General features: G+C 35.6%; 5 protein-coding genes, 1 long non-coding RNA gene and 1 pseudogene across 8 annotated transcripts in view; 2 read left to right on the forward strand and 5 right to left on the reverse strand.

Moving 5' to 3' along the window:
* Window positions 1-1,284: 1,284 nt before the first annotated feature.
* LOC112716097 (pentatricopeptide repeat-containing protein At1g56690, mitochondrial-like) lies at window positions 1,285-1,761 on the reverse strand. Its single transcript, XM_072204262.1, has one exon. It carries the CDS (start codon window positions 1,759-1,761, stop codon window positions 1,285-1,287), a length of 477 nt encoding a protein of 158 aa, XP_072060363.1.
* Window positions 1,762-31,768: 30,007 nt separating this feature from the next.
* On the forward strand, window positions 31,769-35,267 carry LOC140175880 (uncharacterized). Of its 2 annotated transcripts, none has more exons than XR_011866817.1 (2): window positions 31,769-33,334; window positions 33,847-35,267. It is a non-coding gene; the product is annotated as an uncharacterized lncRNA (long non-coding RNA). The 2 variants fall into 2 exon arrangements; XR_011866816.1 differs by having other exon boundaries at window positions 31,769-33,319.
* On the reverse strand, window positions 33,920-35,161 carry LOC112717802 (uncharacterized). The gene is made up of 2 exons (XM_029289728.2): window positions 34,677-35,161; window positions 33,920-34,056 (listed from the first exon to the last, which is right to left on the reverse strand). The coding sequence occupies exons 1-2, from the start codon at window positions 35,159-35,161 to the stop codon at window positions 34,008-34,010; spliced, it is 534 nt and encodes a 177-aa protein (XP_029145561.1). The 3' UTR covers window positions 33,920-34,007.
* A 5,076-nt stretch (window positions 35,268-40,343) lies between the features above and the next one.
* On the reverse strand, window positions 40,344-44,595 carry LOC112716098 (probable acetyltransferase TAP2). The gene is made up of 8 exons (XM_025767946.2): window positions 44,373-44,595; window positions 44,172-44,257; window positions 43,979-44,039; window positions 42,611-42,794; window positions 42,150-42,249; window positions 41,917-42,017; window positions 41,443-41,536; window positions 40,344-40,739 (listed from the first exon to the last, which is right to left on the reverse strand). The coding sequence occupies exons 1-8, from the start codon at window positions 44,405-44,407 to the stop codon at window positions 40,660-40,662; spliced, it is 741 nt and encodes a 246-aa protein (XP_025623731.1). The 5' UTR covers window positions 44,408-44,595; the 3' UTR covers window positions 40,344-40,659.
* A 487-nt stretch (window positions 44,596-45,082) lies between these two features.
* Window positions 45,083-46,042, reverse strand: LOC114924549 (uncharacterized). The gene has a single exon (XM_029289412.1). It carries the CDS (start codon window positions 46,040-46,042, stop codon window positions 45,083-45,085), a length of 960 nt encoding a protein of 319 aa, XP_029145245.1.
* Window positions 46,043-63,221: 17,179 nt separating this feature from the next.
* On the forward strand, window positions 63,222-65,787 carry LOC112716099 (BTB/POZ domain-containing protein At3g08570-like; annotated as a pseudogene).
* Window positions 65,788-66,521: 734 nt separating this feature from the next.
* The window catches only part of LOC112716100 (4-hydroxybenzoate polyprenyltransferase, mitochondrial), a 6,700-nt gene continuing 1,132 nt past the window's right edge, over window positions 66,522-72,089 (reverse strand). The window contains exons 2-10 of one of the 2 annotated variants that reach the window (XM_025767947.3): window positions 71,348-72,013; window positions 70,411-70,546; window positions 69,766-69,887; window positions 69,574-69,643; window positions 69,321-69,470; window positions 68,960-69,095; window positions 68,745-68,841; window positions 67,260-67,331; window positions 66,522-66,763 (exon numbers count right to left, since the gene is read on the reverse strand). In XM_025767947.3, the coding sequence (XP_025623732.1) occupies window positions 67,262-67,331; window positions 68,745-68,841; window positions 68,960-69,095; window positions 69,321-69,470; window positions 69,574-69,643; window positions 69,766-69,887; window positions 70,411-70,546; window positions 71,348-71,781 (1,215 nt within the window). In that variant the 5' untranslated portion in view covers window positions 71,782-72,013 and the 3' untranslated portion in view covers window positions 66,522-66,763; window positions 67,260-67,261. Of the gene's footprint in view, window positions 66,764-67,078; window positions 67,332-68,744; window positions 68,842-68,959; window positions 69,096-69,320; window positions 69,471-69,573; window positions 69,644-69,765; window positions 69,888-70,410; window positions 70,547-71,347; window positions 72,014-72,089 lie in introns of those variants that run through there. The other variant, XM_029289730.2, reaches the window with a different exon arrangement.

A 72,089-nucleotide genomic window follows, 5' to 3' on the forward strand; every position in this document is an offset into this window, starting at 1 on the left:
AAAATGATATGCAATTTGCCATAGTTGCCATCTAGCTAGGCGACGCACACGCGTGGATCACGTGTATGTGTGACCGTGCGAAAGTTCAGCGACGCGTACGCGCGGGCGACGCGTACGCGTGACATAGCCATGTGCTGGACGTATCAGAAATCACTGGGGATGATTTCTGAGCTGTTTTTGGCTCAGTTTCAAACCCAAAAACACATATTAGAGGCTGTAGAGTGGGGGAATCAAATATTAACTTCTCATTCACATAATTTTAAGTTTTAGATGTAGTTTTCTAGAGAGAGATGCTCTCCCGTCTCTCTAGGTTTTAGGTTTTTAGGTTTATTTCTTCTCAATTTTAGAATTCTACCTTGCTTCAATTTAGGTTTCTTCTACTTTAATTGTTCTGGTACTTTGGTTTATTTATTTCTCTTGTTGAGTTGTTTGTTTCCCCAATTTGGTTTATGAACTCCATGTTAGATTCAATTTCTTTTTAATGCAAGTTGAGGTATTTCATATTTATTGCTTCTTTCTTCAATTTATTGTTATTATTCCCTCTTGCAATTGTTGGTTTTAGATTTTATATTCTCTTATTGCTTTTTTATGCTTTTATTTTGTGCCCACCAAGTGTTTGATAAAATGCTTGGGAGGATTTTAAATTAAACTTTTATGTTCTTAACTTGGATTGATTATTTAGAGACTCTTGAGTTATCAAAAGTCTTTTGTTGATTGGTAATTGAGACTTGCTAGTTGGCTTAGGCTTCACTAAATCTAGTCTTTGATTAGGACTTGTGGACCTAAATTGATTTTGATCACTTGACTTACCTTCATTGTTAGAGGTTAACTAAGTGAAAGCAAAAGGCAATTACCATCACAATTGATAATGATAATTAGGATAAGACTTCTAATTTTCTTTCCTTGCTAAGTGCTTACTTAATTATTAGTTTATTCTTCTTGCAATTTATATTTCCTTGTTCCTTATTTCAAAAACCCAAAAAGATACTTTTTCCATAATCAATAGTAAGTACACTTCCCTGCAATTCCTTGAGAGACGACTCGGGGTTTAATATTTCGGTTAATTTTACTGGGTTTGCTTAATTGACAAACAAATTAAATTTGATTGAGGTTTAATTGTCGGTTTAGAACTATACTTGCAACGTGATTATTTTTGTAAAAAATCTTTACCGACGATTTTACCACTGTCACATCTAAAGCTTCCTCTGCCAAATCACGCTGGGAATAACCTGTAATCATAGAATTCCACATAACTACATCTTTCAAAGGAAATCTGTCAAAAATCTATTTTCCTTTCACAAGATCACCACACTTAACATACATTGGGATCAACACTGAGGCAACATACAAATCTTGATCAAACTTGGATCTCATCAACTGGGCATGAACCTGTCTCCCATGAACAAGACTTGCTAGGCTGGTACACACAGAAAGAACACTGATTAATAAGGGAAAATTCAATGCGACACCTTCTTTCTGCATCCTAGCAAACAAATCTAATGCTTCTAACTCATACACTTTCCTTTCATAAACCTTTATCATAGCACTCCAAGTCCCCTCATCCCTCTCCTTCATTTGCTCAAACACACATCTTGCCTTATCCAGATCCCTATCAAGTCCAAATCCCAAGATCATCTCATTACATGTAATAGCAGGCTTCCCTGGCATTGCGTTGAAAATATCAAAAGCCTCCCTCATCCTCCCACTCCTAGTATACCCCATAAGCATTGCCGTCCATGACACCTCTTTCTTCTCGGGCATCACTGATGCGTGAGCATCTTTCCTATCTTTTCCTAGTGAATTTGTATCTAAATTGTTGACTTTAATAAAGAATTAATTATCTTTTAGCCAATATGGATGCTACTTTGAGACTTGTGCAATTTTGTTTATTTTAGGTAACATTCGGCTGGATTTGATGGAGTTTCTGCAGCACAAGAATCAAGGGAGATGGCAGCGAAGAGTGATGCGTGTGCGTGACTGATGCATACGCATGATTTGAAGATTTGCACAGCGATACGTGCGCATGACCGACGCGTCCGCGTGACTTGCGAAAAAGACCATCGACACGTACGCGTGACATGCGCCACGTGTAGAAAACACAGAAAAACACTGGGGGCGATTTCTGGGCTGTTTTGACTCAGTTTTCAGCCCAGAAAACACAGATTATAAGCTGTAGAATGGACAAAACATGTGGTCCCCACCCATCAACTGAAGACCTGCTGATTATTCTGATTTAAATTCAAATCTTATTTTTAGGAAAGGATATTATTTTTAATTTTAGATAATTAGATTTTAAAATAATGATGATTATTTATAAAAAGGGATTCCATTAGTTAACTTGAGGAGACCATCAAATTAGAACTTAGCACATTTTACCTGAATCCTTATTTTCTCTCTGAATCATGAGCAACTAAACCTCCACTGTTAAGGTTAGGAGCTCTGTCTATTTGTATGGATTGATTTTATTGCTTTTTCTATTTTAATTCATGTATGGATTTATAATTTAAGAATTGTTTTCGCTCTTCATCTTATGAATTTGGGTGGAACGGAAGTATGACCCTCTTTCTATTTGAGTTATTGTATAACTTGGGAAAGCTCTTTACTTGAACAACAGCTTGAAAATAATTTCTCCTAAATTTTAATTATTTAGATTTAACAGGATACGTGACATATAATCCTCTTATTTTTGGGTAATTAGTATTTTTGTGGCATATAAACTGAAATTTGAACTTCACCCTCTAATTGAAATTAATTGACCAAGGCATTGGCAGTCGATGAATTTTAGAGGAGGCTAGAAGGGTCTAAGGAATTAGGGTCTAGTCACATATAGTTTGCCATAAATTAAATCCTTCATGATTAAAATAGTTAGTAAGAAAAGTTATTCTGGAAAAATAGATAACTCCGAAGCCTTAACTGTTTCTCCAATATTTTATTTTCAACTTATTTACTTGCGTTCCTGCCTTATGATATTTTTAAATTAAACCTTTTGAATATCTCAAAACCCTTTTCTGCTTGCCTAACTAAGTAAATCATTTAACCATTGTTGCTTGATCCGTCAATCCTCGTGGGATCGACCCTCACTCACCTAAGGTATTACTTGGTACGACTCGGTGCACTTGCCCGTTAGTCTGTGGTTGTAAAATCACCGCACCAAACTTTTGGCGTCGTGCCGGGAATTGATAGTGATTAACAACTAGTAGTTGTTTGATTGCTTAGATTAGGCGTTTTATTTTTAATTTTATTAAAATCCATTTTTTTTATATTTTCAAAAAATAAATAAATAAATAAATATTTTTATCTCTTTACACAGGTTACCTCACTGGGAATTCTCTACACTCTGACGTAGAGATTTTCATCTTTTCTTATTTTCTGTTTGTTTATGCGCAGGAACAGAGATAAAGAACATCTCTTAGACTTTGATCCTAAACCTGAAAGGACTTTCAGGCGACGTTTACAACAGGCAAGACTCTACAAGGCTGTGGAATCCGCTATGGATCCTAATGATGCTGATAATGCAAATGTGGCTAATCCGAATGGAAATGAGAAACAAAGGAGAGTGCTTGGCTCTTACTCTGCTCCTACTGTAGATCTTTATGGAAAAAGCATCGTGGTGCCTCCTATAGCTGCGAACAACTTTGAGTTGAAGCCTCAACTGGTCACCCTGGTGCAACAAAACTGCCAGTATCATGGTCTTCCCAACGAAGACCCAAATCAATTTATCTATAGTTTTCTGCAGATTTGTGATACTGTGAAGACAAATGGAGTGAACCCAGAGGTGTACAAACTCATGCTCTTCCCATTTGCTCTGAGGAATAGAGCAATGCTATGGCTAGATTCCCAACCCAAGGAGAGTTTGGATACTTGGAACAAGGTTGTTACTGAGTTCCTTACTAAAATTTTCCCACCAAAGAAGCTGACTAAGCTTAGGGTGGAAGTTCAGACCTTCAGGCAGAAGGATGGTGAAACTCTTTATGAAGCTTGGGAGAGATACAAGCTACTGACTAGGCAATGTCCTCCGGACATGTTCTCAAAATGGACTCAATTAGATATCTTTTATAAAGGCTTGGGTGAAATGTCCAAGATGTGCTTAGACAATTCTGCAGGAGGTTCATTGCACAAGAAGAAGACACCGGAGGAGACTATTTATCTTATTGGATTGGTTGCTAGCAACCAATATTTATACTCATCTAACAGGAATCATGTGAACTCTGAGGCTCCTCAGAAGAAGGGTGTCATGGAAGTAGAAGCTCTTAATGCTCTTCTTGCTCAGAACAAGATTATGTCTCAGCAAATAAGTCTACTTACCCAACACATGGGTGGCTTGCAAGTCTCAGCTATCAACATCCAAAATCCACCTCAAGAGGTCTCCTATACATGGCAGGAAATTTAGTGCAAAATGATAACTATGATTATGCTCAATCCTCTTCTGAACAGGTCAATTACATGGGGAGCAGTTCTAGAAATCCCAATAATGACCCATATTCTCATACATACAATCAAGGATGGAGAAATCACCCAAAATTTGGGTGGAGAGACCAATCTCAGAGACCTCAGGATTTTAACAATAATTCTCAGGGCGGCTTCCAACAGAACAATTACAATAACTGCCAATTTCAGTCTCAGCAGCAACAACAACCTCAGCAGGCTAACTCTAAATCCAAGGAAGATTCTAATTGGGAGATGATAAAGAGTTTTATGTAGGAAACCAGAGCCTCCATTAGAAACTTGAAAGTGCAAATGGGCCAGCTAAGCAAGTAAATACCTGAGAGGTCTGCAAGTACATTTCCAGGTGATACAGTGGTGAACCCAAGAGAAGACTGCAAGGTTATTCAATTGAGAAGTGGTAAGACAGCTGGCTCTGAAACAAGGGCCAATGAAGAACTAGTTGAAAAGAAAGCTCCAGAGGAGAAAAAGAAAGAAGTGGAGCACGCCCCTCCAAAGCGTTCAGACAACCCGTTCCCTGACTCTCTGGACAGGTATCCTACATTGCTAAAGGCTCTTGAATACAAGCCAAAAATGTCATATCCTCAGAGACTTCAGAAGGCTTCCAAAGAAAAGCAGTTCTCTAAATTTTTAGATGTCTTCAAGAAGCTACAGATCAACATTCCATTTGCAGAGGCTCTTGAGCAAATGCCTCTCTATGCTAAATTTATGAAAGAACTGTTGACCCACAAGAGAAATTGGAAGGAACAAGAAACAATGGTGTTAACCAAGGAATGCAGTGCTATTATTCAACACAACATTCCTGAGAAGATGCCAGATCCAGGGAGCTTTATAATTCCTTGCACCATTGGGGATGTCACCATTCAGAGAGCTTTATGTGACCTTGGAGCTAGCATCAATCTCATGCCACTTTCAGTGATGAAAAAGCTTCAAATTGAGGAGGTAAAATCTACTCGTAGCTCTCTTCAACTTGCTGATCTTTCTATTAAATTACCTGTGGGTGTTGTTGAAGATTTACTTGTTAAAGTAGGACCATTCATCTTTCTTGTTAATTTTGTTATATTAGACATGGAAGAGGAGGTAAAATCCTCTATTATATTTGGTAGACCCTTTTTAGCTACAGGTAGAGCTCTGATTGATGTACAAAACGGTGAATTGACCTTGAGGGTCAATATAGAATAGGTGGTCCTTTATGTTTTTGAAGCTCTCAAGTACCCTAATGATTCTAAAGGGTGTATGAAAATAGATGTTATTGAACCACTTGTTCAAGAGGTACTGAAAGCTGAGGTGCTTGATGACATTCTGGATCCTACCTCTGAGTATGAATTAGTTGAAGTTGATGATTCACCACCCCAGAAGGCTATGGTTCACACACCTAAAGCAGAAGAGGAAGCCCCCAAGTTTGAGCTCAAACCTTTACCTCAATCTCTGAAATATGTATTCTTGGGTGAAAATGATTCCTATCCAGTGATTATTAGCTCTTCTTTGAAGAGGAAGAGGCGCTTGTTTCAGTGCTCAGGAGCCATAAAACAGCTCTTGGGTGGACCATTAGTGACTTGAAGGGGATTAGTCCAACCAAGTGTATGCACAAGATCCTCCTTGAAGATGATGCTAAACCAGTTGTGCAATCACAAAGGAGACTCAATCCAACCATGAAAGAGGTGGTCCAAAAAGAGGTAATGAAATTATGGGAAACATGTATTATTTACCCTATTTATGACAGTCCTTGGGTAAGTCCTGTGCAGGTAGTTCCCAAGAAAGGAGGGATGACAGTGATCAAGAATGAAAAGAATGAGCTTATTCATACAAAGACAATCATAGGATGGAGAATGTGCATAGACTACAGAAGGCTCAACATTGCCACAAGGAAGGATCATTTCCCCTGCCTTTCATTGATCAAATGCTTGAGAGGTTAGCTGGTCATGCTTTTTATTGTTTTCTAGATGGATATTCTGGATATAATCAAATTGCAGTGGACCCTCAAGATCAAGAGAAGACAGCATTCACATGCCCCTTTGGAGTATTTGCCTACAGAAGAATACCTTTTGGACTTTGTAATGCTCCAGCAACTTTTTAGAGGTGTATGCTTTCAATTTTTTTATATGGTTGAAAAGTTTATTAAGGTATTTATGGATGACTTTTCTATTTTTGGTAATTCTTTTGAATCCTGCCTTAAGCATTTATCTCTTGTCTTGAAACGATGTCAAGAATCAAACCTTGTTTTAAATTGGGAAAAATGTCATTTTATGGTTACAGAAGGTATTGTTCTTGGACACCAGATTTCAAGTAAGGGAATTGAGGTTGATAGAGCAAAGGTGGAGGTAATTGAAAAATTACCACCACCAACTAATGTTAAGGCAGTCAGGAGTTTCTTGGGTCATGCAGGATTTTATAGAAGATTTATAAAGAAATTTTCAAAAATTGCTAAACCTCTAAGCAACCTGCTGGTTGTTGATGTTCCTTTTGTCTTTGATTCTGATTGTCTGCATGCTTTTGAAACTCTGAAAGCAAACCTTACCTCTGCTCCCATTATAGCTCCCCCTGACTGGGATTTACCATTTGAATTGATGTGTGACGCCAGTGATTTTGCTATAGGAGCTGTTTTAGGATAGAGGCATGGTAAGCTTGTACATATCATTTACTATGCCAGTCGTGTGTTAAATGATGCACAAAAGAATTACACAACTACAGAAAAAGAATTATTAGCTGTTGTGTATGCTGTTGATAAGTTTAGGTCCTATTTACTTGGTTCTAAGGTTATTATTTATACTGATCATGCTGCTTTGAAGTACCTTCTAACCAAACAGGATTCTAAACCAAGATTAATCAGATGGGTGTTGCTCCTTCAGGAGTTTGATATTGAGATAAAAGACAGAAAAGGGTCAGAAAATCAAGTAGCTGACCACCTCTCCATAATTGAGCCTGAAGCAGGAGTACAACCACCCACAACTGTGACTGAGACATTTTCAGACAGTTGTTTCTCATTTAGCAGGCTCCATGGTTTGCAGACATTGCAAATTATAAAAGCCATGAATTTCATTCCAAAGGAGTACAGCAGGCAACAAGTAAAGAAGCTATTGACGGATGCAAAGTACTACATTTGAGAGGAACCATATCTTTTTAAGAGGTGTTCAAATGGTATCATCCGGAGATGTGTCCCAGATGAAGAAACACAGTAGATTCTCTGGCACTGTCATGGTTCAGATTATGGAGGCCACTTTGGTGGTGAAAGGACAGCTACAAAGGTCCTTTAGAGCGGATTCTACTAGCCGACTTTTTTCAGAGACGCAAGAGCATTTGTGAAGCACTATGACAGATGTGAAAAAGCCACAAATCTCCCTGCCAACCATGAAATGCCACAGTAGGGGATTCTTGAGGTTGAGTTGTTTGATGTGTGGGGTATTGATTTCAGGGACCCTTCCCACCCTCACATTCAAACAACTATATTCTAGTGGCGGTGGATTATGTGTTCAAGTGGGTAGAAGCTGTGGCTCTACCCACCAATGATGTTAATGTGGTAATGAGCTTTCTTTAGAGATATATCTTTAGTCGGTTTGGTGTCCCAAGGACACTCATTAGTGATGGTGGAAGCCACTTCTGTAACAGACAGCTGGACTCTCTTCTGCAGAGATATGGAGTCCGTCATAAAGTGGCAACTCCCTATCACCCTCAGACAAGTGGACAGGATGAAGTTTCTAATAGGGAACTTAAGAGGATTTTAGAGAAGACCATCAGTGTTTCAAGAAAGGACTGGTCTAGGAAGCTTGATGATGCTCTCTAGACATACAGGACAGCGTACAAGACTCCCATCGGCATGTCCCCTTATCAGTTGGTCTATGGCAAAGCCTGTCACCTGCCAGTTGAGCTGGAGCACAAAGCTTACTGGGCAATCAGGTATCTGAATCTTGATTCAGAAGCTGCAGGAATTAAGCGAATGCTTTAGTTGAATGAGCTTGATGAATTCAGATATTCAGCCTATGAGAATGCAAAACTCTATAAGGAGAGAACCAAGCTACTGCATGACAAAAAGATTGCCATCAGAGTCTTTGAGCCAGGACAAAGAGTGCTTCTATATAATTCAAGGCTCAAATTCTTTCCCGAGAAGCTGAAATCTCGGTGGTAAGGATCGTTTGTGGTTACCAGAGCTTTACCATATGGTCATGTGGAAATACAGGAAGAGAATTCTGACAGGAAATTTACAGTGAATGGCCAGAGGTTGAAGCACTATCTTGGAGGCGAGATTGATCGCCAGAGGTCCACTCATCTACTGAACTAGCAGAACTGACCGTCAAGCTAGTGACGTTAAAGAAGCGCTTGTCGGGAGGCAACCTGATAATTTCGTATCCTTAGTTATTTTTTCTTCGTAGTAGTAGTTTTCTTACTTATTTGATTTTTATTGAGTTCTTACTAATTTTTTGATCATGCAGCTAATTTATAATAGGAGCCAAAAAAAAGAGCACACGACGCGTAAGCGTCGCTTACGCGTACGCGTCAAATGGGTGTGCATGAAAAATAAAAATGAACAGAGTGTCGCGCGGGAGTGGCGCAGGAATGATGCCTTTCGCACAAACAAGCCCACGCGTATGCATACGCCATGCGTGCGTGATAGGCAAAATTGTGATTCACATTCTTCACAACTTCGCACAACTAACCAGCAAGTACACTGGGTCGTCCAAGTAATAAACCTTACGTGAGTAAGGGTCGATCCCACGGAGATTGTTGGTATGAAGCAAGCTATGGTCATCTTGTAAATCTCAGTTAGGCTGATTCAAATGATTATAATGGTTTTCGAAAATAATAATAAATAAAGCATAAAATAAAGATAGAGATACTTATGTAAATCATTGGTGGGAATTTCAAATAAGTGTATGGAGATGCTTTGTCCCTGTTGAATCTCTGCTTTCCTACTGCCTTCCTTCAATCATTCATACTCCTTTCCATGGCAAGCTGTATGTAGGGCATCATCGTTGTCAATGGCTACATCCCATCCTCTCAGTGAAAATGGTCTAAATGCTCTGTCACAGCACGACTAATCATCTGTCGGTTCTCGATCATGTCAAAATAGAATCCATTGATTCTTTTGCGTCTGTCACCACGCCCAACAATCGTGAGTTTGAAGCTCATCACAGTCATTCAATCCTTGAATCCTACTCAGAATACCACAGACAAGGTTTAGACTTTCCGGATTCTCAAGAATGGCCGCCAATAATTCTAGCTTACTGCTTATACAACGAAGATTCTGATTAAGAAATCCAAGAGATATGTACTCGATCTAAAGTAGAACGGGAGTGGTTGTCAGGCACGCGTTCATAGGTGAGAATGATGATGAGTGTCACGGATAATCACATTCATCATGTTGAAATGCAGCGAATATCTTAGAATAAGAATAAGCATGAATTGAATAGAAGAATAATAGTAATTGCATTAATACTCGAGGTACAGCAGAGCTCCACACCTTAATCTATGGTGTGTAGAAACTCCACCGTTGAAAATACATAAGTGATGGTCCAGGCATGGCCGAATGGCCAGCCCCCAAAGTCTAAGAACTAAATGTCCAAAGGTAGATACCAAGATTAATTCCCAGATGAAAATACAATAGTAAAAAGTCCCATTTATACTAGACTAGCTACTAGCGTTTACAGAAATAAGTCTAAGTGCAGAAATCCACTTCCGGGGCCCACTTTGGTGTGTGCTTGGGCTGAGCTTGAGCTTTACACATGCAGAGGCTTCTCTTAGGGTTAACCACCAAGTTGTAACATCTGTTTGGCATTTAACTCTGGTTTATGACGTGTTTCTGGTGTTTTACTCCAAAATGGAGTATGGAATTGGCGTTGAATGCCAATTTGCATCATCTTAACTCGAATAAAGTGTAGACTATTATATATTGCTGGAAAGCCCTAGATGTTTACTTTCCAACGCAGTTGAGAGCGCGTCATTTGGAATTCTGTAGCTCCAGAAAATCCATTTCGAGTACAGGGAGGTCAGAATCCAACAGCATCAGCAGTCCTTTGTCAGCCTCCTATCAGACTTTTGCTCAGGTCCCTCAATTTCAGCCAAAAAATACCTGAAATCACAGAAAAATACAAAAACTCATAGTAAAGTCCAAAAATGTGGTTTTTACATAAAAACTAATGAAAATATCTCTAAAAGTAGCTAGATCCTACTAAAAACTACATAAAAACAATGCCAAAAAGCGTATAAATTATCCGCTCATCACAACACCAAACTTAAATTGTTGCTTGTCCCAAAGCAACTGAAAATCAAATAGGATAAAAAGAAGAGAATATACTATAAATTCCAAAATATCAATGAATATTAGTTCTAATTAGATGAGCAGGACTTGTAGCTTTTTGCTTCTGAACAGTTTTGGCATCTCACTTTATCCTTTGAAGTTTAGAATGATTGGCATCTCTAGGAATTTAGAGTTTAGATAGTGTTATTGATTCTCCTAGTTAAGTATGTTGATTCTTGATCACAGCTACTTTTATGAGTCTTGGTCGTGGCCCTAAGCACTTTATTTTCCAGTATTACCACCGGATACATAAATGCCACAGACACATGACTGGGTGAACCTTTTTAGATTGTGACTCAGCTTTGCTAAAGTCCCCAGTTAGAGGTATCCAGAGCTCTTAAGCACACTCTTTTTGCTTTGGATCATGACTTTAACCACTCAGTCTCAAGCTTTTCACTTGGACCTGCATGCCACAAGCACATGGTTAGGGACAGCTTGATTTAGCCGCTTAGGCCTGGATTTTATTTCCTTGGGCCCTCCTATCCATTGATGCTCAATGCTTTGGATCCTTTTTACCCTTGCCTTTTGGTTTTAAGGGCTATTGGTTTTTTCTTCTTGCTTTTTCTTTTTTTTCATATTTTTTTCACCACTTTTTTTTCGCAAGCTTTTGCTTTTTCACTGCTTTTTCTTGCTTCAAGAATCAATTTCATGATTTTTCAGATTATCAATAACATTTCTCTTTGTTCATCATTTTTTCAAGAGCCAATAATTTTAACATTCATAAACAACAAGATCAAAAATATGCACTGTTCAAGCATTCATTCAGAAAACAAAAAGTATTATCACCACATCAATATAATTAAACTAATTTCAAGGATAAATTCGAAATTGATGTACTTCTTGTTCTTTTGTATTAAAAATATTTTTTCATTTAAGAAAGGTAAATGATTCATAGAATTATTCATAGCCTTAAGACATAGTTACTAAACACTAATGATCATGTAATAAAGAATCAAAACATAAACAAATATGAAGCTTAAAACCGAAAAACAGAGAAATAGGAACAAGGAAGTTAAGGAATGAGTCCATCTTAGTGATGGTGGCGTCTTCTTCTTGAAGGACCAATGATGTCCTTGAGCTCCTCTATGTTTCTTCCTTGCCTTTGTTGCTCCTCCCTCATAACTCTTTGATCTTCTCTAATCTCATGGAGAATGATGGAGTGCTCTTGGTGCTCCACCCTTAGCTGGTCCATGTTATAACTCAAGTCTTCTAGAGAAGTATTGAGTTATTCCTGAAGAGAGGATTTTTGCGTGGTCTAGAATTCAGAATAAATTCCCGTTGCAAGTATAGCTTCTAAACCAACAAGAATCCTTTCTTATAAACATTTTGGTTGTCACAAGTAACAAACCCCTAAATAAATTGATAACTGAAGTATTTAAACCTCGGGTCATCTTCTCAAGGAATTGCAGGGAGGTATGTTCTTATTATTGGTTATGAGTTTGTAAATTGGGAGTTTTAAGAATGAGGGGCAATTATGATAAATGACGAGTAAAATAAATAAATGACTGTAAAATAAACTCTTGGCAAGGCATGAGAAATTAGAAGTCCTATCCCAGTTATCCTTATCAACTGTGATGAGAATTGAATTTTTCTCCCACTATGTTAACCTCTAACTATGAAGGTAAGTTAAGTGGATGAATTAATTCGAATCCTCAAATTCCAGTCTTTCCTTGGGAAAAGTTAGAATTATTGGATCTTAAATTAATCCTTGAAGAATTCCAATTTTTAGTCAACAATGAGTTTGACAACTCAAGAGTTACCAATTAATCAACCAAAGCCAAAAGGGAATAAAATCTACTTGAATGAAAATAATTTGGATAGAGCCCAAACATCAATAACATAAATTAGAGAAAATAATCATAAGTCTGAAATACCTCAAATTATATTAAATAGAAAGTCAGATTGAACATAAAAGTCCATAAGCCAAATTGGCAACATCAAATAATCAACTAAAGTAATAAATAAAAGTAGAAAATAAATTGAAGGAACATTGAACCTGATATGAAGATGAAATAATCCTGAAGTGAAAAGAAATCCTAATCCTAAAATAAATTCTAATCCTAAGAGAGAGGAGAGAACCTCTCTCACTAAAAACTACATCTAAAACCTAAAATTGTGAATTATGAAAGCATCATTATGAATGGATGCATTCCCCCACTTTATAGCCTCTAATCTGTGTTCTCTGGGCCAAAAACTGGGTTGAAATCTGGCCTAGAATCTCTGCCAGCGACTTTTGTAATACTGCAGATCGCACACGTCACGCGGACGCGTCATTTGGCGTTTTTCTTTTCCATGCGGGAGCGTTGTTCATGCCTCCGCGTCGCTTCTGCTTTTCCAATCCGCGCGTCCGCGTCACTCATGCGGCCGCGTCACTGCGAATTCCTTTCTTCCGCACGGTCGCTTCGCTGACGCGTACGCGTCACTTCTCGCTGGTCATCTCCTCAATTTCTTGTGTTCCTTCCATTTTTGCAAGCTTCCTTCCCAATCTCTCACTCATTAATGCCCTATAAAGCCTGAAACTCTTAACACACAGATTAAGGCATCGAATGGTAATAAGAGAGGATTAAGATTAGCTAAATTAAGACCAAAGAAGCATCTTTTCAATCATGTAATAATTTTAGGAAGGAAATATAAATGCATGCTAATTATCTGAATAAGTGGGTAAAGACCATGATAAAACCACATAATTAAACACATTGTAAACCATAAAAAAGTGGTTTATCAACCTCCCCACACTTAAACATTAGCATGTCCTCATGCTAAACTCAAGGAGACCAAATAAATGAGTAGGGAAAGGCAAGACTCATGCAATGCAACCTATGAATGTAAATGCAACTACATGCAAAATGTTTCTACCTACTTAGTTAAAAGTAAATAAGTTCTTCAAGACAAATATGAACTGGATTTCACTAATTCAAATCACAAAATACAATATGAATAACTTGCAAGAAAAAGATAGCTCATGAAAGCAGGGAACATAGAATTGAGTGCTGAACCCTTACTGGTAGTGTATATCACTCTAACTCTCAAGTGTCTAGGGTCAATTCTCTCAATTCTCTACTAATCTTGCTTTCTATAGCATGCTCTTCATCTAACAATCAACAAAAATTTAATGCACTAATACACAAATCAAGAGGTCTTTTAAGGGTTCTAATGGGGTTAGGGTCAAGGTAGGATTGTATTTGGCCAAGTGGACTAAAATCTAAATCCTTAATTAACATAAACTTTCCACCTAACTCAAGACAATTTATTTAATTAAACTACAAAATCTAACTTCCCATTAACTGTGTTTACTACATATTTATGCATTCCAAGTTTTGAGTACAGCTCATATGCATTGATTTTTCACTATTTATTTTGGGGCATTTTGTCCCCTTTTATTAATTGCTCTTTTCTTTTTCTTTTTCACTTTTTTTTCTTTTTATTTTTCTCAATGCATATGATTAAAGTATTGAATGCAATAACATGTGCTCAACCATTATTTTGCACATTTTCAGTAAAATATACAACACCCAATTATTCAAACCAAATATTTTCAAACCCAACTTCCCCACACTTAAATCATGAGCACTTTTACTAGTCTAAGCTAACCAAGGATTCAAATTAAGGACATTATTATTTTCCGCTTAGAGTTAGTAATGAGCTAGAGTAAAGAACAAATGGGTATATTAGGCTCAAATTGGTTTGCAAAGGATAATGAAAGGGTAAGGCCATATGGGTATGGAAGCTTAGTGAAACAAGGGCCTCAATCATATCAGTGCATGCATACATCAAACAATGGAAATATAGAATTAAGCAAGACAAAGATCACAATTTTAGAGAGAAAAACACACACCAAAAATAAAATATTGGTTGATAAAATGCAAACAATCAAATAGGCTCAAAATCTCACTAGTTTTGCGTGTTCGAGCTCTAAACCATGTTCCAAAATAAGATTTCTTCAAATAAGTTTTTCAAAAAATTTTATTCAAATTAGTGAAATACTATAAAAAAATTTTTGAAAAAGAAAATATTACTTCAACCAAGTAGTAACTAAATGCACAAAATCAAATAAATATGCAATCAAATATGCAAATGCAACAACTAACAAGAAAAAATAAACCATTGGTGTTGAGATAGAAGAGTAACTAACCGATGGAGATCAATATCGACCTCCCCACACTTAAAGATTGCACCATCCTCGAGCATGCTGAGATGTGCAGGTGGATGGGGGTTGTGGTTCCTCAGCTGGTGCTCTTTTTGTTCCTTTCCTTGCCGGTAGTTTGGGATTAGCTTTCTCTCTACCCTTCTTGGTGGCCATCCTGAAAAGGGAAAAAGAAAGTAACTTTGAAAGCTAAGGGTTAGAGCAAGGAAGAGAGCGGAAAAAGTTGTAATCAATGCACAATAAGGATGAATGACGTTACCACATGGTCATGACTACATGTGAAAAGTTCATCAATGGAAATATAGCAAGTGCATGTAATAACAATTAAATGCAAGATGTTTATTGGCATGCTGGCAAAGGCATGAGTAGCATAGATCAAGCATTCAATGTCCAAGTTGGATTACCAAGTCTTTCAAACTACAACATGTTTGTAATGACAATTATATATAATGAATATGATATGAAAAAGGGTTTCGTGAAAAGCAGGCATTCAGAGTAGTAGGATAAAAGATACTGAAAAAAAGTGCATAATGCTATACGGGTGTTTTCACAAACACTTAGCATGCATGGTAAATAATCTAATGAAAATAATAAATTGAACATGCAAGCAACCCTTTAAAAAATAAAAGATAATTGCCAAACAATTTTGCAACAATCCACAATGACCCAAATAAATTTCCAACACCAATGAAGATAATGCAATGAATGAGGGTATGCAAATAAATTGAATGAAATAGAATGGAAGTGAAGAGAGATGAGAAGTGAAATAGATGAAGAAGAAGAAAGTAAAAAGGAGGAAGAAAGAAGAAGAGATAGAAGAGATTAGGATTAGAGAGGAAAAAATAAGATAATTGGCGCTGATCTGGATAAGTTGTACGGCGCAGGTGACGCGGACGCGTGGTGCACGCGATCGCGTGGGGTGTGATGAATTCAAGTGACGCAGACGCGTGGGCCACGCGAACGCGTGACTCGAATTATGCTAGTGGCGCGAGAGTAGCTTTGCAACACGCACAACTCTCTGTTTAAATGCGTTGTTGCCAAAAATCGAGGGTGACGCGGTCGCGTGGTTGACTCGATCGCGTGGATGGTCTAAATTTGAAAACGGCGCGGACGCGTGGGGCACGGCTTGTGCTTCTAGCACGGCGCCAGCCCAGGTTCAGGGCGACTTTCGGCCATACACCCCTTTTTACGTCGATTTTGAGGGCACACATTCGCGTGGGTGACGCGGACGCGTGGGAGGCATTTTTCCCACATGACACAGACGCGTCAGCGACGCGGTCACATGGATCAATTTGTGCCAAAGGCACGCCTCCAACCACGCTCTCGCGTGAGTCTCTGTTCACTTTAATTTTCTTCCCAACGCACTAGTGACGCGGACGCGTCAGCGACGTTGCCGCGTCGCGTGCGTGCTTTTTTTTTAATAAGATGCAAATGCAGATGCAATGAATGTTATGCAAAATTCCAGGTTCAATCAAAACTCAAAAACAGACTAAAATTTAAACTAAAAAAGGAACGATCATACCATGGTAGGTTGTCTCCCACCTAGCACTTTTAGTTAAAGTCCTTAAGTTGGACATTCTGGTGAGCTCCTTGTTATGGTGGCTTGTGCTTGTACTGATCCAGGATTCTCCACCAGTGTTTAGAATTCCAGTAGCCTCCGGGATCCCAAAATAAGCGCAGAAAGCCTTCAAGTAAGTTAAAGCAAGTGACAAGGCCCCCAAGAGTATTGATTTCTAGATTGAATTCCGGGGTCCCAAACCTTGCTTTTGCACCCGTCTTCTTGTTGATCATTAGTGTTCCAACCGGGTGGCAGGCAATCTGAATTCTCACTAAAGCGGCCAAACAACTTCCTAGACCCATTCAGTTGAGCTTTACACCAACCTTTGCATTTAAATTTTGAGCACACAACCATGTTGAACCTTGCAGGATAAATCTTATCACTGACCATCTTCTTCTTACTCTTAATGCCACAGAGAGCTCTAAGTTGACCATCCGTCTCCAGTAGCCCATATTCAAGTGGAATTAGAAAGCTAAGGGATATGAATTTTACCCACTTGAATGTTGTGAAGGATGATGGCAACTTAGGGGGAGGTGTTTCTAATGAACGTGCAGGCTCCACTTCCTTGTGCTCTTCTTCGACATCTTCCACCTCTTTGCAATCTTCTTCAATATCAACCTCTTCCTCTTGGTGGATTTCTTCCGATTCAATTTCTTCTTCATTTTGCACCAAAGGCATGGGAGGTTGTGCTTCTTCTTCTTTAATCTCCATGTCAAGTCCAATGGGAAAGGATTCAAATGTAGATAAGAATTCATTAATAATTGAATCCATCTCTTGATCATCTCCTTCAAAGTCTTCAACTATGATATGCTTTGGAGGTTGTACATCCTCCTCAACATCAGCTTCAAACGTCTTTGAAGGATGCTCTATAACTTGACTTTCCCATGGAGGTTCAGCATTTCCTAAGTCTTCAACCACTGCCTTCTCTTCTTTTTCAATAATTCCGGCTTCCTCTACTTGTTCCAATATCAAATCGTGCTGCTCACTATCCACCGGAGTGCTCAATTTCTCCTTCCTGCTACGTTCTTCAGTAGATTTCCCACATGAAACCATGGGGGTTCTTTGAATGTCTGAACGTCGAAAAGGTAATTGATTTCTTGCTTGATCCAGGTATTTAAGTATGAAATCGTATTCATCCTCGATGATTTTCTTTTCAACTATTTCTTCACCTTCAAGCACAAAATCCTCCTTGTAGTCTTTTTTCACTAGTTTTTCAATCACGTTGTCAACTTCAAGGGTCTCTACTACCTTCACCTTTAGTGCCTCCTCTAGCTCCTTATGAAGTATGGATTTGCAAAGATGATCCTCTCTCTCTTGTTCCATGTCAATTGTATCAGAGGGATCATGTTGCTCTTGGATTGATGGATGTTGGTGCTCTTCCACGGATGGTGGTGATGGGATTGGTGGATCATTATGTGGTTGAGATGGAAGTGCATTGGAGCTTGAGGGTTGAATATTGGGTGTAGAGGGTTGGCCCAAGCGGGATATAAGTGCTTGAAGAGTAGAGGCGAGACTAGTGATAGAGGCAAGTTTGCTTTCCATGGAGGTTTGGGGTGGATAGGAGGGTTCATTTGTTGGACACGGAAGTGGTTCCTCTTGATAAAGATATAGAGATGGTGTATATTGAGGTGGTGGTTCTGGGTATGGTTCATATGGTGGTTGGTGTGGTGAATGAGAATTGGGGTCATATGGAGGTGAATGGTGGAAAGGGGTTTGTGAGTATGGTGGTTCAAAGTTATATTGTGAGGATGGTCTCTGAGCATACAGTGGGGCTTGTTGGTAGCTACTAGGCGGTCCACCATATCTATCAGCTTGGTATGCATTGTAGGATGGTCTTTGTCTGTTAATATCTTGGAAGGTGTTGTTGCCTAAAGGGTTGATCAGATCCTCTTGGCTCCGTCCATCTTTGATTGGTTTAACCTTGATGCATATTCCTGTTATAGCTTCCTCTTCCTGCAACATAGTTGTAACCAGACTCATAGCCAAAGGGATTAGAGTTCATAGTAGTAGGGGAAAATAAAAACAAAAATTAACAAAAAGAAGATATTTTGAAAAAGATAAGATAGGATTTTGAAAAAGATATGATTTTTTTTGAAAAATTATTTACAATAACCAATAACTTGCATACGTTTGCAATTCCCCGGCAACGGCGCCATTTTGAAAAACTGAAGATTGATGGTTTAGAAGTTATAGTAAACTCTCGTTGTAAGTATAGTTACTAAACCAAGCAATCAACCTTTCTTACAAACGTTTTGGTTGTCACAAGTAACAAACCCCTAAATAAATTGATAACCGAAGTATTTAAACCTCGGGTCGTCTTCTCAAGGAATTGCAGGGAGGTATGTTCTTATTATTGGTTATGAGTTTGTAAATTGGGGATTTTAAGAATGAGGGGCAATTATGATAAATGACGAGTAAAATAAATAAATGACTGTAAAATAAACTCTTGGCAACGTATGAGAAATTAGAAGTCCTATCCCAGTTATCCTTATCAATTGTGATGAGAATTGAATTTTTCTCCCACTATGTTAACCTCTAACTATGAAGGTAAGTTAAGTGGATGAATTAATTCAAATCCTCAAATTCCAGTCTTTCCTTGGGAAAAGTTAGAATTATTGGATCTCGAATTAATCCTTGAAGAATTCCAATTTTTAGTCAATAATGAGTTTGACAACTCAAGAGTTACCAATTAATCAACCAAAGCCAAAAGGGAATAAAATCTACTTGAATGAAAATAATTTGGATAGAGACCAAGCATCAATAACATAAATTAGAGAAAACAATCATAAGTCTGAAATACCTCAAATTATATTAAATAGAAAGTCAGATTGAACATAGAAATCCATAAGCCAAATTGGCAACATCAAATAATCAACTAAAGTAATAAATAAAAGTAGAAAATAAATTAAAGGAACATTGAACCTGATATGAAGATGAAATAATCCTGAAGTGAAAAGAAATCCTAATCCTAAAATAAATTCTAATCCTAATCCTAATCCTAAGAGAGAGGAGAGAACCTCTCTCACTAAAAACTACATCTAAAACCTAAAATTGTGAATTATGAAAGCATCATTATGAATGGATACATTCCCCCACTTTATAGACTCTAATCCGTGTTCTCTGGACCGAAAACTGGGTTAAAATCCGGCCCAGAATCTCTGCCAGCGACTTTTGTAATTCTGCAGATCGCGCACGTCACGCGGACGCGTCATTCACGCGGACGCGTCATTTGGCGTTTTTCTTTTCTATGCGGGCGCGTCGTTCATGCCTCCGTGTCGCTTCTGCTTTTCCAATCCGTGCGTCCACGTCACTCATGCAGCCGCGTCACTGCGAATTCCTTTCTTCCGCGCGGTCGCGTCGCTTACGCGTACGCGTCACTTCTCGCTGGTCATCTCCTCAATTTCTTGTGTTCCTTCCATTTTTGCAAGCTTCCTTCCCAATCTCTCACTCATTCATGCCCTATAAAGCCTGAAACACTTAACACATAGATCAAGGCATCGAATGGTAATAAGAGAGGATTAAGATTAGCTAAATTAAGACCAAAGAAGCATGTTTTCAATCATGTAATAATTTAGGAAGGAAATATAAATGCATGCTAATTATCTAAATAAGTGGGTAAAGACCATGATAAAACCACACAATTAAACACATTGTAAATCATAAAATTGTGGTTTATCAATTCCCAATAGTTGTTTGGAGAAAAATGCATCCCTTGAGGCATCTCAGGGATTTCTTGATGATGAGCTTCCTCATGCGTCTCTTGAGATCCATGAATATGCTCTCTTGTTTGCTCCATCCTCTTCTTAGTGATGAGCTTGTCCTCTTCAATGAGGATGTCTCCTTCTATGACAACTCCAGCCGAGTAGCATAGATGGCAAATGAGATGAGGAAAAGCTAGCATTGCCAAGGTAGATGGCTTTTCAGCTACTTTGTAGAATTCAAGAGAGATGACTTCATGAACTTCTACTTCCTCTCCAATCATGATGCTATGGATCATGATGGCCCGATCCACAGTAACTTCGGATCGGTTGCTAGTGGGGATGATGAAACGTTGGATGAGCTCCAACCATCCTCTAGCCACAGGTTTAAGGTCCAGTCTTCTCAATTGAACCGGCTTGACTTTAGAGTCTCTTTTCTATTGAGCTCCTTCAACACATATGTCCATAAGAACTTGGCCCAAACTTTGATCAAAGTTGACCCTTCTAGTGTAGGGGCGTGCATCTTCTTGCATCATAGGCAAGTTGAATGCCAACCTTACATTTTTTGGACTGAAATTTAAGTATTTTCCCCGAACCATTGTAAGATAATTTTTTGGATTTGGGTTCGTACTATGATCACGGTTCCTAGTGATCCATGCATTGGCATAGAACTCTTAAACCATTAAGATTCTGACTTGTTGAATGGGGTTGGTCAGAACTTCCCAACCTCTTCTTTGGATCTCATGTCAGATCTCCGGATACTCATTTTTCTTGAGCATGAAAGGGACCTCAGGGATCACCTTCTTCTTGGCCACATCTTCATAGAAGTGGTCTTGATGGACCTTTGAGATGAATCTCTCCATCTTCCATGACTCGGAGGTGGAAGCTTTTGTCTTCCCTTTCCTCTTTCTAGAGGTTTCTCCGGCCTTAGGTGCCATAAGTGGTTATGGAAAAACAAAAAAAGCTATGCTTTTACCACACCAAACTTAGAATATTGGTCGCCCTCGAGCAAAAGAGGAAAAAATAGAGGAAGAAGAAGAAAATATGAAGGAGAGGGAGAGAGATGTGTATTCAGCCAAGGGGGAGAAGAGAGGGTTGTGTTGTGTAAAAATGAAGAAGGATGGAGGGGTTTATATAGTGGAGGGAGAGGGGTTGGGTTCGGCCATTTAGGATGGGTTTGGGTGGGAAGGAGAATTTGAATTTGAAGGTAGGTGAGGTTTATGGGGAAGAGTGGATGGATGTGAGTGGTGAAGAGGTGATGGGGAAGAGAGATTGAGGTGATTGGTAAAGGGTGTTTGGGAAAGAGTGTTATTGGATTGTGTGAAAGAAGAGAGAGGGTGAGTTGAGGTAGGTGGGAATCTTGTGGGGTCCACAGATCATGAGGTGATCCTGTGGGATCCACAGATCCTGAGGTGTCAAGGATTTATCATCCCTGCACCAATTAGGCGTGTAAAACGCCCTCTGCATGCAATCTTGGCATTTAACGCCAGACTGAAGCTTGTTTCTGGCATTAAACGTCAGTCTATTCTTGTTTCTGGCATTAAACGCCAGCTTGGTGCTTGTTTCTGGCGTTTAACGCCAGCTTTCCTCAGGGTGCAATCCTGGCATTTGAACGCCAAACTGCTGCTTGTTTCTGGCATTTAACGCCAGATTCATGCTCTATTCTGGCGTTGAACGCCAGCCAGATGCTCCTTACTGGCGTTTGAATGCCAGTAAGCTCTTCCTCCAGGGTGTGCTGTTTCCTCTGCTGTTTTTTATTCTGTTTTTAATTTTAGTATTTGTTTTGTGACTCCACATGATCATGAACCTAATAAAACATAAAAGAACAATAAAAATATAGATAAATAAAAATTGGGTTGCCTCCCAATAAGCGCTTCTTTAATGTCAATAGCTTGACAGTGAGCTCTCATGGAGCCTCACAGATGTTCAGAGCATTGTTGGGACCTCCCAACACCAAACTTAGAGTTTGGTTGTGGGGGCTCTGTTTGACTCTATATTGAGAGAAGCTTATCGTGCCTCTTTTCTATGTTTACAGAAGGATAACCTTGGGCCTTAAACACAAGGTAGTCCCCATTCAATTGAAGGACTAATTCTCCTCTGTTAACATCAATCATAGCTTCTGCTGTGGCTAGGAAGGGTCTTTCAAGGATGATACATTCATCCTTCTCCCTCCTAGTGTCTAAGATTATGAAATCAGCAGGGATGTAAAGGCCTTTAACCTTTACCAACACGTCCTCTACCAATCCATAAGCTTGTCTTATTGACTTGTCTGCCATCTTTAATGAGAATGTGGCAGCCTGTACCTCAAAGATTCCCAGTTTCTCCATTACAGAGAGTGGCATAAGATTTATACCTGACCCCAGGTCACATAGAGCCTTCTCAAAGGTCATGGTGCCCATGGTACATGATATTAAGAATTTACCAGGATCTTGTTTCTTCTGAGGTAAAGTTTGCTGAACCCATGTATCTAGTTCACTAATGAACAAGGGAGGTGCATCTTCACAAGTCTCATTACCAAACAACTTGGCATTCAGCTTCATGATAGCTCCTAGATATTGAGCAACTTGCTCTCCGGTTACATCTTCATCCTCTTCAGAGGAAGAATAGTTTTCAGAGCTTATGAATGGCAGAAGGAGGTTTAATGGAATCTCTATGGTCTCTATATGAGCCTCAGATTCCTTTAGGTCCTCAATAGGGAACTCCTTCTTGTCTGGGAGATGTCCCATGAGGTCTTCCTCATTGAGATTCACGTCCTCCCCCTCCTCTTTGGATTCAGCAATTTTGATTATATCAATGGCCTTGCACTCTCTTTTTGGATTCTCTTCTGTATTGCTTGGGAGAGTACTAGGAGGAGTTTCAGTGACTTTCTTACTCAGCTGGCCCACTTGTGCCTCCAAATTTCTGATAAAGGACCTTGTTTCACTCATGAAACTTAAAGTGGCTTTAGACAGATCAGAGACTATATTTGCTAAGCTAGAGGTGCTCTGCTCAGAATTCTCTGTCTGTTGCTGAGAAGATGATGGAAAAGGCTTGCTATTGCTGAGCCTGTTTCTTCCACCATTATTAAAGCCTTGTCGGGGCTTTTGTTGATCCTTCCATGAGAAATTTGGATTATTTCTCCATGAGGAATTATAGGTGTTTCCATAAGGTTCACCCATGTAATTCACCTCTGCTATTGCAGGGTTCTCAGGATCATAAGTTTCTTCTTCAGAAGATGCCTCTTTAGTACTATTGGATGCATTTTACCATCCATTCAAACTTTGAGAAATCATGTTGACTTGTTGAGTCAACATTTTGTTCTGAGCCAATATGGCATTCAGAGCATCAATTTCAAGAACTCCCTTCCTCTGAGGCGTCCCATTATTCACATAATTCCTCTCAGAAGTGTACATGAATTGGTTATTTGCAACCATGTCAATAAGTTCTTGAGCTTCTACAGGCGTTTTCTTTAGGTGAATGAATTCACCTGCAGAATGGTCTAGTGACATCTTGGAGAACTCAGATAGACCATAATAGAATATATCCAGAATGGTCCACTTTGAAAGCATGTCAGAAGGACACCTTTTGGTCATCTGCTTGTATCTTTTCCAAGCTTCATAGAGGGATTCACCATCTTTTTGTTTGAAGGTCTGAACATCCACTCTAAGCTTGCTCAGCTTTTGAGGAGGAAAGAACTTAGCCAAGAAGGCCGTGACCAGCTTATCCCAACAGTCCAGGCTATCCTTAGGTTGTGAGTCCAACCATGTTCTAGCTCTGTTTCTTACAGCAAAAGAGAAAAGCATGAGCCTGTAGACTTCAGTATCTACTCCATTAGTCTTAACAGTCTCACAGATCTGCAAGAACTTAGTTAAAAACTGGTAGGGATCTTCTGATGGAAGTCCATGAAACTTGCAGTTCTGTTACATCAGAGCAACTAGTTGAGGTTTCAGCTCAAAATTATTTGCTCCAATGGCAGGGATTGAGATGCTTCTTCCATCAAATTTGGAAGTAGGTGTAGTATAATCACCAAGCATCCTCCTTGCGTTATTGTTGTTGTTATTATTTTTGGCTGCCATCTTCTCTTCCTTTTCGAAAATTTCTGTAAGGTTGTCTCTGGATTGTTGTAATTTAGCTTCTCTTAATTTCTTCTTCAGAGTCCTTTCAGGTTCAGGATCTGTTTCAACAAGAATATTCTTGTCCTTGCTCCTGCTCATATGAAAAAAAGAAGGAAACAAAAAATAATAATAGGGATCCTCTTTACCACAGTAGAGAGATTCCTTTATGTTAGTAGAAGAAGAAAAGAATAGAAGAAGGAAAAGAGAAAAATTCGAACTCAGAGAGGAAGAGGGGGTTCGAATTTTAGGATGAAGAGAAGTGTTAGTAATTAAGTAAATAAATAGAAAGAGATGAGAGAGGAGAGTTTTCAAAAATTAATTTTGAAAAAAGGGTTAGTGATTTTCGAAAATTAAAATTAAAATTTGAAACAATTAATTAATTAAAAAAATTTTGAAAAAGAGGAGAGAATTTTCAAAAATTAGAGAGAGAAAAGTAGTTAGGTGGTTTTGAAAAAGATAAGAAATAGTGAAACAAACAAAAAGTCAGTTAGTTAGTTGAAAAAGATTTGAAAATCAATTTTGAAAAGATAAGAAGTTGGAAAAGATTTTGAAATTGAATTTTTGAAAAAGATATTTATTTGAAAAAATATGATTGAAAAGATATAGTTGAAAAAGATTTTATTTTTAAAATTAAAATTGATTACTTGACTAACAAGAAATTAAAAGATATGATTCTAGAATTTAAAGATTGAACCTTTCTTAACAAGAAAGTAACAAACTTCAAATTTTTGAATCAATCACATTAATTGTTAGTAAAGTTTTCAAAATTTTGAAATAAAGATAAGAAAAATATTTTGAAAATAAATTTTAAAAATTTTCAAAAATAATAAAAAATGAAAAAGATTTGATTTTTGAAAAAGATTTTGAAAAGATAGGATTTTTTAAATTGAAAATTTGACTCGACTTAGAAGAAATAGCTAAGTTTTAAAAAATTTTGACTAAGTCAACTCAAATTTTCGAAAATTATGAGCAAAATAAGGAAAAGATATATTTTTTATTATTTTTTAATTTTTAATGAGGAGAGAGAAAAATACAAAAATGACTTACAATATGAAAATTATGAATCAAAACACATAATGCATGCAAGAACACTATGAATGTTAAGATGAACACCATTACACCAAGAACACTTTGAAGATTATGATGAACATCAAGACTTATTTTTGAAAAATTTTCAAGAAAAGAAAAACATGCAAAACACCAAATTTAGAAAATTTTCATATTTAGACACTAAGAATTCAAAAATGCATATGAGAAACAACAAAAAACACAAAACAAGAAAATATCAAGATCAAACAAGAAGACTTACCAAGAACAACTTGAAGATCATGAAGAACACCATGCATGAGTTTTCAAAAAATGCACAAAATTTTTAAAGACATGCAATTGACACCAAACTTAAATATTGACATTAGACTCAAACAAGAAACACAAAATATTTTTGTTTTTATAATTTTTATTAATTTTGTTGTATTTTTTTCGAAAATTATCTTTAGAAAAACGAAAAAGAGAAAAATTTTAAAAGATTTTTGAAAATATTTTGAAAAGAAAATTATCTAATCTGAGCAGAAAGATGAACCGCCAGTTGTCCAAACTCGAACAATCCCCGGTAACGGCGCCAAAAACTTGATAGGCAAAATTGTGATTCACATTCTTCACAATATCGCACAACTAACCAGGAAGTGCACTGGGTCGTCCAATTAATAAACCTTACGTGAGTAAGGGTGATCCCACGGAGATTGTTGGTATGAAGCAAGCTATGGTCATCTTGTAAATCTCAGTTAGGCTGATTCAAATGATTATAATGGTTTTCAAAAATAATAATAAATAAAGCATAAAATAAAGATAGAGATACTTATGTAAATCATTGGTGGGAATTTCAGATAAGTGTATGGAGATGCTTTGTCCCTGTTGAATCTCTGCTTTCTTACTGCCTTCCTTCAATCCTTCATACTCCTTTCCATGACAAACTGTATGTAGGGCATCATCGTTGTCAATGGCTACATCTCATCCTCTCAGTGAAAATGGTCCAAATTCTCTGTCACAGCACGACTAATCATCTGTCGGTTCTCGATCATGTCGGAATAGAATCCATTGATTCTTTTGCATCTGTCACCACGCCCAACAATCGCGAGTTTGAAGCTCGTCACAGCCATTCAATCCTTGAATCCTACTCAGAATACCACAGATAAGGTTTAGACTTTTCGGATTCTCAAGAATGGACGCCAATAATTCTAGCTTATACCACGAAGATTCTGATTAAGGAATCCAAGAGATATGCGCTCGATCTAAAGTAGAACAGGAGTGGTTGTCAGGCACGCGTTCATAGGTGAGAATGATGATGAGTGTCATGAATCATCACATTCATCATGTTGAAGTGTAGCGAATCTCTTAGAATAAGAATAAGCATGAATCGAATAGAAGAATAATAGTAATTTCATAATACTCGAGGTACAACAGAGCTCCAAACCTTAATCTATGGTGTGTAGAAACTCCACCGTTGAAAATACATAAGTGATGGTCCAGGCATGGCCGAATGGCAAGCCCCCAAAGTCTAAGAACTAAACGTCCAAAGGTAGATACCAAGATTAATTCCCAGATGAAAATACAATAGTAAAAAGTCCCATTTATACTAGACTAGCTACTAGCGTTTACTGAAATAAGTCTAAGTGCAGAAATCCACTTCTGGGGCCCACTTTGGTGTGTGCTTCGGCTGAGCTTGAGCTTTACACATGTAGAGGCTTCTCTTGGGGTTAAACGCCAAGTTGTAACGTCTGTTTGGCGTTTAACTCTGGTTTGTGACGTGTTTCTGGCGTTTTACTCCAGAATGCAGCATGGAACTGGCATTGAACGCCCGTTTGCATAGTCTTAACTCAAATAAAGTGTGGACTATTATATGTTTCTGGAAAGCCCTGGATGTCTACTTTCCAACGCAGTTGAGAGCGCGCCATTTTGAGTTCTGTAGCTCCAGAAAATTCATTTCAAGTGCAGGGAGGTCAGAATCCAACAGCATCAGCAGTCCTTTGTCAGCCTCCTATCAGACTTTTGCTCAGGTCCCTCAATTTCAGCCAGAAAATATCTAAAATCATAGAAAAACACACAAACTCATAGTAAAGTCCAGAAGTGTGGTCTTTGCATAAAAACTAATGAAAACATCCCTAAAAGTAGTTAGATCCTACTAAAAACTACATAAAAACAATGCCAAAAGGCGTATAAATTATCCGCTCATCAATGCGCGTCATTCGTGACTTTGGCACTCCACGCGTACGCGTGACCTTAAAATTTGACGTCAAAAAGTGTTTTGGCAGAGAGTTGTGCTGCCTTAGGGCTGGAAGTGTGCTAGAAGTACAAAACTTGTTCACGCGTATGCGTCTCTGACGCGTGCGCGTCATTTGCACAAATGTTCATCCACGCGTGCGCGTGCATAACGCGCACGCGTTGTTTGAAAATATTGGTGCCCAAGCCACGTGAACAAAGAGTTGTGCGTGCGCGCAGCTAGTTTCGCGCGAATCACACAAAATCAAGGGCACGCGTACGCGTGCCTCACGCTTACGCGTCATTAAGAAAATTTCGTGACCCACGCGTACGCGTCGCCTGCGCCACACAACTACACTAGTTCGCCGCCTAGTTTTAATTTTCTTTCCCCCTCTCCCAATCCTAATTCTCTCTTGTTCTTTTATCATTTTCTTTTTCTTTCATCATAATATTTGTCACTTTCTATTTTCAATTCTTCTTTGCTTGAGGACAAGCAAACCTTTAAGTTTGGTGTTGATACTTCATTTAAGGGTTTTCTGTTTATATGGCACCAAAAGGGAGGCGTATCATCTTTACTGAGGAGCACAAACTGAAGAATAAAGCGACCGCTAGGATAACTAAGGTGGTTGAGTTCCTTTCATTTTTTTATTCCTCCCCTCTTTTTCTATGTTATGTTCTGGTTTCTGCTATTTTGCTTTGTTTGTTGCATGATCCTTTATTAGTTAGAATCCTAGGACTAGTTTAGCTTTCTCTTAATTGCTTTAATTGTAAAAAGATGTCTCATGTATTACTCACTGAACTTGAATTCAAATAAAAAATAAGAAGTGATGTATTGCATGAGAAATTGAGTTAATTTTAAGAGTAGTCTCATTTACTTAAATGTGGTGGTATTAATTGTAATTCTGAATGCATGACATGAACAATGCATATTTAAATTTGAATCAAAGAATGTTGATGTACAAGGAATAGGAATTTAGAGAATTATTATGATTTCTTTGAAATTAATGAAAGTTTAATCCTTGAAGTAAAAGAAACAGCAAAAGAAAAATAAAAGCAAGGTCCAAGGCTCTGAGCATCAATGACTAGGGACGTCAGACATGATTAAAAGCTCAAAGAGTTATTTCCCTAGCCACATGCTTGTGGTGTTCTTGTATCAAGTAATCCTTGAAACAAAACATTTAGAGTCGAGATCAATTGCAGAGTACGCCAAAGGCTTTGAGCACCAATGTCTGGAAAAAAATAATAAAAAAATAAAAAAATATTTAGAACTTAAAAAGAGTTCCCAGTTAAGTACTTGTGGTGTTTCTGTGTCAAGTAAAGCTCGAGACAAAACATTTAAAGTCACGGCTAGACTCAAGGTGCAAAGCACCAAAGAAAAATTGTTGTTTCAAGGATTAAATTGAGTTACAAAAGATCAGAGAATTCATAGTATTATATGGATTATAATTCCAGATGATAGTTACATTCTTCTGATTCAAAGATGAGTGAGATGCCAAAATTATTCAGGATTGCAGTTGTAAACCCCACTATAAGAAGAGACATGAGCTTAATCCAACTCTCATTCTCATGCAAATTCACATCCTAAGCCCATATTAGTTTTGGTTGCTTGAGGACAAGCAACAGTTCAAGTTCGGTGTTGTGATGCGTGAGCATCTTTCCTATCTTTTCCTAGTGAATTTGCATCTAAATTGTTGAGTTTAATAAAGAATTAATTATCTTTTAGCCAATATGGATGCTACTTTGAGTCTTGTATAATTTTGTTTATTTTAGGTAGCATTCGGCTGGATTTGATGGAGTTTCTGCAGTACAAGAATCAAGGGAGATGGTAGCGAAGAGCGACACGTGCGCGTGACTAACACGTACGCGTGATTTAAAGATTTGCACAGCGACGTGTGCACGTGACCGACATATCCACGTGACTTGCGAAAAATACCATCGACGCGTACGTGTGATTGACGCGTACGCGTGATATGCGCCACGTGCAGAAAACGCAGAAAAATGCTGGGGGCGATTTCTGGACTGTTTTGACTCAGTTTTTAGCCCAGAAAACACAGATTAGAAGCTGCAGAATGGACAAAACATGTGGTCCCCACCCATCAACTGAAGACCTGCTGATTATTCTGATTTAAATTCAAATGTTATTTTTAGGAAAATACATTATTTTTAATTTTAGATAATTAGATTTTAAAATAATGAGGATTAGTTATAAAAAGGGATTCCATTAATTAACTTGAGGAGGCCATCAGATTGGAATTCAGTACATTTTACCTGAATCCTTATTTTCTCTCTGAACCATGAGCAACTAAACCTCCACTGTTAAGGTTAGGAGCTCTGTCTATTTGTATAGATTGATTTTATTGCTTTTTCTATTTTAATTCATGTATTGATTTATGGTGCACGAAATTGTGATCATCAATGGCGCCATCAACATGGTATGCTTAATTGCAATCTCAACTCTTTATCACAACTTCGCACAACTAACCAGCAAGTGCACTGGGTCGTCCAAGTAATAAACCTTACGCGAGTAAGGGTCGATCCCACGGAGATTATTGGTATGAAGCAAGCTATGGTCATCTTGTAAATCTCAGTCAGGCAGATTCAAATGGTTATGAATGATTTATGAATAAAGCATAAAGTAAAGATAGAGATACTTATGTAATTCATTGGTGAGAATTTCAGATAAGCGTATGAAGATGCTTTGTCCCTTCCGTCTCTCTGCTTTCCTACTGTCTTCATCCAATCCTTCGTACTCCTTTCCACGGCAAGCTGTATGTTGGGCATCACCGTTGTCAATGGCTACAGTCCCGTCCTCTCAGTGAAAATGTTCAACGCGCTCTGTCACAGCACGGCTATTCAGCTGTCGGTTCTCGATCATGTCAGAATAGAATCCAGTGATTCTTTTGCATCTGTCACTAACGCCCCACAATCGCGAGTTTGAAGCTCGTCACAGTCATTCAATCCTTGAATCCTACTCAGAATACCACAGACAAGGTTTAGACCTTCCAGATTCTCTTGAGTGCCGCCATCAATTCTAGCTTATACCACGAAGATTCCGATTAAAGGATCCAAGAGATATCCACTTAATCTAAGGTAGAACGGAGGTGGTTGTCAGGCACACGTTCATAGGTGAGAATGATGATGAGTGTCACGGATCATCACATTCATCAAGTTGAGGAACAAGTGATATCTTAGAACAAGAATAAGCTGAATTGAATAGAAGAACAATAGTAATTGCATTAATACTCGAGGTACAACAGAGCTCCACACCTTAATCTATGGTGTGTAGAAACTCCACCGTTGAAAATACATAAGAACAAGGTCTAGGCATGGCCGAGAGGCCAGCCCCCATGATCTAGGATAGCATAAGACTACTCAAAGATAGCTACCAAGATGTCTAATACAATAGCAAAAGGTCCTATTTGTAGAAAACTAGTAGCTTAGGGTTTACAAAGATGAGTAAATGACATAAAAATCCACTTCCGGCCCCACTTGGTATGTTCTTGGGCTGAGCATTGAAGCATTTTCGTGTAGAGGCTCTTCTTGGAGTTAAATGCCAGCTTTTGTGCCAGTTTGGGCGTTTAACTCCCATTCTTGTGCCAGTTCCGGCGTTTTACGCCAGAATTCTTGAGCTGACTTGGAACGCCTGTTTGGGCCATCAAATCTCGGACAAAGTATGAACTATTATACATTGCTGGAAAGCGCAGGATGTCTACTTTCCAACACAGTTGAGAGCGCGCCAATTGGGCTTCTATAGCTCCAGAAAATCCACTTCTAGTGCAGGGAGGTCAGAATCCAACAGCATCTGCAGTCCTTTTCAGCCTCTGAATCAGATTTTTGCTCATGTCCCTCAATTTCAGCCAGAAAATACCTGAAATCACAGAAAAACACACAAACTCATAGTAAAGTCCAGAAAAGTGAATTTTAACTAAAAACTAATAAAAATATAATAAAAACTAACTAAAACATACTAAAAACAATGCCAAAAAGCGTATAAATTATCCGCTCATCAATTTATAATTTAAGAATTGTTTTCGCTCTTCATCTTATGAATTTGGGTAGAACGGAAGTATGACCCTTTTTCTATTTGAGATCTTGTATAACTTGGAAAAGCTCTTTACTTGAACAACAGCTTGAAAACAATTTCTCCTAAATTTTAATTATTTGGATTTAATAGAATACGTGATATATAATCCTCTTATTTTTGGGTAATTAGAATTTTTGTGGCATATAAACCAGAATTTGAACTTCACCCTCTAATTGGAATTAATTGACCAAGGCATTGGCAGTCAATGAATTTTAGAGGAGACTAGAAAGGTCTAAGGAATTAGGGTCTAGTCACATATAGTTTGCCATAAATTAAATCCTACATGATTAAAATAGTTAGTAAGAAAAGTTAATCAGGAAAAATAGATAACTCTTAAGCCTTAACTGTTTCTCCAATATTTTATTTTCAACTTATTTACTTGCATGCTTGCCTTCTGATATTTTCAAATTAAACCTTTTGAATATCTCAAAACCCTTTTCTGCTTGCCTAACTAAGTAAATCATTTAAACATTGTTGCTTGATCCGTCAATCCTCGTGAGATCGACTCTCATTCACCTGAGGTATTACTTGGTACGACCCGATGCACTTGCCGGTTAGTCTATGGTCGTAAAATTACCGCACCAATCACCTCAAATAATTTCCTTGCAACATCCACACGCCCATTTCTCGTATACCCGGCAACCATGCTAGTCCAGGTCACCACATTCCTCTTCGGCATCTCATCAAACAATTCCCTCGCTTCATCCAGACGCCCCTCTTCACAGTATCCACTAACCATAATCGTATATGCCACAACATCCTTAACTGGCATCATATCAAACATGTCACGTGCATCCTCAAAATGCCCACTCTGCAACAACCCACCAAGCATCACAGTCCAAGACACCACATTCTTATCTGGCATCTGCCAAAACAATGCTTCAGCCTCTTCAAGCATACCCATTTGAACATTACCACGGACCATCGAAGTCCACGAAACCACATTCCGGTCTGGCATTGTGTCAAAAACTCTCCTGGATTCAACAATCATCCTGTTCTTTATGAACCCAAAAATTAAGGTGTTAAAGGACACAATGTTCCGTTAGGGCATTTGGTCGAACAGTTGGAGAGCCAAGTTGGGTTGGCGGGTTTGGAAGTAACCGAATATGAGGGCGTTCCAGGAAGCAGTAGTTCGTTGAGGTTGGGGAATTTGGCCGAACACCTTGTGGGCGTAGGAGATTTGACCGGTGCGTGCGAAGTGGGAAATGAGGTTAGTGGTGGCGGTGCAGTGTGTTCTAACGAGTTGCATGATGATGGTGGTGAAGAAGAAGCGTCGTCGATAACGTGAGGTTGCATGGCGAAAAGTATGACTCAACATAACTTCATCCAAATTTGTTGTCAAATTTATTTATGATCGCTATGCTTGTGAAGACCTTATTCTTATTATCAAGGTTGCGAGAATTGAGGGAGGAAGGAAGGTGCCGGCGCGGCGAATACTCCACAGCTGATCAGAGAGAGACATCCCAGCGAGAGAGACAGAGTGAGCTCGAAGAGTGACGGTGAGGAGAAGCGAGCAGACCTTCCACGAGCAACGACGACACCCACAGTTTGTCCCTCTGGGGGCGACAGCACCCTCTACCGCAATGGGATGGTGGCTGGGTTCCAAGAAGGGTTTAGAACGTTAGGGTTGGATTGTCACAGTGAGAGTGAAGAGAGAGAAAGGGGCAGGGTGGGGTAACAGAGACCTTTAAGGACCCAATCCTTTGTCACTCCTGCATGCAGCTCATAGAGGATTTGTGGAGTACATATAGGTACTACATTTCAATGTAGGTGGCTACTCAATGAAGATGTCTTTCCTTCTTAAAACAGTTAAACATCTCAAATCATCTAACAGTTTTCACTTATCATCTTCGTATAAAAATATATTCGCCTGAGTAGTCACCAAAGATGATTATAGAATAAACAAGTACCTCGCAAACAATGTTTTTTCCATGTGATAGTGGCTGCATGCCAGTCAAAAGCTCCATAAACACAACTCCAAGACTATAGACATCGCTCTTATCTGTCAATTTATGAGTTAACAAGTACTCTGGATCTAGATAACCCTACAAGAAAACTAACAACTTAAGGAATGTTCTATTCAACCTGCAATGCCTTTAGTCGTGACAGAAAATTATGTCGCTAGAATTAGTCTTAAAAAACCTGCATAGAAATTTCATAATTGCATTGCCAATGATTGCATAAATGATATGAGTTGCATAGTTTATATTATCTTGAAAATTTTTTCATAATAATAGTCTTACTGGTGTTCCCTTCACAACTGTTGACACATATTTAGGTTCATTCCCTTCATCTAGGTGTGGTGCAAGCCGCGACAGTCCAAAATCTGCTACTTTAGCAATGATCTTGGAGTCTAGGAGTATGTTTGATGCTTTGATATCTCGATGGAATATCGGAGGATTCGCCTCAGTATGCAGATATAGTATTCCTTTGGCCGAATCAATCGCGATGCGCAATCTCATACCAAATGTTAAGTTTCCCTTTGTGCCTGCCACATTATAATATCCATAAACTTAGCCCTTTAATCATGGTTGTTAATAAATATTTCATTCAAATGTAGTATTGAAGTCCTTATCTTATATTTCTCATATTTAACTCTCTTTTCCCTATGCTGTTTTTAATCCTTTTTCTTGCCTTTTACTAGTTTGATTATACCTTTCTGATTTGACTTTTAAAACTTCCACTCAAGATAATATCTCATTTTAGGAGTGAAAGAGAGATTCTTCAAAAAATAATTCATAGAAGTTTCATACAAATTTAATCCTTATGAACTCACAATGCAAATAAATTAGGTAGTAGCAGATATCTGTATTGTACTTGACTTTTAGACTAGTTTTAATAGATTTCAAAAAAAAACTACATTCTCATATCTAAAATCCAATCACATAAGATGCCATTAGGCATAAATTCATAAACAAGCATATGAGTCAAAAGAAATATTTATTGTGAATAAAACAAGCTCAAATTGATATCATGGAACTCTAATGTAAAAGTTATGACAGAATCTTATATAAGATTATGTGTATGATTTCTAACTTCAGAAGATTTTCTTCATTTTGATCACATAGACATACTGGTACATTAGCATTTGTAGCTATAACAAAATACCTGCTCTCCTTCTTGATCAAGTGAGGTAGAAGGGGCTTCAACTCCATTTTCAGCTCATGACTTGGCACTTGATCACTCGGAATCATTGGAGGTGGCAAGGTGTCTTCAGTATGCTCAGAGGGCTTCCCTACACTTGCACCTTGAGCCATGTTCTTCTCATCAACTACCTCTACAGTCTCATCAATAATGTCATACTGGAAGATAAAGTAGCCTTTCGGTGGGTGCTTCATAGCTTCATCAAGGTTGAAGCTCACTGCTCTTCCATCAATCTCAAAAGAATAGGTACCTGAGAATGCATCCAATTTAAACCGCGAAGTCTTCAAAAATGGCCTTCCAAGCAAGATGGATGAAGGTCTTCCTGAGTCATTAGGGGGCATCTCTAGAATGTAGAAGTCAATAGGAAATGTCAACCCCTTAATACTCACCAAAACGTCTTCTGCAATGCCAACCACTGAGATTATGCTAAATTGAATTGGAGAACACATGTTTAGGAATTTAGGTATTATATATTATTATGTGAAAATGTGAATATAGTTGGGCACTTGTTTATGTATCTAACACCTTAATCATATGCACTACCTCCTTTATGCATATCAGTAAGCAAGCATGTTAATGACACTATCATACCAACATATGATTTCGCACATAAAAAGCTAAAATGGAAAACTAAATTCATGCCAAAATAACAAGCCATATTTACCTTACATAATTTTCTACAATGAAGTCTTAGGCTTTTATATGCATTAAAATATTTGCTTTAATCTAAGTTATTCCTTTATGATTATTTTGCAAGAGATTAATTGCAGCTTTCAGGACGAGTTCTTAGCCATAAGAATCACCTTAACAATTCAATGTGCTTTTTTTTAAATGAACAATTCGATTTGTTAGTTATCTCTCAAGCAAAACTAAGAAGAAAAATAGACATAAAAGTCGTAGCAACTTGAAATGTTGGTTTTTAAGAGTGGAAATAAGAACAGGACACAACCTCTTTCAGCAAGAAAATTAATTCAGTCTAATTAATATCACTGTAAAAAAACTTTTATCTTATGTGGCTGAAGTACAAGAGAAAATAAGAAAGACTAGGAAAAACTACTTACTCTTTTTACGAAGACTATTTATGATCTCTTTATCCAAGGTATCAAGAGTAAACCACCGTTTTGACACTTTGAAAAAAATTTTACACCATCATTTGATTAAATTTGTCAAACATTTTTTATCTTTCCAGGACTATTTTGTTAGAACTAGAATCTTTCAAGTGACAAAATGCCGGTTTACCCAAATATCAATTTCTTATCCTTTAACTTCATGATGTTTTTTTTATTCTAGAAGGGAAGGGAAGAAAAAGTTTTGAATTAGAAAATGGATTAAGCTTTATATTTTAAGGCCTTCCCTTCTATCACTTTCCCTCCAAAACGTAGATAGTACAATATGAGTATCATAGGGGCTACTAAACAATTAACTTGCAATGAATGTTTCCTCCTGTATGATATGGGGTTCCATCCCCATCAGGAACTCCATAATCACAAGCTAGATCACCCAAAATACAGCAGTAAATGGGTAATAGCATACACATACCAGTAACAAACATCATGCATAACCTCTTTGAGCAGCTAAAATTATTGGTCTTCAGTATAAATGACCAATTTTTTGAAAGTGAACACTCTCATGCCATCCATTTAAATAGCAACACAAAGACTTGGAACTGTAAGAATATATAAGCATTAATTTCCTTTTTAACAAGAAATCATCAACAGAATATTCAGAAAATAGCAATATAATACTCACCCCTATTATGTTAAAGATGAGGTAAAGGCTTAAATGTACTAAGTAGCGAAGCTTCTCTTTGGCTCAGAAATATAGACCATCGAGAAAGCCCTCCAAAGAAAAAAGCAGCCTTGCTATTCCAATAGACTCCTCAAGTTCAAGGTGATATGTAAAGATTTGTTTCCAGGAATCACCAATAATCCTTGCAAGAACAGTAACCATCCTTAAAATGGTGAAATCTATTAGCATCCCTCAAAATAATTTCTCTTCCATTAACTTTAGCAATCAATTTGACTGCAGAATGGCTATTCTTATTTGAAATTTAAGTATGGTAAACTTTAATATTTTATGTTATTAGTCATTATAAGACTATAAGTTAATGTTTTATGTTTAAAATGCATAAGATTTTAGAATAATGCATAATATTGTATTATTTGTATTGATTTAAATATTTGATGTTATTAGATAATATTAGTATTGATTGTAGTTGCTTTAATTTTAGGGAAGAGTTGGTTCTTGTTATATTTTTCTAAGTGAATTTTACCATGTCAAATAATGATTGGAATCTTGAAAATTTGGATATTTTCACATGCTAGCTTACAAGAAGGTAATGTTAACGGCCCAGTTTTCACCTGATTTTTACCCGGTATAATCGTGACCCGAAAATGTGTAAATTTTATCAAGTCTAGGATCGGGTTCGGATCTAACAAATAGGTCCAGTATATATTTCGAACCGAATCTGAATCATATCAAACCCGGTTTTATTCAACCCATAAACACCCCTAAGATTAACCATGTAATTTAGCATATAATTTTTATGGAATTATGTGGCATTCTATTTCTAGCTAAGAGTAGAAGCAACAAGATTAGGATTAACACAAAACGTGCTGTGGAGAAATTAAAGTCTTATAAGCAGTCACTATTGGCCTATTGCGAACTGGGATGTTAATTAATTTTGGTAGACATCATCATCATTTATTTTTATTGACTAAGAAAAGCATTACTCCACAAGCAGCCTCTTATAGAGTCATTAGATGTTTCTGTCATTCCATCTATGCGGCTATGCCTCTATATTAATTAACTATATTGTTTTCAAACTTTTAAAGAGATGGTTGTTTCAAGATTTTTAATTGCAGTAGTAGAAAAGCCTTATTTAGACCGAGAATTGTAAAATTTTTGGGAAAAAATGTAGAATAATCAAAATTCAAAATGTAAAATTATTAACTTGAATCAATTCAATTGAGTAATTTTAAATTTTTTAGTTTGCATACACAATCAAATATCAGAAAAAAAAAAAAGATATATTTACATTTTTTTATAAGTGTATATAATAATTTATTGACTAATAACAAATATTTAAATGGAGTTTAAATCTGCAAAATATTAGTCATGATTTACCGGACCAAGAGATATGGTAAAAATAAAAAAAAAATAATCATTTGCAATTTGTTCAACCCTGTTAAAGTTAAGAACACTTCGGACACAATGCTAATCAATTATTATATCATTCTGAAACGTATATTTTGAATAATAACTTGGACAAGTACACTTAATTTTTTTCCCTGCCAAAACCGGATAGAGAAGGAATTTTCATTTTTCCTATGAATATATATAGTGGGACTTTAATCAAATTAGGTTGATGTAGTGATTAGTTCACTAGTCTGTTTAAGTAATTGTTGGAGATTCGAATTTCGTCTTGTGCATGTAGCAATCTATTGGTCAATAACAAACTCTTAAATAGAACTCCAATCCACAACGAATTAGTTTTTGACTTGTCAGGTTGAGGGATACTATAGGAAACTACAAAAATATAGTGTGGTTTTTGGGCCACAAGTTGAGAAAAGCATGGAAAAAATGAAAATTTTCATGGGAAAAAAAAACAGTGATATTTTGAATCCAAAATTTCATCCATACTAACATATAAGAGAGAGGACCAAATTTGATAAATCGGACATTTATTCTATTAACTCGTATCTGCAGGTTTTGCAGGTTGAGATGGTACCAAAAGATATTTTAACTTTTTAAGTTACAGCTTTACTATCTCTATTTGGAGGGGATTAGTACCAAAATGATAATATGTGTTTTATATAAAAATTAAAAAGGAGATTGAGAATGATTACCATTTGTTTATTGATTGTGAGTTTACTTGGCATATGTGATGCGTTTGGTTGTTAGCCTATGATAAACTATGGTCTATTTCAAAAACTATTAAGCAACTTGAGAATTAAACAGGTACACTTGTCAGAAAGAAAGAACATAACAGGTGATTGGTTGATTTTTTTGTTATCTTTTAGAGTACTTGACTGAAAAGGAATCACAGAATCTTCAAAAATCAAGAAGCAAGTATTACAGAAATAATTAACAGGTCAATTAGAAATTACAAAGAGTAAGAGCTACACAAAGTGAAGTGATATTTGATTCTTTTTTGTTGTTGATAGCAATATCGAAGATAAATAAGAATTACTTGTAGTTTTCTTGTGTTGTACGCTTTATTGTTATTACACTTTATTGTGTTGTTTCGAATCAAAAAAAATTCGTCCAAAAATAAAAAAATATTATTTGATTATACATTATGCATAAAAAAATGGAAGAAACGGTTAGTTTGGTATTGGTATGAATGTAAAATAGAGTAGAGGGTGAATTTTCATAGATAATATTTCTATATAATGAAATGACAAACAAATTTTTTATTTTATAGAAACTGCATAACTCAATAATGAAAATTAAATATATAAATTCTTAATCATTAAAAAGATCACACAATTCTTTTGTTGAGTTAAAAGAAAAAATTCTATATAAGTATTTATCCGTCCACACAAAAAAATTCAGGGATATTATACATCTATGTAACCATGTAATCAAGTTGGTCCAATACTAAAAAAACCTAATATCATTAAATGAAATGTGAAATACACGCGCCTAACACACATGAAATCGCTCTTGGCCAATGCTTCTTCTCTTCTTCTTCTCTTTTCCATCACGCTTCTTCTTCTTCCTCTCTTCTCTCGTTTACGCACGGAGTGTCTTCTTCTTCGCGTTCCTCCTCCTCCTCCTTTTCCTCCTTCTTTTTCGCGTTCCTTCTTCTTCACGTGTTTTCTCCTTATTGCCATTCTTTTGTTGTTGTTGCTGCTGTATAGTACTTGAGTGAACGAAACATAATCCATTATATAAAATCAAATTCAAACAGCTTTCTGCAGAATGAACCGAATACAGTACTCATGGTGAACCGAACATAATACTCATGGTGAAACAATTGTATAGTACTGAGTGAACGAAACATAATCCATTATATAAAATCAAATTCAAACAGCTTTCTGCAGAATGAACATGGTGAACCAAACACAATACTCATGGTGAAACATTTGTATAGTATTGAGTGAACAAAACATAATCCATTATATAAAATCAAATTCAAATAACTCTGCCTACAATTTCCATATTATCAATTCAATTCAATTCAGTACACCTCCATTCATTTAATTCAATTCAAATTAGCAATTGCATTCCATTCAATTCAATTCAAAATTGAATAATCCAAACTTTGCATTCCATTCAACTAATTTGAAGTTGAGTCATTCATTGTTTCGATTCAGAAGTGCATATCGAAAAAGAAAACAAAGAAGAATAGGAAGAAGATAAATGTAACGTAACCAGATCGAAATAAGAAAACGAGATGAACGCGACCAGAAGAGAACGACGAAGACAATGCAAATCAATAAGGAAAAACGCGAGCAGAGAAGAAGAAGAAGAAGGAGGTTTACGTTGTAGCAGAAGGTTTATGTTAAGCAAAGCTTTACATTGCAGCACGTTAGATGTAGCGCGTGTATAACAAACGAATGAAGAGTTGGGGGACGCGCGTGTGGAGGAAATTACTTGGTTAACATTTTTACATGGATGCAGAGCTTTTCCGAAAAAAATTATACATAACATTTGATTAATGAAATTTTCACCCTCTTTCACTCCCAAACCAAATACTAATAAGCACCAAGAGATAACCAACATCGTCACATTTTTTTTTCAAGTACAAAGTAAATACTCAAGTTTTTATATGTGAATATAATTCTTTAATCAAATAATTTGGATATAAAAAGGAAAAATACTAGCGCCTAACGCAATAATAATAATTACAAATTGATGTCAATTCTGTGTAATTTCATATTATAAAATCAAGATATAAACTTGCATACACATTGGTTGCAAAGTTAATCAATGGTTGCAATTAGTAATTTGGGTACCAAAACATGCCTTTTATGCCTTCAGGGTCAGCTTCAAAACCTAAATTCCGGTAGAAATCCACAACTGCATTCAACATACAAAAGAAAATGTGAAACTCCAAGCATGAAATGAAACCCTAACCTTCCAATCAAATGTTGGACTAAAGGAATAGCAGAATGTTCATAGTGTGCCGGCCATCAACAAGAGTCGATGATAGTCGGATCGAAGAACACGTTTAACGAAGTAACATGCCCGATGATACTCCTAACCGAGGATATTCCTAACATGCCCCTTAAATATTTTAGGGTAAATTCCTAAATTTACTACAAATTCTCCTAAGGTTAAGTTATATGACACTCAATATACTCACATGTAGTTATCTTCATGTGAAGTTATTAATTAAGAACCGTTAGATAATTTGACATGTTTGACTAAATTGTTATCTAACGGTCTCAACTAACAGCTTCACATAAAGACAAATGTATGTGAGTTTCCTCCTTCTTACCTTATATTTTATAAAACATGATGTTGATTTCTCTTATAAACGTAAGGCTCACCTTCCCATAGGAAAAGGCAATGACTCGATGTAAGCATGAAAAATTAAGGCCTGTCGCGTGTAATATTACCTAACTTCAAGAAGGTCAGTGTAATTTACCCTAAGGCCAAACTATCGAAATGATAGCGCAAGCACACAAAATATCTAAGCACTAATGACATAGCAGTCAAGTTCTATTATATCGGACATTGTCGATGATAATAAGTGTAAACTTTGCGAATGTTGTTATACCTTTACTATCTGCAAACAGAGTTATATTGCCGATGTCCCTTTGCAAAAGAGCTCGAATCAGTTTCTCTACAAGAGCTTTACCAAGACCTTGGCCCTATACAAGTTACAACGACATCAATAACCAGTACTTCAGCTAACGCAGCCGGAATTCATGCTTACATGAGGCACTCAAGCACAAAAATGATTTGGCAGAAATGCCTGAATTTGACACCACTTTATATGCATACAAGCTTAGCTTCCTCTGAATTCAAGTGCATTTATTTTACCCAACATACTTTCAAGCAAACATCAGAATATAAGTTGCTCATAAAGCATGATAAAGGTTATTGCTTATTGGAATTGTTCTTTCTTTGCCTTAAAAGTTATAGCTTAATTTTTATGTTATAACTTTTAAGTTCAAATTAGACTCCAAATATAAACTCTTTCGGTAAGCAGAACCAAAATTGAAGTTAATGTTTGGTTGACAGAAAATACCTGGTAACCAGGATCAACTAGGACATCCCAAATTGTGGCATTGAAGGCATGGTCTGAAGTAGCACGAGCCATGCCGATTAATCTCTTTTGTTCATTCCCCTCTGTGAAATAACTTCGCCAAGTACACCAAAATGTTCATCAAATAGGTTTGGATAACCACAGGCACAAAGAAAAAACATAACTGAATAGTCAACGTAAACGCAGGACACAGCAAGGAATCTTATTATTTTTACCTGACCCTGGAGACTTTCTTACAGAATGCAATGAGGCTACAATATAGCTATTTTTTAAAGCAGCAGCTAATTTCGACAATGGCCTCCGTGGCCACCCTACCTGTTAAAGAGATTAACCACTCGTCATATGAGTGCGGGTTTGTTTATTGAGAAAAAAAGAAAAAAATAAAAGGGACAATTCAGTACTGAAATTTTGGATTTAAGTAAACTATTTCCATGAATGATGTAAATAGGTAAACGAGTTCTTTATGTTGTTAATTGTAAAGGAAACTAGAATATTGAACAAGAAATTAATTATTGTTATCAGTCCAAAGATGTAATAAAGGAAGTTCTTGATGATTTTCATCAATTCTTCAGATAAGATTTAGATGAATTCCAAGGCTAGCATATGCATTATTACACCAAACAAACACGATAATAGAAACATTAATGCACGACATAAAGACGCATTAGATACACACCTTGTCACAGAGAGCTTGAAGGTCATAAACATCAATATCTCCACCTGAAGAAAATATTATTTGCTCAATTGTTCCATCAGGTTCAGTCTTTTCAACAAGGACAAACTCTTGAGGCAAAGGTTCTTCATCTTCTTCATCTACGTTGGGTGGATCAACAACTTGTGTAGTGTTGTTCTTAATCAACCTGAGAAGGAGAACAAGCAAAGGAACTTTCAAGATAAGAGATACACTATTGGTCAATATATCATATGTAATTGATAGGAGGTTAAATTATTCAAGAAGCTCATATAGTTTCATTCAATCTTCAATTAGATCCTAATAGTTTAAGACTTTGCAATCAAATCCATATATTGTATACAAATTTCAATAAGGTCCGGATTCTATCCAGAGACAGATACACCGAAACAGAGAAAGAGAAAGGAAAATAAGAGACAAAGACTTAAAAGAATAGTATTAGTATTCTGTTTGGAATTAACAACAGACAGAGACAAAAACACAAGTTATATATTTGTATCTTGTTTGGATAGATGATGACGAGCATGAAATGCATGACAAAAGACCCTATAGACACGTTTTTCAGTCAAATCTCTCTAATTTATATATTTTGTGATGAAGGCCCTATACTGTACAAAACTTCTCCTTTAATTTAGTCATGATGAGGAGGGAGACCGAGATCATGTGAAGATTTGGGGATGAAGAACAAGGCTTTATATATGCGAGGGAGCGAGGAGAGTTAGTTAGGTCATTTTGTTCAGAAAGGAATGTGAGGATGAAGGGTCTCTATACTACCCAGGACAATTTACGTATCGTTTCTTCTATTTTCTGCTATTTCATATTGTAATGCACACCAATTTCCGGTTTCTGAGGTTGAATTCCACCCCAGAACCTCAGATTCCACAATACATTCAGAACTGCTATAAATTCTTTGTTCTGTACAAAACATTCCTTATACAGAAGGCTGTCTTGGCATTCAGTCTTATAAAGCATTACTAGGGAACACAAAAAGATTACACTAATCAAAGCAAAAATTTCTATACAACAAAACTCGTCGAAAGTGTACCTACCAGAGCTACAAAATCGAATGACAACCGGCAAATATAACTAAATAAGAACCACCCCTGCAAATTGAAGGAAAAAGTAACTACTCCAACATGTTAATTACCAAACTAAGGCTTCCAGATTTAAATTATTGCGAATCATATGAGCCATGTTTTCTCACAATCACAATGCAAACCGCAATACAAGCCACAATGTAGCCATGTTTCCATTGAATATCCAATAGATTTTGTGCAATCCAAGACTAATAAATACAATGTCCAAACATAATGCCATTTTCTATCCCATTTTTTCAATCAAATTGCAACATACCCAGATTTAATTGACTCCCAAAATCCAGCCTTGAGCTGAAAAGTCTTCAACTTTCTGGTTTCTGCATCAAAAACACAAAACACACAACATAACCCACAAATTAAAAATCAAAACTTGACAAACAAAAAATGATAGCATAATAATAATAATCATAATACCCACATGAAGCAAGAGAGTGAGAATAAGAGAGAACCTGTAGCAGAAAAGGAGTAACTAAGATTGGAAGGAATCAATAACTGTGTTTTCTGAATAAACAGTGGGCAATTTGCAACAGAGAACCTACAACAACAAGAGCAACTAACTAACTAACTAACTAACTAAACGGAAAGAAAAAGAAAAAATTGGACAACAATTAAGGTTGAGAGAAGAACAAAAAAAAAAGAAGAAAACTTACGAGGAAGGAAGAGGAGTGAGGTTGAGGGTTAGCATTGTTTTGAGCCACCCAACCCAAGACAACCCATAAACTAATTAAGGATTATTACTCACACGATATGAAACCATATCATATTATCATCATAATATCATTATTCATAGCCATATTTCATACGATGCATATATTTATCTGCTCGCTTGGCTTTTTTATTTTTATTTTTATCTTTTTTTTTCCTCTCTTTTTTTCTTTTCTTTTTCATTTTTATTTAAAGGATTTTATACATAAATAAATTAAAAAAAAGGGCAAAGTACCTAAATAAATAAATTGATCAAACCCTTTACCCAAATACACAAAACTGATATTCCTTACTTGATTGTGCAATTTGACACTTCTATGTAAACCGTGGAAAGCTACTACAGTTTACAATTTTAACATAAACTGTGGCAATCTACCACGGTTTAAGAATTGTGTGATTTGTGTGTAAACCGTGGCAAGCTACCATGGTTTATGAAGGGAGAATGTTTAACATAAACCGTGGCAAGCTCCCACGGTTTATGAAGGAAAAAATTTGATCACAGTGTGCAGTCTAAATGATATGTTATCTGCTATGTATTTGATAGTTTAAGCGGTTTGAGATTCTAAGATATACATTATTTCCGTCACAGTTATCATGCGCAGTCTAAATGATACCACATTGATGCAATCAAACATCTAAAATAAACAGATTTTATTCATATGAAATTAATGCAGAAAATCAACATGGTGACATTCATAGACTTAACCAACCATACATAACTCAACTGAACAGTTAATAAAACAACTAAAACAACAAGATAATGAGATCTACGCATCCCCCCGGTAGTATGTCTTCGCTGGTCACAGTTCCTCCGCGTATGCCCAGCCTGACGGCATAGCCCACAGCGCTTCGGCTGGTTCTCCAGAGACTGATCCATACTACCACGGATCCTGGTTGCCCTTGGACGACCTTCCTTTGCACGCCTCATGTTAGGATCAGGAATGATGGTTGGCCCAGCATATGGAGGCCATAGGCCTTCCGGGATAGGCGGAACAAAACCCTGCTTGTAAACGTTGAAAACTTCACTCATACGATAGACCTCGTGAACATATGACGCCCAATTAAGGCGGGAGTAGGCGCAACATGCAATGGCGTGGCAACAAGGATAATGCAGCGACTGAAAGTGGCCACAGTCGCATCTGTGATCTTTAAGGGAAACTCTATAGCTACCCAGCGAGAAGCGCCCGGTTGGTGTTGTCTCGGCCACGGTGTACTCCGATTGATGCCTGTCGTATAACGTGACAGTGAAGCACCTTGAGTCTCTTAGATTCCGATTAATTGCCTTGGCCAATGCCTGGCAAAATTCATTACTAGATCCGAGTTGTGCCTCTGCTGTTTGTCCCCGTACCACAAAATGCTGAGCAAGCCTCTCGTAAGTTGACTGAACCAACGATGTGACCGGGAGGTTTCGAGTTCCCTTTAGCACCAAGTTCACACATTCACTGATGTTGGTTGTCATGTGCTCGAACCGTCTACCACTATCCTCATGTTGGGTCCATTTGTCGTACTCCATCCGATTGGCCCATTCACACATTGCTGGATTCTCAGTCCGCATGATGTCAAACCAGTAATAAAACTCTGCTTCAGTCTTTGCGTAGGCAGCATTCACTAACATCCTCCTTGAATCTTTACCTTTGAAAGTTAGGGCAAAATTCGCTGCCACATGCCGAATACAGTACGCTCAGAAAGCACGAGGCGGCAGCCACCCAGTCTCAGGTGCCTCAAGCGCTGCCTTGATCCCGTTATGCCTGTCAGAGATTACAAGGATACCCTCCTGAGGAGTCACATGCTCTCGTAGGTTGAACAAGAAGAATGACCATGACTCTGCATTTTCTCCTTCCACAAAGGCGAATGCAATGGGGAGGATGTTGGAGTTCCCATCCTGCGCAATCGCCAACAGCAATGTCCCTCCATACTTGCCATACAAGTGGGTACCGTCAATACTGACGAGGGGCTTGCAATGACGGAATGCCTCGATACAGGGTGGGAATGTCCAGAATAATCGGTGAAAGTACACCGTCAACTCATCAACCTCACCACGAAGCCGAACAGGAGAGGTCTTCAACACGGTTATTGTTCCGGCCATTGTTGACTGTACTCCTAGCATCCAACGTGGCAACTCCGCGTATGACTCTTCCCAATCTCCATATATTTGTGCCACTGCCTTCTGCTTCGCCATCCAAACCTTCCTGTAACTAGGTCTGAAACCATAATCGACTTCTGTAGCTTGTTGTAGTACCTTTACCGTAACTACAGCATCTGCCCTAACCAACGGAAGAATCCTCGCACAGATAACGTGGTAATCCAGCTGACGGTGATCACTGGAAATAAAGGTTGCCAAGCATGTGTGTGGCCCGTTGTACCTCCTAACCTCCCAAGTGCCCTTTCGTGCACGCAGCGCAACGCGAATCAACCAAGTACAACCCTTGCCGAATTGCTTGCATTTTCCATGATACTTCAGATGATCTGATTCGATGACTCTGTACTCAACATCTCGCCGGATGCTATAGTCCTTCACACTCAGCACAGCCTCATCTTTATTCTGGAAAGATTGCCCAATCTAAAATTTTGTAGAAGAGCCCCCAACCGTGTTACCACCGTCCTCCTGATGACCAAGAACCTCCAATTTTAGTGTGGAGAAGTGTGGAGGGTACTGTTGAGAAGCAGAACTTGAAGAGGCCCATGCTGTGCATGTGGATTGGCACCTGTGTCATCGTCGTTGTCCCCGATGATATCGACAGGCTCCTGGTCAGAGTCATCGTCACACATTGCATTCTCTACTTTATCAGGTTCACCAAAGCCTTCCATATAAGGTAAGTGGCCACCACCGGTGCCAACGACATCAGGCTGCTCAAATATTCCTTCATTCTCCAACTGTACAGAACCAACAATCACCGTTCGCTCTAAATCAGCCGCGAACGTAGGGGAATCCACCGGCGGAAGATACGGTCTGACCGCAGGCATCGAACTAGATGCACCTCCCGCGGCAGTCGAGCTCTGAAATGGAGCTGATGCCCCAGAACTATCGACACCAACCTCCAACTTCGCAAACAACTCGTGAATTCGGATCTCTGGAAAACTCCTAACACAATGCAACAGAACCCTAATATTTTCATCAGCCGCTAGCACAAAGGTATCATAATGAACACCCGTCGAGACAACTGCGATGGGAATCTTGTAGAATAGCTTCTTCACCCACTTCGTACCAAAGACGCCAAGCTTCTGCAAGATGCTGTTCTTTAGATCTGACAAAGTGCTTGACGAACTGATGAACACACTCAATGGTTCTTTGTCTGTGAACTTCACACCATGGCTTTTGCTTTTTTTAATTTTCCCAGAGTAATGCACTAAAGCAAGAACACTCTCTTCCTCACTTGCCATTGTGAGAATGATCTCTTGTGCAAGTAGAATGTCACCCACATATATATAGAATTTTGGTGTTCCTAAACCGTTGTAACCTACAAGGGTTTACTATCAAATTTTTTCCTTCATAAACCGTGGGAGCTTGCCACGGTTTATGTTAAACATTCTTCCTTCATAAACCGTGGTAGTTGCCACGGTTTATGTTAAAATTGTAAACCGTGGTAGCTTCCCACGGTTTACATAGAAGTGTCAAATTGCACAATCAGGTAAGGAATATCAGTTTTGTGTATTTGGGTAAAGGGTTTGATCAATTTATTTATTTACGTACTTTGCCCTTAAAAAAATGACCTGTTTCCTCTAAACTAAAATGAAATATTAAAATATTTTTGAATTTGTTTGGATGAATTTTTTAATAAAAATTTAAATTATCTTTTTTAAAAAAATTTTAAAAAAATAATTTTATATTTAGATATCTTATGTAAAAATATTTTTTATTTAATAATTATATTTGGATATAACAATATAAAAATATTTATTTATATTAAAAATATAAATTATAACTTTTAAAATAAGATGTTTTTATTTTTTTAGTATTTTTATTTTTACTACTAAAATTTTGTTAAATACACTAAAAAATAAAAAAAGGATTAACTTAATGATATTCAAACAAACTCCTAATTTTATGTTCGTAATTATGTTTTACTAATTGTCTATTATATTAATTAGATACTATTTATTCTTGTTTTTTTTTTCTTGATATAAAACTATCATTTTTAGTAATTTTGATTGGTTTTTATTTTTATTTTGTTTTCAAATGAATTTAACTCATAGGTAACAAAAGATGATGATACATGATTGTATAATGCTTTATTTACAAATTGTTAGATTACATCCTATCTACAAATTTAGGTCACTAACTATCTTACTTTCATTATTATTGAAGAGCAAAAAAATATCTTAATTCAGATTTAATTTTTATAGATAAAGAGAATATACAGAATAATTAAATCTCTTTAGTTCGAAATTATTAAATAGTATAGATTGTTTTGGTTTGTCTCACACACAAACTAATATGAATATTAATCAATTCAATGAACGTTATATACAAGGCTACACACAAAGAGGCTTGGAAATAATGTCATGTTGCTTTTCTAGGAACGAATGTGTTATCAATAAATAAAGTCATTCTAAATAAATTTTAATAAAAATAATTATCTATAATAGCATTTTTTGTCGTAATAAGAACAATTCTAATATAATGTTTTTAGAATATTATTTTTGATATTTTTAAGAAATAAACTAATTTAGAATTAAAATTTACCTTGAAATTAATAGATAAAATAAAATCGATTGCACTTTAAAAAAAATAGTATCATCTTAATAGAAAATTAACAAATTTTTATTATTTGTATAATTATTTTAATAAAATAATTAAAATAATATAAAATTTTAACTAAATTAATACGAAATATCAATGACAAATTTTATTTTTTATTTTTAAATATTATATCTCGTAAATATTAATATATTATTTTGTAAGATCCAAAATATAATTAAACTTAAAACTAATAGTGGAAATGTTATAAACTTATAATAAATAAGCTTTAAAAGTAAATTTTAGCACATGTTAAAAAATATTTTTCCCGACCGATTTTAATACATGGCTAACTACATGTGATATTTTCAGAAATTAAGAATAAAAATTACTTGAAAGTTTTGCTCTTGCACATGAATTAAAGAAGGATTTGGTTTAGATGAATTAAGGAAACTACTAAGGATATTTGCAATTTTAATCATCAATATAATTTACACAAAACTTTTTATAAAAAATTTAATATAAATATTTCAATTATTCTATTTTAAAAATAGATATAATATTTATTTATTATTTTTAATATTAAAAACAGTTAAACTTTAAATTTAATTCTTATTTTGTAAACATTTTATAGTGTCAATTGTTTTATGTATTTTCATTTTTTTTAATTTATATATTTTTATATATTACCTCGTCCAAAATACAAATACATATACTAGTATTATGAAAAAATAAATTTAAAATAAAATTTATTAAAATAATAAGTGATTAAATATAAATACAATTTATTATATTTTTATTTAAAAAACTAGTCTTAATTACTTTTCATACAAATGTAAAGCTCATATACAATAATTATACTTATTTTTTAAAATAAAATAAGATAAAACAATAAAAATATAATATAAAAAATATAAAAATTCATATTTTAATATTTTGTTAGATAATAAATTAAATATAAAATAATATAAATAATAGAAATTTTAATTTATCTTTCTTTTTACACAATTTGAAAAATAATTAAAAATATAATTATTAAAAACTTAATAAAAATAATAAAAAAACAAAATATATTTCTTATTAATATTTTTATGTCTTTTATATAACAAACAAAATATATAAATTAGGTAGCGTTTGTTTTGTAGTACTGGGACAGAGACTGAGAAACTGAGATACAGTATCATGTTTGTTGAGCAGAGACTGGTACTAAAATTTCTGTCTCTGTCCCCAAAATTTCAGTATTTCAGTGCCTCCAAAATGTAGGGACACATGGGACTGATATTTTTAGAAACAGAGACTGAAACTTTAATAACATTTTATACCTAAAATACTCTCATTTTAATTAATTAATTCCAATTTTATCATTTGTGCAAATTAAATTAGATTTTTATTCTTATTTCAATTTTTGTCTCTTACTTGGCACCAAACAGAATACTAAAACTTATTTCAGTTTCTATCTCTTAGTCTTTGTCTCTCAATCTCAGTCTTTCGATATCTATCTCTCCACCAAACACTACTTTAGTGTTTTAAAACACTATTTCTCTAAAACAAGATTTTGTGTCTGTTATTCTTGTAAACAAGAGAGAGAGAAGTTGGTGCTGTCTGTAATAATTGCATCTTTATTGAGTTCCGTGACACCTTATTAGACCATCTCCAGTAGGGAACTCATCCCAGTTCCTGTTTATGGCCCACCTGTCATAAAAAGTAACTCCACATCAGCTTTTGCGTCATAAACAGTAAATAGGAACTCAAAGCATCTCTCTCTTCTCTATTAGGAGGAACTAACTTTAGTCCCTGTTGTGGTCCCACTTAATTAATTAATTAAAATACTTGTAATTAATATAATTAATTTTTGTTAATAATGTAATTTAAATATTTAAATTTAAAAATAATTCACTATTAAAAGATATTAATATTAAATAAATTCATATATAACAAAAATACACAATAGATAATTCGGGGTTACACTAATTTGTAAAATTACTTAATACAAAGAAAAACATAATTAAACTCTATAGTTGACGACAAGCATTGTGAAATTGCCATATGTGTTCAATCAAGTCTTCCTTCAATTGTCTATGCTGCTGCCTATTTCGAAGTTGGGCATTTCTTTAGAAAAATTGATGGTATGGTGCAAAATCTTCCTCTCCTAGCTGAGGTTGTGATAAGCCATTTAATTATTATTTAAATAATTAATATAAATTATTAATTAAATAAAATTATAATTACTTAATTTAATTAATTATTATAATTATTATTGAATTAATTAATTAATATAACTATTTAATTAATTAATATTTTATATAACTATTTATTTTTTCACCTAACTTGCCATTTGGCAAGTGTTGATTGAGCAATGGGAGTTCCCATTCAGAGGGACTCCCTTTTCTTGAAAACAGTGAGGGAACTCACTCTCTCTTCACTCCAATGCTCCAATTCCTCTTTTTCTCTGACTATATAGTAACGGGGCTCCCCATTGGAGATGCTCTTAGACCATCTCCAGTAGGGAACTCATCCCAGTTCCTGTTTATGGCCCACCTGTCATAAAAAGTAACTCCACATCAGCTTTTGCGTCATAAACAGTAAATAGGAACTCAAAGCATCTCTCTTCTCTATTAGGAGGAGCTAACTTTAGTCCCTGTTGTGGTCCCACTTAATTAATTAATTAAAATACTTGTAATTAATATAATTAATTTTTGTTAATAATGTAATTTAAATATTTAAATTTAAAAATAATTCACTATTAAAAGATATTAATATTAAATAAATTCATATATAACAAAAATACACAATAGATAATTCGGGGTTACACTAATTTGTAAAATTACTTAATACAAAGAAAAACATAATTAAACTCTATAGTTGACGACAAGCATTGTGAAATTGCCATATGTGTTCAATCAAGTCTTCCTTCAATTGTCTATGCTGCTGCCTATTTCGAAGTTGGGCATTTCTTTAGAAAAATTGATGGTATGGTGCAAAATCTTCCTCTCCTAGCTGAGGTTGTGATAAGCCATTTAATTATTATTTAAATAATTAATATAAATTATTAATTAAATAAAATTATAATTACTTAATTTAATTAATTATTATAATTATTATTGAATTAATTAATTAATATAACTATTTAATTAATTAATATTTTATATAACTATTTATTTTTTCACCTAACTTGCCATTTGGCAAGTGTTGATTGAGCAATGGGAGTTCCCATTCAGAGGGACTCCCTTTTCTTGAAAACAGTGAGGGAACTCACTCTCTCTTCACTCCAATGCTCCAATTCCTCTTTTTCTCTGACTATATAGTAACGGGGCTCCCCATTGGAGATGCTCTTAGACCATCTCCAGTAGGGAACTCATCCCAGTTCCTGTTTATGGCCCACCTGTCATAAAAAGTAACTCCACATCAGCTTTTGCGTCATAAACAGTAAATAGGAACTCAAAGCATCTCTCTTCTCTATTAGGAGGAGCTAACTTTAGTCCCTGTTGTGGTCCCACTTAATTAATTAATTAAAATACTTGTAATTAATATAATTAATTTTTGTTAATAATGTAATTTAAATATTTAAATTTAAAAATAATTCACTATTAAAAGATATTAATATTAAATAAATTCATATATAACAAAAATACACAATAGATAATTCGGGGTTACACTAATTTGTAAAATTACTTAATACAAAGAAAAACATAATTAAACTCTATAGTTGACGACAAGCATTGTGAAATTGCCATATGTGTTCAATCAAGTCCTCCTTCAATTGTCTATGCTGCTGCCTATTTCGAAGTTGGGCATTTCTTTGAAAAAATTGATGGTATGGTGCAAAATCTTCCTCTCCTAACTGAGGTTGTGATAAGCCATTTAATTATTATTTAAATAATTAATATAAATTATTAATTAAATAAAATTATAATTACTTAATTTAATTAATTATTATAATTATTATTGAATTAATTAATTAATATAACTATTTAATTAATTAATATTTTATATAACTATTTATTTTTTCACCTAACTTGCCATTTGGCAAGTGTTGATTGAGCAATGGGAGTTCCCATTCAGAGGGACTCCCTTTTCTTGAAAACAGTGAGGGAACTCACTCTCTCTTCACTCCAATGCTCCAATTTCTCTTTTTCTCTGACTACATAATAACGGGGCTCCCCATTGGAGATGCTCTTAGAGATAGCATCGATCCATGTTCATGTCAGATGTATGTGTATCTCTAACAACACTAATTATCTTTTTTCCAATCACATCCTCTCTTCCTTTTTTTTTTCTTTTCTTCATCAACTTACATTGACCATTTGACCCTTCTTCCTTCCATTGTTTTTGTTCCTCAAATGCAAAGCTCAATGTAGGGGTGTGCATGGCCTGGCCCGGCCTGAAGACCTGGCCCGCCCCAAGCACTTTTGGGCCTAATTTGGTGTGATTTCATTGGGTCTAGGGCCAGGTAAGGGTCTCAAAAATAGACCCGGTCATTATTTTGGGTCGGGTCCGGGCCATGTCTCGGATCACCCGAAGTCGGCCCGGTGGCCCGGTCATCATACACAATTAATATTTTGTGTTATTAGTGATGGATGATGGCTATTCTTATGTGGAATTTAAGTATTGTAAACCTTAATATTTTGTGTTATTAGTTATTATAAGACTATAAGTTAATGTTTTATGTTTAAAATGCATAAGATTTTAGACTAATGCATAATGTTGTGTTATTTGTATTGATTTAAATATTTGGTGTTATTATACAATATTAGTATTGATTATGATTATGCTTTAATTTTAGAGAAGAGTCGGTTTTTGTTTTTCTAAGTGAATTTTACCATGTCAAATAATAGTTGGAGCCTTAGAAATTTGGATATTTTCACATGCTAACTTACAAGAAGATATCAAAATAATGTAATGTTAATGGTCCGATTTTCACCCGGTTTTTACCCGATATAATCGTGGCCCGAAAGTGTATAAATTTCACCGGGTCTAGGGCCGGGTTCGGGTCTAATAAATAAGTACGGTATATATTTTGGGTCGGGTCTGGGTCACATCAAACCCGATTTCACCCGAACTATACACACCCCTAGCTCAATATTATTATTTATGGATTCTGGAATGCCCTCCCTGTCAACAACTCAAACACTTTTTGCTTTTTTTTTTTTCAACCGCAATATATTACGTTACTGCATGGTAACTTGATATCACCGCAACTTATTATCATATCAAGATTTTGGATTCCATGATTAGTGCAATATGCTAATATTTTATTCTCTATAACTATAAATTCTATTTATTCAATAACCAGATTTCAACGAGAATATATAATTCAGAAACGTAGGATAAAAATTCTATTACTTACATTAAGTTTTTGGAAACTCATTCAAGACTTATTCGATCTATTATTCAACAAAAAATATAGCTATCAGAACCGATTAAGTTATTGGATTACTGATTTAACCGGTAGATCACAGATTCAACCAGTTGATCCAATCATAATTAATTAATTATATAAAATTTAACTTTTTATATCAAATTAACTTATTTTTTAATTTATTAATTAATTAATATTTATTACATTATTTAAATATATTTTAAAAAATATTAATATTAATAAATGTTATATAATTATCAATAACAAAAATATGTCATTGATTAATAAAAAATTTTTGTTTATCTTTTTTAATTTAAAGATATTTAACAAAGTTTAATTTTTATTTTAATAATTATATATAATTAAAAAATAATTCTTTTTAAAAAAAGTAAGTATAAAATAAAAAATAAAATAAATTAATATGAATACTATTCATTAGAATAAAAAGATAAAAAATATCTTAAATTTACGTGACTAAAAGAATTCATACACAAGTGATTAATTAAGATATGTCTAATAGTTAGTAATATATTTATTAAAACACACCATATAACACAAAGAGAAAACTTGCTCCAGTGGTTGCAAGGGCTCTTTTGCAACTTGAATAACTCAAATTCGAACCCCAGCAGCAGCTAGGGATGGTAGATACGGAGATCCCTGCGAGGATCCCTGCCCCATCCCCGCTAATCCCCAAAGTTCATAAATTTACTGAATTGTCTTTAATAGTTTATTTCACATATATGTTTTTTAGTCATTTCACACACATAGAGAAACCCAAAATTCCTAATCCTCATTTGTATAACTCTTCTTCAATTCAGAAATCCCTAACGCTGTCCATACTTCATCCAACCTCTCTACAGCCACCCTCTCGTCACTCTTCCTTCTCACCGCATTGTCACACCTCACCGTGCCATGATCCTCACTGCGTCGTGCTCTCTATTTGCGGCGTTCCTTTCCGTAATTTTATCGTCGTGTCCATTCTTCTCTCTGTTGCCACGTCTCCCACTTTGTCCACTTCTCTATTCTCTGGCTCGCCGTTGCGTTCTCCCACTGCGTCATTTCGAAAGAAGTCACCATCTTGTCGTTTAGATTTTTTGTATAAAATATTGTTATTTTTGTATAGAATAGATACTTACATCTCTATTCATATGAAAATTAATAATTAGTTAAAACTATCATATAGATGGGGATTGGGGCCCTGTGGAAATGGGGATGGGAGCAATATTCCCCCACGGCGGAGAACGGGGGCGGGGACGAGGAGTAAATCTGGGGGCGGAGATGGGGAGCAGGGAAGCATCCCCCGCCCCCGCCTTACCCCATTAACATCCCTAGCAGCAGTGCCTAGTATATATTCTCAATTTTTGAAATTGAGTGATGCTGACATCAGCGGTTGACCCGTTCTGGTTCGAGTCACAGATTTGACTGGATTTTTCGAGTTTGACCGATTTGTTTACTTATCCAATTCAAATGTTAACCCGGATCGATTTAAGGTCCGATTTATCGGTTTTTCGATCGAACTGGCCGGTCTGGTTCGAATTTGATAACTATGACAAAAAAATAAAAACATGGGCTTGGCTAATATGGATAGAGATAGAAAAAAAGAAGATGACAATTTGTATCGATTAAACAAATTATTGAAATTCTTAAAGTGATACATTCTCTATTAGCAATATACTCTTTTTAGTGATCAATGATTATGACAATATCAAGTAAACCAAACATATATTTAATGCCACTAAAATAGATTTTCAAGTGATATGTATTTTTAAAATAATAATATTTTTTTAGCAAACTATAGATTCTGTCTATTTTTTATTCTATTTTCAAAGACCTGAACTTATGAAGTCTCGTTTTTGTATTATTATAAAAGATTTGAATGCACACAATTGTAATCATAAAATATATAAATCAATTATGATTAAAGTTATTGACTACTCTTTTATAATTAAAAATGACAATTTTATCTTTATTAGAGTACTTCCATCTTTATTTTTAGAAAAGCGTAAATAATTATTTTTTACCATGAAAAATTTAAAAGCTGACAAAATTGACCATAAAAAATTAAAACTAAAATTATATCCATATAAAATAAGTTTTGTTCGATAAAAATAACCAATTATTAAATTTTTGTTCATAATTTCATAAATACTCTTGACCTTTCATCTTCCTTTATCTCTAAACTTAATTCCTAACCCTAATTTAACTACCTCTGCCTTTACTCTCCATCCTTCTCCACCATCACAACCCTATTCCACCACCACCATCTCCTCCATCACCCTCACCTCCCTTTTCCCTCGACCATCACCAACTCCAACACCACCACCGGTCCATTTCCTTTCTCACCTGTTCCTTCCAACTACCTCATCCATACCATTGAAGACCCTGTTAATTTCAATTTTTCATAGTCATTTTTGTTAGTATCCGAATTTTTCATGATCAGAAATAACTATTTACTCTTTAAAAAAAGGATTATATAGAATTATAATCCCTTAAATAGAATTCGAAGTTGCGAAAATGAATCCTTAACATGTTAAGTTAGAAAATACCGTAAAAAAAATACATTATTAATTATTAAGTTAAAATAATAAAAGATATTTTCAATACTTTAAATAAAAATCTAATCATACTACAGCAAAATACATCTAATTATATATATAATTCACGCAATATCAATATAAATATACTTATTTTTATTGGCATGATTATATATAATTGGATGCAAATTCAAAATTTATTTACACTAATAATACTTTAAAATTAAATTTAATAGTAAAAATTTGAAAATGTACTTTTCTTAAAATTATAACAAGTTTTTTTTAGAGATTAAACCTTTTTAAACTAGACTAATGCGTTTAAAATGGTCTCAAGCATAAAGTTAACACAAAGAATGGTATCAGAACAATAATTGTCATATGTATGAACTTTGAATTCCATCGTAACCGCTTTGTACAAATGTCTCCAATAATTAACAGTCTTATATGCATATTCCCAAAAGAGAACATTCAAAGCTGCAAATAACAGGGAAAGAAGCAAGGCTGTAAATTTGATTTTTGAAGGGACACATTTTATGCTATAATAATGCGTGTAACTGTGATTGAGTAATTGGCATAGTTAAATCAAATGCCATAAATCCACCGTTTATTTGTCTTTGCCCATTTCAAAAAGCCGAATACCAAGAAAGCATATTCACACACACACAGGGAGAGGCACTCCCCTGTTGCCAGAATCTTGGCATATCACTCGGTCTCTTTTTAAGTGTAAAGTCTTATGTCCAATACCAACACTAATACTTGATTACATTATGAGTTTTTTATGCGTTGATATAATATATATTTTATTTAGTCATGGTATATATTTTTCTTAGATGATATAACGTGTAAATACGAATGTGGTATTATATAAGACTCATCCTTAAAGAGTATTATACTATTAAAATTTAAAGTTAGATTGGAATTTAAGATTTAAATTTTATAATATATATTTTTTTTGTTTTTTAATTTTTAATAACAATTTTTTTAAACCATTAATATTAGCTGGTATGAAATAAAATAAGAAAAAATATAAATAGACAATGAATTTAGTGAACAATGCAGTTACAGTTACCGTACGGTAATCTCCTTTCTCCATTTGTGATTTCTGTGATTTTCATAGGGGTGTAGTGTATTTTTTATTTTATTTAACCAATTTTAAAATTCATTGTTCACATTATTTATGAAAGTCATTATTTACTTAGCAAGACCGATAAAATAATGTTGAACGATGATAATAATATAATGCAAAAATGGGAAACAAAAGCAGCTAAAAAGTAAAATATTAAACCATTCTTCTACCTTAGTCCATGACAAAGAAATCTCATAATTCACAAATTCAGCCCAACAGAATTTATAAATTCAGTTTTAATTCCAGCCTTTATCATCTTATCTTATCTTTATGTTACCATCTTATCTTATCTTTACTTTTCTCTTTTGTAGACAATATTCTATATATATTTAATTTTACTCTTATAATTCAATCAATCAAAAAATACATACCAAAGTATTCTTTATCTTTGCGTACTCTTTTTGTACTCTTTGAATTTTGTTGTGGTATCAGAGCTCATCTGCTGACATTCATGGATAAACCAACCGATTCAGATTCTAAAACTCCTTCAACTCTCTCGCCTACCATAAATAATCAACCTTCCAATTTAACTCAAGATACAACCAATCCCTATTATATTCATCAAAGCGAAAATCCTACCTTAGTCTTGGTTATCCCTGTTCTCACAGGAAACAATTACCATTCATGGAATAGATCATTTACTATGGCTATTATTTCCAAAAATAAATATGGATTTCTTACCGGTTCTATCTCCTCTCCTCTGGGGATCTTTTTTTCTCGGCTTAGGAACGTTGCAACAACTTGGTCTTATCTTGGTTATTCCATTCTTTGTCCCCTTCTATAACTCAAAGTGTCCCCTATTTTCCCACTGCCTCCTCTGTTTGGACCGATTTGAAAGAACGATTTGCTCAAAACGATCTTCTTCGAATTGCTTAGTTGCAAGAAGAAATCTGTGCACTTAAGCAGGGCATTTGTCTTTCACCGAGTTCTACACATCACTAAAGTCTCTTTGGGAGGAATTCGACAGTTCTTGCCCTCTCCCGGTCTGTTCATGTCCAGCAACATCTCACAGATCACAAGATTTCATAAGTCGCTTTCTTAAGGGATTGGATGAACGGTTTTCGGTGGTGCGATCTCAAATACTTCTCCTAGACCAATTACCTCTAGTAACCAGAGTTTTTGCATTGGTCATCCAACATGAACGACAGCTATATAAGTTACCGCTGGGGTTCTAGACGATCCACGTTCCATCACTGCTGCCGTTGATTCGCGGCACCCCTCACAAGGTCGCGGTCACGGTCGCAGTGGCTTTTTCTCCGGCAAGGGTCGCGGTGGTTCCTCTAAGTTACAAATTGCGGTCGTAGTGGCCACACGATTGAAGTCTGTTATTCGAAACACGGGTACCTGCCAAGGCATCTACGTCACTCTGGTAGTCCACATCACTCCGCTACCGTCGCCGCTGCAACTCCTCCTTCAATTGCCCCTCCAGTTTATGATGAGAGGGCAGCCTTAGGTCATGTTGAAGGGCATACCCATCAGCCGAACCCAAACCCAATTTTGGACCTCTCACTAGCCCAACAAAAGCTCTACACTAAAGTCACTGTTTCCTATAAGGGTGTTGTGCAATTTTCTTCATCCTTAATCCTTCATGATGTTCTTTATCTGCCTTTTTTTAATTTTAACATTATTTCCATACCCAAAATTACTTCCAATTTTTAATGTCAACTCACTTTTTTATCTTCTTCTTGCATTTTACAGACTAACACTTCTTTGAGAACGATTGGTTTTGGTAGAATGAGAGAAGGCTTGTATGTTGTTGAAAGTACTCTCACTCACATTCCATCAACTTCACATTTCATTCAAACTATCAAAACAAAATCAGCCATTACACCATCCGAGCTATGGCATTTTCGTTTGGGTTATCTTTCTGAACAACGACTTAATTATTTACGTAAGTAATTTCCTTTTATTTCTATGCTTTACGATAAAACTTGTGATATTTGTTATTTTTCTAAACAGAAGAAACTTTCATTTTCTCAAAGTTTTAATAAAGTTAATGCAATTTTTGATTTATTACATTTTGACATTTGGGGCCGTTTCAACAAAATTTTATTCATAATCATAAATATTTCTTAATTGTCGTTGATGATTTTAGTCGCTTTACATGGGCTATTTTGTTAAAATTGAAAGGAGAAGTGCAAAATCATGTAAATAATTTTATTACTCTAGTTGAAACACAATTCAACTCTAAAGTCAAAACTGTCCTTTCCGATAATGGACCAGAATTTATTTTACATGATTTTTATACTTCCAAGGGCATTATTCATCAACGTAGTTGTGTTGAAACCCCTCAACAAAATGGACAGGTAGAACACAAGCATCAACATATTTTAAATATAGCTCGTACTCTTATGTTTCAATCTAATTTAACATTATCTTTTTGGTCTTATGCTGTTAAACATGTTGTTTATTTGCTTAATAGAGTTCTATCATCTGCAATTAATTTTCAAACACCATTTGAAATTTTATTTAATCATCCACCAAATTATCATGACCTTAAAGTTTTTTGATGTTTATGTTTTGTGTTTACTCTAATGATAAATAGATCAAAATTTGATCCAAGAGGCAAAAAAGGTGTTTTCATTGGTTTTCAAAATGATTTTAAAAGATATATCATTTATCTTTTGGATGACAAAAGGATTGAAATTTCTCGAAATGTTGTATTTTATGAATTAGTCTTCCCTTTGGTCCACACAAATGACCCAATTTCTCCCTCCAACCCAACAACAAATTCTAAACCAAACAATTTTTCTATCAACACACATAACCCAAAAATACCAACCCTTCCAGTTGAACCCTCACCCATATCCATTGACCCAACTCCATCTAATTCTTTATTCTCTCTAACAACCTCTCCTTCTTCCTCACTATCGAATCTAACCAACTTGAATCCATGACAACCGAATCTCTTTTGAGTCCCACACTCTCTTCTTCTTCTGCACTAGACACTAGTCCATCATCACCTCCTCATCCCCCCGTCACCTTCCTCACCACCTGAGCAACCCCATCTTTGTCATTCTAATCGACCTCACCGACCTCCAGCATATCTCTCTTATTACTTGTGCAATTCCTCTCTCACCTCTACAAATCAATCTCCCTCAAAGTGCAGGTATCCTTTATCTTCAGTCATGTCTTTTTCTTTTCTTTCATCTTCACATAAAAGATTTCTATTATCTCTACATTTTGACGTTGAGGCAAAGTTCTTTAAAGATGCCAATTAACATCCCAATTGGCGTAGTGCTATGAAAGATGAGCTGGATGCTTTTGAGTTGAACAAAACTTGGCGTCTTGTTGATTATCCTGCAGGTATTAAGCCAGTTGGCTGTAAATGAGTCTATCGCATCAAACGCAAGTCTGATGGTTCAGTTGATCGATATAAGGCTCGCCTTGTGGCCAAAGGATTCACCCAAACTGAAGGTGTTGATTTCTTGAAAACCTTCTCTCCTGTTGTCAAGTCTGCCACCATCAGATTAGTTTTGGCATTGGCCTCTATGAAGCATTGGCCCATACATCAGTTAAATGTCAATCATACTTTCTTACATGGAGATTTCTATTTGTTAAATTTACTGGTGCTCAAATTTCTATATTTCTAGTCTATGTTGATGACATCGTTCTCACTGGCAATTCTATTTCTGAACTTGTTTTCATTAAGTCTATTTTGCACCAACACTTTCGAATTAAAAATTTGGGTCTTTTAAAATATTTTTTGGGTATTGAAGTAACTCAATCAGCAAAGAAAATTTGCTTATCTTAGAGAAAATATTGTCTTGATCTTTTGGAGGATTTTGGTTTATTAGGTGCTAAACTTGCCTCTGTTCCAATGGATAGTTCCACAAGATTATATCAAGACAAAAGTCCCTTGCTATCTGACCCTTCTGTGTATCGCCGTTTGGTTGGGCGTCTTATCTACCTTACCACTACTCGACCAGACATCATGTATGCCACTCAACAATTAAGTCAATTTATGGCAACTCCTACTGAATCTCATCTTCAAGCTGCCAAGCATGTGTTACGACATTTGAAAACTAGCTCCGGCAAAGGACTTTTTTTTCCAAGAGAATCAGAAATTCAGCTTCTCGGCTTCAGTGACTCTGATTGGGCCGGATGTCATGACACTCGACGATCTTTAACAGGGTATTGTTTCTTCTTAAGCAACTCTTTAGTCTCTTAGAAGACCAATAAATAAACTACCGTTGTCCGCTCATCCACTGGAGCAGAATATCGTGCACTTGCCAACACAACTTGTGAACTTCAATGGATACCAAATCGGTTACAATTTTTACGCATCTCTCCTATCCGCCCACCAATTTTATATTGTGATAATCAAAGTGCTCTTCATATTACTGCTAATCCAGTTTTTAATGAACGGACCAAACATTTAGAGGTCGATTGTCACTTGGTTCGACAAAAAGCTCAAGCTGGAGTGATGAAACTTCTCCCCCATTCCTTCTTTTGGGCAATTAGCTGACATCTTCACAAAGTCTTTGTCTCCTCAACCCTTCCAACTTGCGTGGGCGTATTAAATCATTCTTCTACCTTAGCCCATGACAAAAAAGTCTCATAGCCCACAAATTCAGCCCAACAGAATTCATAAATTCAGTTTTAATTCTAGCCTTTATCATCTTATTTTATCTTTATGTTACCATCTTATCTTATCTTTGCTTTCCTCTTTCGTAGACAATACTCTATAGATATTTAGTTTTACTCTTATAATTCAATCAATAAAAAAATACATATTAAAGTATTCTTTATCTCTTTGCATACTCTTTTTGTACTCTTTGAATTTTGTACAAAAGATGGATCTGAAAATAAGACCATAGGCTGACTACACCAAACATCTCATGTTTTGATGAAAACGAAAAGAGAGAAAAAAAAAGAAAGAAAGAAAAGCATCATTATGTGTTCCTTCCTGTCATGTCATGGCAATTTGTGAAATGTGTTGTGAATAATAATTGAATGCTATATTTGGTGTGACTGTGTGAGTGTGAGAGAAGAGAACTCTTTCTTTTTTGTTGGGAGAGGGCGTTATAGTTCCAAAATATTCCTCAACAAAACAATCTTAGCCGTACACATTATTCCTTAGTTTAATTTTACTCTCAACAAAGCTTTTTCTTTTAGTGTTGCTATTTCTGAAAATTTTCACAACTGAGGTAGTAGGAGGAGGAGGAAGAAAATTAGAAAAAGGAAAAGAGAACTTAAAAAACAAAAATGGTTTCTGAGAATTCATCACTCTCTTCTAAACGCTCTCCAGCCACTACTCCTAAGTTCTGCAACTCATTCACTACAAGGTACTTCTAAACAAAAATGGTTTCTAGACTATGCATACTATTTATATTAACCTGGAAGTGAGAACTAAATATCCAACATGAGTTTAAGAAGGATCTACATTCTCATGAAAATAATTCTAGTAAAATTGCATGCTTGATGATTTCAAAGAACTGTGCTTGATAGTTTGTTAGGATAGAAGGAATCAAAAGATGTACAAGATTTTTGAGATCATGTTCCCTTAATAGGATTTTGTGACAGATTGAAAGTAATTGTCATATTGTTCTTTTTAATTGCAGAATTTTCGCCGACGTTGCCGGTGACATTACAATTGTAGTTGATGGAGAATCATTTTTGCTGCATAAGGTAAAATCAGATTTTTTTTCCTCTTAAGAAAATTCATAAGCATGTTCTCGTTAAAGTCACAATTGAAAATAAAATTAACCTGTTACTTTGTCTTGATTCATGAAGTTTCCCTTGGTGACTCTAAGTGGCAAGATCCCAAAAATGGTTGCTGATGCCAAGGTTTCAACCGTTTCGAGCTTGGAACTCCTCAATTTCTCAGGGGGACACCAAACATTTGAACTAGCCATGAAGTTTTGCTATGGCATGAATTTTGAGATCACTACATTCAATGTTACGAGGCTACGTTGCGCTGCTGAGTACCTTGAAATGACAGAGGAATACAAGGACCAAAACTCCATCTCAAGAACAGAATCTTATCTGAAAGACATTGTTTTTCAAGATCTTCAGAAATCAGTGGAAGTTTTATCCACCTGTGAGATGTTACCACCACTAGTGGAGCAGATTGAAATTCCAAGAAGGTGTGTGGAATCCATATTAATGAATGCATGCAAGGAGCAGCTAGCTTCCGGTTTATCTCGGCTAGAGTGCGACGGCGAGTCCAGAGAGCTAAAGGAGGATTGTGTCATTGCATGGTGGGTCGAGGATCTATCGGTCTTGCGCATCGATTTCTTCCGGCGAGTTATATGCGCCATGGGGAGAATGGGAGTTAGATCAGAGAGCATCATGGCTTCACTGATGCATTATGTCAATCATCACTCAAGGGTATTGGTAAAAGCCAGTTCTTGAATCCTTCCGGGGCGAATTCGAGTCCAACAACAACGGAATTGGACCAGAAGACTATTGTGGAAACTCTTGTGAGTCTCATGCCAGCAGATAAAAACTCTTCAATTCCACTGACATTTATGTTTGGAATGTTGAAGATGGCTATCATTTTGGGTGCAGCAATTCCATGTAGGCTTGAACTTGAAAGGAGGATCTCATTGAGGTTGGAAACCGTTTCGCTCGACGACCTTCTCATACCGTCTCTGCAGAGTGGAGACTCCTTGTTTGATGTTGATACAGTTCACAGGTTGCTGGAGAATTTCTTGCAGCAGATTGAGGAGGAAGAAGCTGATGATTATGGATATGATTCCGATGGTTTCGGCTCAACTAGTAGCCATGGTTCTCTGCTAAAAGCAGGGCAGCTTATTGATGCTTATCTTGCAGAAATTGCAAGCGATCCTTACTTAAGCATGCAGAAATTTGTTGGTTTGATTGAGATACTACCTGAGTATGCGCGTGTAATTGATGATGGCCTTTATAGAGCTGTGGATTTTTTATCTCAAGGTACATTTGTTTTGGACTCATAAATGGTCTTCTTTCATATCTTCTCTCTTTAGATATTTGCACTCAAATATTATTCAAATTATGCCTATTTTACATTACAATTTTCTTTTATTTATAATCTTAAAGAACATACCACTAGTATATTAATAGGAATTAACCGTGTCAATTAGTTCACTCTTTTGTCTATTAAATATGTATCTAAATAATGAATTTGTAATTACAAGATGAAAATACCTTACATTATATCTAAATCTTAGGTTCAAATCCTAAAAATTATAAAATCTACTTTTATGTATATATATAAAGAAGGGAATTTTAAACCGAAACTTTTATATATTCCCATTATATATAGCAGATATAGTATATGTATCCCTACCCTATTATACCTTTGCAAAATTTTATGCAACATAGTTTAAACTTCATTCTCAACCAATCACCCATGCAGCATTGGTTATATTTGTTATTTTTTTTTCTTTTGCATTTGGATAATGTTACTTTTTCCTCCTTGTTCAGGCTCATCCAGCTCTAACAGAACAAGAATGCAAGAAGATTTGCAAGTTTATAGATTGTCAGAAACTGTCTCAAGAAGCATGCAACCATGCTGCACAGAATGATAGACTTCCACTGCAGATGGTGGTGCAAGTCCTGTACTGCGAGCAACTACGGTTGAAGAATGCAGTGTCAGGGAGTTCAGGAGATGGTCTATTGTCACAGAAAATAAGCAGTGGCATTCCAAGTGCTGCTATGTCCCCAAGAGATAACTACACTTCTCTGCGGAGAGAGAACCGGGAGCTGAAGCTTGAGATTTCGAGGATGAGGGTGAGGCTAAGTGAGTTAGAGAAGGAGCAGATGTTCATGAAACAAGGCATGATTGATAAAGCAGGAAATGGAAGAACATTCTTGACCTCCCTCTCCAAAGGGATAGGGAGAATTGGGATTTTCAGCAGTCAAGGTGGCAGAAAGTGCCAAAAATCAAGTAGGAAGTCTAGGGCTTCAGAGTGAAAAACTGGTAGGAATAGGAAATATTCTGTCTCATAGGATATTCTTCTTCTGCATAGTTGAGCCTTTTACAGCATCATGTGTTCTAACCTTTCAGTTCAGGTGATCACAAAGTGTAAATAAGTTGGTCACAAATTTTTCTCTGCCTTTGATAATTAGTCTTGGCAGTTGAACTTGAATGTCCTAGCATTTTCTCTTCCTCCTCCTTCTTCTCACTAATAGTGCGTTTGTGAGTTGAGATTTTGAAGAGAAAGAGAGGATAGAGGAACTTGATATAACTCCATTCTATCCTTCAAACCGTTCTCTTCCCTTCCTTTCTCTCAACAGACAAACACACCTGAAGAGTATGTTCAGTTGTAAGTAAAAATGGGGTGGAATTTTCAAGGATGAACTCCATGTGCAATTTCACATATCAAATTCATCCATGAAAATTTTTACTCCAGTTTTACAAATATATCCTAAGTATGATTTCAGCTGCTAAACTAGTGTCCTACACAGATAAATCACCAAGAGGAAGCTTCATAATCCACCAAATTAAAAATGCAAGATGCTTAGAATGATCTGATCTTAGGATCATAGACTTACTCCTTAGATTGGCACACCATTGGTTTAAGATTTCAGACTACTAAAATTGCAACATGAATACCAAGAAACCATGTACCTTCAAATGACATTCAACCTTGTCTCTCATCAGTTGAATTTTTGGTTTTACGATGAGTAATTTTTCCTTCATGAAAAATGCCCTGCTAACGTAATAATCATAAGTAGAAGTCATCTACCTTGCAATGATAAGGTAATCAAGTAGCTCAACTAGTTAACCATTGATCAACTGTCATTAAGCATTTCCCTTCGAGTCCAATATAAGTGTTAGCTATTCCAATTCAACCATTTCCCAACATTCAGTCAAAAAAAAAATCCCAACATTACTTCGATAAAATTGGATTTGTTGAAAAGTAATGATGATAGTGTATTGGAGGAAAGCTGCTCCATTCCTTGGGCACACTTGCAGATAATTTTTCAGAATCACAGAATCACAATTCACAACACTTGGTTCCAAAGAAATAATAACACGAACATTTAACTTTTTCTTGGAGGCAAAAATTGTTATATGTGGTAAGGAAGTAAAATCATACAATATCCTAAGGTGATGACTGATAACTCATGACAATTGGTATAATACATGCAAATTTGATAAATTATTACAAGACAAAAGAATAACTATTCAAGCAGACAAATTACCCCTATGATACAAGTTTTCCAGCTAGGATTCCACCAAATATGATAGCTCCAAACCACTTGTTTGAATTAAATCTGGATGCGAACAAAAGGTACAAAAGTCAGTTCATTAAGTTCAACATTGAGAGGTTAGAAGTGTAGAACTAAACGTTTTACGGTAAACTAATGAACAGGTGGATGCATCATAAGTTTCTGAAACCATCAATATAACATTGAATAGTAACCAATAGAGAAATTAAGGTGTGTTTGGCAAACCCGTTTGAGAGGATAAAAGTACGTTGAAGTTCTTTGAACGCTGCTTTTTTGATATTTGGCAATCTTTTTCCTCTCAACGCAGAAGTGATTTTGCAGCTTAAAAGCGCGTTTACTGGAAGCAAAAAATTGTTGCTTCTGCGTTCACTTCAACGTGAGTTCACTTTGATGATCATTACTGATTTTTTCCAAAAGAATTTTTATATTTATTTCAAGTCATTTCAAATATTTTAAATTCTTTTTTCAATTTTTAGTATTTTTTATATTTGGTTTTTTTTATTAAATTTGATATTTTAATTCTATTATAATATGAATTATTGATCTTATTAAAAATGATAAAGTAAATAAAAACCTAATCATACATAACAATGGAATCATAAGTAATAAAATTTTACAGTCCAAAATAATACTAAATAAAAGAATACTGATAGTACTAATAAAATTATAGAATATTTTTTTTTGTTTGACATTATAAAATTTATTATTATAATTCTTGTTCATTGTTTATTATTCTAATTTGTTATAATATGTATCATTGTTCCTATTGAAAATGATAAATTAAATAAAAAATTAATTATAAATAATAATAAAAACATAATTAGTAAAAAATTAGAATCCAAAACAGTAAACAAAATAAGATTATCAAGAGAATTCATAAAAAGTACTAAAATATATTATTTTATATGTTATTTTTAATTTAATAAATAAATATTAATTTTTATTAAAAAAATTATAACAAACTAAAATAAAATTTTATAAAAAATATTATATAAAAAAATACTAAAAAAAGTTTAAAAAAGGATTAAATATACTAAAAAAAAATATTATAATTTAATATTATATTTTTTTAGTAATTAACTAATTATCTATCTAAAAATGATTTTAACTAATACTATCCAAACAATTTCATTTTATCAAAATCAATTTTAGTATAAAATTGCCAAACATAAATCATGTTGGCACAAATTCACTTCTATCCAAAATCAATTTTACAAAATCGCTTTCATTCAAACTCCAGTTTGGCCAACTCTAATCCAAACACACACTAAATAATCACTGAATTTTGGGGGATTTCTATCTGCTGAGGTCTGAGGGCATATAAATATATCATCAAGTGCTTGCAGTAAAGCCATATGAATAATTAGTCTTTGGAAAGTGAAAATGAAATTTAATGCATGGATTTATGCAACAATCCCTTTTCTGGGTGAACTTTAAATAAAAACTTCCAAAACATACTTGCTATTGCAATCAGCACGTGATGAGAGGTCAACTATCCATATTTGCCAGCCTAGTTGTCCAGACGCAGCTGCCAGAAATGCATAATATGGCCATCCTGGTCCACAAATATGAATCAGAAGGTTGAACAGGAAAACAACCATTGGAATCCAAATATAGTCGTAAAAACTCAAAACAGAGAGAACATAAAGTGGGTCATAACCCATAAGACATACCTATTTCAGCATTATAGCCACTGAGAGCAAGACCACCAAGGCATGCAATCCCAAACCCAGTAATCCACTCCTTTGTAAAATCACCAAAGCGCAAAGCCGTTGACTTAACTCCCACTTTTAAGTCATCTTCTTTATCCTGAATGCAAGGTTATAAATATACACCTACCAAGAGCTTTGATTACAATGCTTTAATCATATAATTTGTATTGGAGGGTAGCAAGTAGTCTATCATTTTATGGTTTGTTTCATAACACACTGAACTATTTGAGTCGAGATAATCACCCCATACCGGGATATATCATGCAGCAATTAAACAGCAAGACACAGGAAAAAAATCTTCGGGAAGTAATGTTGTTTTCACCTGGTGAGCATAGATTGTGTCATAAACAAGTGTCCAAAAAACTCCAGAGGCATAAAGTGGCAGCACTATTGTTGGATCTAGACTTCCTCTAATTGCTGTCCATCCTAACAAAGCGCCCCAATTAAAGGTCAACCCGAGATAGGCTTGAGGCTAACAAAAAATTTACGAGTGCCATATAAAGCATAATGAGATTGTATGTCAAAGATAACAATAAAATCTGTCAGAAGAGACTAAAATTGAGGAAATTCAATACCCAAAATGTAAACCTCTTCATAAGGGGATAAGAGAAGACAAGCAACAAGGATGAGGCACCCAGAACACGGCTGCAAAAAGATCACAAACCACAAACATTCAATATTTTGGCAATACTCAAATTTTCATACTTGATGTAGTCATGTAGATGTAATAATGATCACAGACTTGGCTATTCAAAGTTAACACTAACCTATAATTATTCAATTGCAGAAGAATCCCAAGACCCAAAGTTAACTGAAAACCAAGAAAACAAAGTCCCTGAAATGGCGTTAAAAGACCACTTGCCACAGGTCTTGACTTTGTACGTTCTACCTGCATCATACAATTATGTATAGTATCATTCATAATATCGAATCTAATATCAGCTATGTTGAACCCAAAAAAATAAAAAATGCTTAATGAGTTCTGTAAAATGGCCAAGGTAGGTATGACATCAAATAGGATCACATGTTCAATACTCATATTAAAACAAAATCAGAAATGTGATGCCATAGCAATAAAATCGAAGGGATGTTGCATGCAAGTAAATTGATAGATTTATATTTTGAATCATATTTGAAACAGGGTAGGGACAGTGAAAACGAACCAGAAAAAGTAAAAAAAAACCATTCAAATGCAAATTACATGAACTTATAGGCCATGTGAAATACCAAAGCACTAGACTTGGCATACTTAGCTTTCAGATTATTTTTTTTAACTTAATTCAAATATATAAGTTAAACATTCACACTATGCTAATAACATGCACTTGTAAAAAATTAATTCACAACATGAACTAACGATTTCAGTATCTCTCACTACGGAAAAATACAAAAGATAAAAGCTTTCTATTTACTTTTGTATCAATGTCGCGATCAAGGAGGTCATTAATAGTACACCCAGCACCCCTCAAAAGCAAAGCCCCACATCCAAACAATGCCAACATTTTAAAATCAGGCAGCTGTCCTGGAGTTGCAGCCAACGTAATAGACCTAAGGCATTGAAAATTAGAAACATAAATAAATTAGTTAGTAAATAAATAAATAAATAAATAGAAGAAGAATGAATTTAGAAAGTGGAGTGCACAAAAGAGAGAGAAACAACTTCAAAGCATAATGTAATATAGAAAAGGCAACACCTCTCGCTGGACCACAAAAAACCTATATTTTCAATTCATATTATTTTCTGTCAACATGAATAGTTGGCTTTGTTAAAGTTGTAAGGGAAGCACTTTGCAGAAAATACTAAGAAAAGGTAAAGCAAAATAACATGTATTATGTGAGAAGATATACATAAAGTTCTACAATCCATGCTATAAAGATTCGTAGTTGACTGCATAACACAACCCTTGGGTACTTCCATATGTATGTATGCAGATGCAGTACGAAAGATTCAAGGGGCGCAGCTTGGACTGGTTTTAGGATAGAAATAAAGCACAACAAAGGCAAGGTTTTTCTTGTGGATATGTATGGTATGGATGGTGCTTAACTACTTATAGTACTAACGATAAACAAATAACTTTAACTTATCTAATCTTGTGGACTTAAATAAGAAGATAAAGAATACTAATTTAGACTCAGCAACCAGGTTACCACAAATTAAGTTGTACGAATAAAATTACAAATCAATAGAATGATCATTTCTTTTAAAATTTATTCATTCATTACTATTTCAAAGAGTGTAACATATATATTTCCAATTAACAATCAAATTCATATTATAAAATTACTGAACTGTCCTTGCTTGTCGACAACAAGGCATATACCCATAAGCCAAGTAAATAGAACACTTACCACATACAAGGCCATAGAAGCAACCATGTCCCAATGGGCTTATCTAGGCGAGCAAGCTGTGCATAGGGCTGAACCTGCTTAGGCAAGTATAAATCAATCCAAGAGATATTTGCTTTACCCACATTACCACTTTGATTCTTATTTCCCTCAGATCCCTCTTTTAAACTTGAAGGTGATGTAGAGATATGCTGAACAAACTGAAAATTTGAGAGAGATCGAACAGTTTTAAAAGATTCAAATTCAGAATCCTGATGGTGGTATTGCCCAAATGGACCGAGCGAAGGATAGAAGTTGCGGTTTATGCTTATAGATGGTTCAGTGGAGATTAAAGGATTGAAGACGGAAGGGGAAGGATATTGTATTGCGAGGCCTGAAGAAGGGAAAGAATGTTTGAGAAACCTACGTGAAGCACGAGAGATCAAAGTTGATGCCATATTTTTATCAAAATCAAACAAGTTAGAGGGAAGATAGTCTCTTTGTTGCTACTCGTTTCAAAAACTTGTAAGCATTCAGTTGGAGGATGAGCAACAAAAGTTCATGGTTATATTAAATTTTTAGACCCACATCTTGAACGTATATTAAGTAAACAAAGCTTATCCAACACTTCGATATCACTCTTCATGTACGGATGAGCCTTCATTCAGAAATCATTGAACTTACAAAATCCTGAAAACAAAAATAATAGAGCTTCAAGAACATTTTTGAAATTCTTCAATAATAAAAGAATGCACAAAACTAAACT

The sequence above is a fragment of the Arachis hypogaea genome, chromosome 10 (genome assembly GCF_003086295.3).
Source record: "Arachis hypogaea cultivar Tifrunner chromosome 10, arahy.Tifrunner.gnm2.J5K5, whole genome shotgun sequence".
Lineage (NCBI taxonomy): Eukaryota > Viridiplantae > Streptophyta > Magnoliopsida > Fabales > Fabaceae > Arachis > Arachis hypogaea.

Coding starts and splice junctions, on each gene's coding strand:
- LOC112717802 (XM_029289728.2), bottom strand. CDS start 35,161: ATGTGTTCTCCAATTCAATTTAGCATAATCTCAGTGGTTGGCATTGCA. Junction 34,057..34,676: donor TTGATCAAGAAGGAGAGCAG/GTATTTTGTTAT, acceptor ATAATGTGGCAG/GCACAAAGGGAAACTTAACA.
- LOC112716098 (XM_025767946.2), bottom strand. CDS start 44,407: ATGCTAACCCTCAACCTCACTCCTCTTCCTTCCTC. Junction 42,018..42,149: donor AAGAAAGTCTCCAGGGTCAG/GTAAAAATAATA, acceptor GTTATTTCACAG/AGGGGAATGAACAAAAGAGA. Junction 40,740..41,442: donor TCTGTTTGCAGATAGTAAAG/GTATAACAACAT, acceptor TGTTGAATGCAG/TTGTGGATTTCTACCGGAAT.
- LOC112716097 (XM_072204262.1), bottom strand. CDS start 1,761: ATGCCCGAGAAGAAAGAGGTGTCATGGACGGCAATGCTTATGGGGTAT.
- LOC114924549 (XM_029289412.1), bottom strand. CDS start 46,042: ATGTTAGTGAATGCTGCCTACGCAAAGACTGAAGCAGAGTTTTATTAC.